The sequence below is a fragment of the Lycium barbarum genome, chromosome 3 (assembly GCF_019175385.1).
Source record: "Lycium barbarum isolate Lr01 chromosome 3, ASM1917538v2, whole genome shotgun sequence".
NCBI classification, from domain to species: Eukaryota; Viridiplantae; Streptophyta; class Magnoliopsida; order Solanales; family Solanaceae; genus Lycium; species Lycium barbarum.
Window position 1 is genome coordinate 120803021 of NC_083339.1, and position 72089 is coordinate 120875109.

At 36.3% G+C, this 72089-nt stretch overlaps 3 protein-coding genes and 1 non-coding gene across 6 annotated transcripts; all 4 read left to right on the forward strand.

Moving 5' to 3' along the window:
* The first annotated feature begins 4043 nt into the window (after window positions 1-4043).
* LOC132632092 (protein IQ-DOMAIN 21) lies at window positions 4044-7540 on the forward strand. 3 transcript variants are annotated; one of them, XM_060347908.1, is made up of 6 exons: window positions 4044-4165; window positions 4258-4323; window positions 4440-4544; window positions 5571-5879; window positions 5993-6358; window positions 6630-7540. In XM_060347908.1, exons 3-6 carry the CDS (start codon window positions 4464-4466, stop codon window positions 7278-7280), a joined length of 1407 nt encoding a protein of 468 aa, XP_060203891.1. In that variant the 5' UTR covers window positions 4044-4165; window positions 4258-4323; window positions 4440-4463; the 3' UTR covers window positions 7281-7540. The 3 variants fall into 3 exon arrangements, with proteins under 3 accessions (XP_060203891.1, XP_060203892.1, XP_060203893.1); XM_060347909.1 differs by having other exon boundaries at window positions 4096-4114; XM_060347910.1 differs by lacking the exon at window positions 4258-4323 and having other exon boundaries at window positions 4144-4165.
* An 8234-nt stretch (window positions 7541-15774) lies between these two features.
* LOC132632093 (soluble starch synthase 1, chloroplastic/amyloplastic) lies at window positions 15775-24771 on the forward strand. The gene is made up of 15 exons (XM_060347911.1): window positions 15775-16173; window positions 17438-17802; window positions 18206-18283; window positions 18380-18504; window positions 19851-19932; window positions 21069-21242; window positions 21462-21543; window positions 21794-21885; window positions 21980-22042; window positions 22127-22216; window positions 22766-22890; window positions 22977-23085; window positions 23170-23225; window positions 23680-23719; window positions 24304-24771. Exons 1-15 carry the CDS (start codon window positions 15873-15875, stop codon window positions 24460-24462), a joined length of 1941 nt encoding a protein of 646 aa, XP_060203894.1. The 5' UTR covers window positions 15775-15872; the 3' UTR covers window positions 24463-24771.
* A 9983-nt stretch (window positions 24772-34754) lies between these two features.
* On the forward strand, window positions 34755-34907 carry LOC132634577 (U4 spliceosomal RNA). The gene has a single exon (XR_009580279.1). It is a non-coding gene; the product is annotated as a U4 spliceosomal RNA (small nuclear RNA).
* Window positions 34908-69795: 34888 nt separating this feature from the next.
* On the forward strand, window positions 69796-71247 carry LOC132632094 (phytolongin Phyl2.1). The gene has a single exon (XM_060347912.1). It carries the CDS (start codon window positions 70155-70157, stop codon window positions 70974-70976), a length of 822 nt encoding a protein of 273 aa, XP_060203895.1. The 5' UTR covers window positions 69796-70154; the 3' UTR covers window positions 70977-71247.
* Window positions 71248-72089: the final 842 nt, after the last annotated feature.

Genomic DNA, 72089 nt, shown 5'->3' on the forward strand with positions numbered 1-72089 from the left:
TCCTAAAATGAAAGGATGACGAACCATTTAAAATTTGTGATAAAGTAATACTAGTAATGTTGATAGTAGAATAGCGAAAATGAAAGTAATGATATTAATAGTAGTAGCAGTAAAAAATAATAGTGAAAATAAAGTGTTTAGCTCGTCAATAAATTTAGAAGCCCAAGGAAATAAATTGGAATAATGGAGGGACGAAATTGGGTGTCAACAGTATGGTTATTATAGGGATTGTTCTGTGTAACTGTTGCATGGGATGGTAAACATGGGAATTGCTTATTTAAGAGTTGAAATCCTGCCGATACAGCCGCCATGGAGGGATGGCTGGCGGTGTTGACTGCCATATTGTAATGCTACGACAGATCTAGGGTTTGCATGAATATCGGAGTTGAGAGAAAAAAAAATGTCTGGACCATTTCTCGATTTGTGTGTTTGCAACAAATTCTTGATATGTGGAAAATAACTGCAAATCACAAACAAATATGTTGAAACATAGATATTATATTGATGAATAGCGCGGGTACAAATCTGTTTATTCCCTTGATTCTCTCCTAATATTTTTACGTAATTCAAGGGCCGTTAGCAGTGTATTTCTCGAATGTAGGAAAATATCCTTGTGATGTATTTGATCTCCAAGACTGTCGACGGTTTGATTAAGATAATATTTGATGCCTTGATCTCTTTGTGACTATCCAAGGGATTTATGGAATTATTTTTCGAGATGCCTTTCTTAGAGGATACGTGTTCCTTTATATAGGCGTGAGCTAGGGTTTAGGGTAGAGTAACCTCTAAGAAACTCTAGAGTTTGAAGAAGGATTGAACTCATCTTGTAGAATCCTATTTCAAATCCGGAGAAATTTCGATGTCTACAAGTACCCTACTTCGAGGTTTGTCGGAGTGTAGACTTGTCGAAACTCAAAGATAAGACTTGAGGTACCCATAACAATGGAGCTTCCATCTTCGATTTTGCTATTCCAGATTTTGCAGATATGATTTGTGAGAAAAGGGATGAAGGGCAGATTTAGTCCCACTGGGCGTACCAATTTGTTTGCAACAAATTATGATATGCGGAAAATAAATTGCAACCACAAATAAAATATGAAGAAACAGATATTTTATTCATGAACATTGCGGGTACAAATCTTTTATTCCCTTGATTCTTTTTCTCCTAGATTTTCTCCGTAATTCGAGGGTCGTTAGTAGCATATTTTCTCGAATGTAGGATGACCTCCTTGGGATGTATTTGATCTCCATGAGTATCGATCAGTTTGATAAAGGTAGTGTTTGATGCCTTGATCTCTTTGTGAATATCCTAGGGATATATGGGATTTTCGAGATGCATGCCTTTTCAAGAGAATATGAGTCCCTTTATATAGGCGTGAGTTAGGGTTTAGGATAGAGTAACCTCCAAGAAATCCTAGAGTTTGAAAACAGATTGGACTCATCTTGTAGAATCCTATTTCAAATCCGATAAAATTTCAATGTCTACAAATGCCCCCTTCTTCGAGGTTTGACAGAGTGTAAACTTGTCGAAACTCAAAGACGAGACTTGAATTACCCATAAAAATGGAGTTTCCATCTTCGATTTCGCGATTCCAGATTTTTCAAATTCGATTTGTGAGAGAAGAGATGAAGGACAGATTTGGTCCCACTGGGTGTGCCAAATTGTTTTCAACAAATTTTTGATATGTGAAAAATAACTAAAAATCACAAACAAAATATGCTGAAACAGAGATATTTTATTGATGAATAGTGCCGGTACAAATCTGTTCATTTTTCTCTCCTAATATTTCTCCGTAATTCCAAGACCATTAGTAGCGTATTTCTCGAACACATGAAGATCTTCTTGTGATGTATTTGATCTTCAAGAACGTCAGCAGGTCAATATTTGATGCCTTGATCTCTTTGTGAATATTCAAAAGATTTATGGGATTTTCGAGATGCCTTTCTTAGGTGTGTCCCTTTATATAGGCATGATCTAGGATTTAGGGTAGAGTGGCCTTAAAAACCCTATAGCATGAAGACAGATTGGACTCATCTGATAGAATCCTTTTTCAAATCCGATAAAATTTTGATGTCTCAATTTGTGTCATCCTTGATTATGTTATTAATTTTCTTTGTACCGTACTAATTCTTATCGGATGTCTCTTAGTAAAAAAATAAATGCGGCTTTCTTTTTCCTAATAAATGAATTTAAGAGACAGACGAATAATTAAGGTGGGAGGTGGTTATCACAAAGCATAATTTGAACAAACCATCATTCGATCATTAAGGACGGTGCACCATAAAAGCTTCTCTCTTCCTCTCCTAATTCAACTATCAAGCCAACTCACTCTTGCTTCCATGTCACTTTAAATGCAAGCAAAAAACTCTCATCTCATCTTACCTAATTAATTATATTAACCACACCTTTTATTTTAGTTCATTTCAGCTCCAATAGTTCCCTGCAATTCAATCAATGTTAATTAAGGTCCCTAAATATAAGTGTACCTCACTCATGTTGAAACCTTTTTTCAACTTTTTCTCATAATATGTGTGGTCAAACTTTTAAAATTTACTTATTTTGTAAAGTGTGTTTTTTTTTTAAATCATAAGTGTGCTTTAGAAAAATACTTTCAGATATAGTATCAATCTGTGTTTGACGAATCAATTTCAAAATCACTTTTGCCAACATGCATGGTCGTCAAGTTTCCAAAAGTGGTTAGGAGGAAAATTTACCTATTTAGCTTCTGAAAAATAAACTTCTACCACTATTCAAAAACACTTATTTTGTTGCTAAAAGTTAGGTCAAGCACCTCAATTCTCTAAAATAAACATTTTAATTTGGCTTCTCAAAAACTTGGTCAGACTACAAAATTGCATAATATTGTTCTATTTCATTACATATACTAAATCTATGGTTAGACCCAATTAACAAATAATAGGAGTACTAATGAACACAATAACAAAGTCCATCATTTGTGTCATTATCAGACGCCCGTGAACGTCCGAATTAGACAATCGCACTCCTCGCTCAACTTGTATGTTTTCCATAAAATAATTGAGCTGTCTTATTCCAGGCACTTCACCTGACTCCCATTTTGGTATGTAAAGTACCCTAGAAAAAAAAGGTCCGCCTCAATCTTTTGGTGTAACACCTTTTTATCTATTACATATATTCATCTCTATCTCTTTACTCCTTTGATCAATTTTAACAATATTTATAATTCAGTATATTGAGATATTAAAGATCTTCTTTTTCAATTTCAAAATGTAGCTCGCGCTGGTGTGTCCTACTGGTAGATGAAGGAGATAAAAATTATAGGAGATCAAGGTTCATACTCCAATGGAGACAAAAACACTAAGTGAGTGTTTTCTCATTGTCTACCTAAGTTGGTGGAAGGTAACCGAGATCCGGTACGAGAGATAACAAGTCCTCGATAGAATAGTCGAAGTGTGCCTAAACTGACCGCTCGTGGGAGGTAGTAGCAAAGCTACATAGATTGAAAGGTGGCTAGTTAAACACCTTTCATCGAAAAACTGTACTTTATATAAAACATAATAGTATTACGTATATAGGTCAAACAATATATTTTAGATATATATTAAATCTTGAATATTCTTAACAAATATTTTGGCTTCATCAGTAAGGAGGTAATCGATACCCAATAGATACCAACCACTATTATAAAAAATAAAATAAAAACGATTAAAGTGAATATTGAGTGCTAGTGTATATTTAGAGCCTGTTTGGATGGGCTTAAAAAAAGCAGCTTATAAGCTGTTTTCAGCTTATAAGCTGCTTTAGATAAGTTAAGTTAAATGGGTCCAATTATTTTTTTAGGCTTATTTTAAGCACAAAATGACTTTAAGCTGGTCAGCCAAACACTTAAAAAAGCTTAAAACAACTTATAAGATGTTTTTAGCAACTTATAAGCCAATCCAAACGGGCTCTTAGGGCGAAACAAGGAATGGCTAAAGACCTATGAAGGGGGGCAAGAATAGTGTAAAAGATATGTGTAATTAAGAAGGCCACTTAGTGAGGCCAACTGTATGTAGATATGTGAAGTGTGTAGTAATAAAAGAGGAGAGTGTCATGAAAGAAATAAAATAAAAGAGGCACTAAACATTAGGAAAGGTACTCTCTTGACCCCGTGAGAATGATAAATACTAACGGCAAAATAATCGGGTCTGTAGTTATTACTCTTTTATTATTACCAAACTATTTCTCCATATTCCCTTTCTATCTCCTTCACTGTTTTTTCTTTCTTCCTTCTTCAGTTTTCTTATGCACATGAAGAGCAAACAAATCATGATTCAAGAACAGTAGATTAATTCTCTCCCCAGGTTTTGTTGGATGACCTTGAAATTTGACTTGGGAGAGTTCTGTTTTTTTTTTTTTTGTCGTTGTTGTCTTAGTGGTTATGATCTGCTGAATGTATGTTTTTTTTTTTTTTTGGCAGAAAGGTCAATTCCTTTGGCTGAATATGGGCAAGAAAGGAAGTGGTTGGTTTTCATCAGTGAAGAAAGTTTTCAAACAGTCTCCCAAAGATTCACCAGAAAAGAAGGTTAGTGCACTCTTTCTGTAGTTTTTCTTACATCTTATGATCTTCAAGGTCAACAGAGAAAAAAGATAATCAGAAAGTTGATATAGTAGTACTAATATTTTGCAAGTATATTTTAGAGCAACCTATTCTTTATTTAGTGTTAATGCATGTTTAGAGATAAATCTTTCAGGGACCCATCTTGATTTTCAACATTATGATCTAAATTACCAATGATTTGCTACTTAATGAGCATTACTCTATTATATTTGCTTTCTTGCCTTATATATGTTGATCCATATGATAATTGTTGTTCCTCTTTTCCCCTTCATTTCCCTAAAATAGGATACTTAATGTGATAATTTGGCATAATTGGTACTCATTAATACTAATAAGACAAAGGCCAATGATAGCGATATCATAGTTATAATACTATTTTCTCTTACTTTGTGAGTACGTCATTTTATGGGATCTCTGATAAAATCTACCCTTTTATATCGAGAAATATGGTTAGTGAAAATTCATATAGTCGACTCTAATTTGCTTGGGATTGAGGTATAGACGTATAGTTATGATTGTTCTGACAAAATCCATCCATTTATATGGATTAACACGGTCAGTGAGAAATCATATATATAGCCGATCCTAATTTGTTTGAAACCGAAGCATATTTATTGTCATTCTAACAAAATCCACCCCTTATCGTAGATCAGAAGCTGCACTTCATGGGCTTTTTTCTCTTCAAGAAGTAAACTACATAGTCATTTACTCAATTTTGGCTAGTACTGGTCCCCCCCTACAACATGACCCTGTGGAAAAAGCACCAACCAAACGAGTTCATGACCTTTAGCTTTCAATCCACCTATTTCTTTCCCACCCATATTCATCACAACATGTGCTGTTTACGTTAGTTCTCCATCATGAATCACTACCACCACTCTATATGACAATATCTCACCAAAAAAATCACATCGCGTGTCTTTAATGTTAATTAAGCGATAATTTATGGTGTTATGAGGTGGTTTAATTGTTCTATTATGTTTTTTTTAGAAGGAAACATTAGTCAGCAAATGGCAACAACCGGAAGCTCCAGAAGTTGTGTCACTCGAACACTTTCCAGCAGGGAGTTCTCCGGATCTTATTAGTAATGGAGGGAGCAACGTCGATTCATCGTCTACTGTGGCTGAGGATCATAACCATGCCATTGCTGTTGCAGTGGCTACTGCTGCCGCCGCTGAGGCAGCTGTTACAGCCGCTCAAGCGGCTGCCAAAGTTGTCAGATTAGCTGGCGGCTATGGCCGCCAGTCCACAGAGGAAAGAGCTGCCACACTAATCCAATCATATTACAGGGGATATCTGGTAACGTATTATGTGACACTAATAACATGTTATATTTTTCTTAATTTGTTACTAGTGTTATTCAATTAGATCTTGATAATGTTTAATTGGCTTATGTGTTAATAATTTTGTAGGCAAGACGAGCTTTGCGTGCTCTGAAAGGATTGGTAAGGCTGCAAGCACTAGTGAGGGGGCATAATGTGCGGAAACAAGCACAGATGACCATGAGATGCATGCAAGCATTAGTACGTGTTCAGGCCAGAGTACGAGCAAGAAGACTACAACTAGTTCAGGAGAGGCTCGAGAGCAAGCTAGAAGAAGCACGAAGGCACGCTGATGAAGAACGACAACACAAACACACTAGCCCCATCAATAAGGTAGAGACAGAAGGTTGGGATAACAGGAATCAAAGCATGGACAAGATCCAAGAAAGTAGTAGGAGAAAATTTGATGCTGAAATGAAAAGGGAAAGAGCTCTTGCGTATGCCTTTGCCTATCAGGTTAGCTATTCCTTTTAGCCAACAAATGTATAGTTTTGTATATTAATATATAATATGCATATTTTATACATAATAGTATATATTTTTTCTATATTTGGCTAGCAAACGTAATTATTTTTTACCAACCGGCCAAATGAGTAACTTGCCCATTAAATACTGTCTTCATTACACACATCATTATCTACCTAACTTACTAAATGTCTAAATGAATTAAAAGTTTTTCCATTGATAAGTTTTAATGTTGTCGTATTATTATCACTGGTGCTGACAGCAAAAGCAACAACAACTATTGCAAATTGATCCAAATGGTGAGGACGCCGATTTTTTTGGATATGAGCGCGAAAAGTCACAATGGGGTTGGAGTTGGCTGGAGCGTTGGATGGCTTCACAACCATACCAATACTCAAGACACGTAGTGCCAAGGGACAGCTCCTATGTGACACCTTCCACAACAAGTGACATGTCCGAGAAGACAGTAGAAATGGATCTAGTCACCGGCCCATTGGACTCGGAGAACATCAACTCGGCCCGTCACACTTTCGACCAAGCTGAAACAAGCCCATACTCGGCCCGGAAGCAGAGTCAAACACACCTTGATGCTGTCCCAAGCTACATGGCCCCAACTAAGTCTGCAAAAGCCAAGGTGAGGAGTCAAGGCCTTGTTAAGCATCGTAGCCCACCAGCGGCCCAATGGAATGCAACAACCAGGAAGGGGCCACACTATGGTTTGGGCATTGAATCAAGTTCAGGGACAAGTACAACAGCAATCTATCAAGCTCCGAGAAGCCCAAGCCCAAAAACTACCGCGAATCATCGCAGTGGACAGGCTAATAAATGGATGGGAACGTACAGTCCAGAATCAAGTGGCGATGATCGGGCTTCACCATTAGGAGTACATGCCTGGAGATATAATTTTAGTTGATTTTTTTTTTTTTTTTTTGTGGTAAATAAAGTACCCAATAATGCTGTTGCTGTGTGCTAACAGCTTGTTGGTTTTATTTCAGTATCCTATTTTGACTTTGAATGGTTAAATGCGAACTTTGAGTATTTGCAATGATTGTAAAATATAATCTGCATAAGTGTAAGGTGTAGTTTTTGTTGTTGGAAGTGTATGACAAAATTAATACTACTACTTCATCAGTTTGTACAAGTAATTTATAAGACACTATTTCTATCTTGAAACGTTTCAAAATCTCTTAAACCATTTGATTTATAACATATTATATACTTGGAAGATAAGGATTAAGGAATTCAAATTCATTAACTAGCAGAATTTTAAACTTTCATTTGATACTTTCTCTATCATTTTAATTACATTAATAGTTTCTTTCACCACTACTAATATTCGGATAATGATTGTGCCTGACAACCGTGTGTGTACCTCAACTATTTCATCAAGTGTTTGCTCTCCCACTAGCACACCTATCGAGTAACTCTTATCCACCAATGCTTACCCTTAATGTTATACAATTCCCACTACAAGAAAATTTTAAAATTGTGACGGAATATTTATGACGGACAAGTTAATCATAATTTAATGATGGATTTTTTATGATTTTATAATATAATTCATCAATGAAACAAAATTTGTAATGGTCATGATGATCTGTCATAATTCAGTTACAAATTTATGACAGAAATGATGGTTTGTCACAATTCTATCACAAAAATAAAGACCAGTTACAAGTTCGTCGCAAATTGTGACAGGCTTGTAACTCACCACAAGAAAAAACACAACGTGTGACGGACAAATTTTGACTAATTGGTGTGACTGGCAAAACAAATTATTGAAGAATATCCAAATAAGTGACAAATTAGAAAGAAAAAAAAAACACAATTTGGACGAATATCCAGTTACACCAATTAGTGACAAAATTGTGACGTATCATTTCATCACAAATATTGGGAAAACAAATAGTCACATCGGAAGAAAATAAACATGTAGTGTAAGTGGTTAGTACAAAGAGTGACAGAGCAACCTCTAGAGGTATGTTTTTATTAATTAAATTATTAATGATTTAATTACCATTTAATAGTAAATAATTAATAAATAATTGCTTATTATTTAAAAAATTATTACATATTATAAAAATTATTAGAAAATATTATTTAATCATAAACATTATTTGTGACAGAATTATTTGTTTTTAGTCCATCACTATTTGTGAGGGATTGAACCTTTGTTATATCAAATATTTTGTGACCAATTAGCAAAATTCATCTCTAATTGAGACGGCCATTTTGTCACAAAACTTATCACAAACATTTGTGACGGAGTCATTATTTCGTCACTATTTTTTTTTTTTTTATGAGGAGCGGCTTTGTGATGGCCGAGAGTTTGTCACAAATCCATCACTAAGTCGAATTCCGTCACAATTCTTATTTTTTTTCTTCCTCTAGATTGTAGTGTAAAATCAAGGTTAGATGATACCAAATTTGTATTTTAGCTCCATGAAGATAAATAAATCGTATAAATGTAACTAGACAAAGTACAAGAATATATGTAAAATATATCATCTGTACATGCCAAGTCTTCTGGAAAATAGACTTTTGGATGGTAAAAGATTTGTATTTGTCAGTATGATCTACTTAATCTGATGAATTCTAAAATCAAGGTTCGGTGATACAAAGTTATCTTGTTCTTTCTTGAGGAGAACTATATAATAGTCCATTAAGTAATAGACTAGATGTTTTTTCTTAGGTTTCTGAATGACTTGTTCGCTAAGTTCTAAAGTTTTTTAGGCTTTGCTGATGGCGAAAATGAAAATCAAGGAGGTTTATGGTGTAGGCTCACTAGGAAAGAGATTTTTAGGTTGACGGATAGATAATTTTACAAAAAAAAAAAAAAAAAAATCCCTCCAAAGAAGTGGTCCCCTACTGATGAGGATAGTGTGAAATTCAAACATACATCGCTTCATACAGGGTTGAGTGAATGTCGACTCTTTTCGCAATCAAGTATAGTGCTTCCTGGTATACTCAGATACTTTTTCAAGCTATTTGATGGGGATAAAGCTCCACACAAAATTAGCATAGACAATTTTCATGTCACAAAAAAGACCTTGATGGTATTGACAGCTGGTGTAACACTAGTCCAATGCTTTTACAATGCTCAGAATGCTGCCATTAACGATTTAAGAACTATAGTACAATAGTTTGTTGGAGCACATGACAATCTAAAGATGTGCAACACCTACTAAATTAACTTGCAAACCATGCATCTCCTAATTTCAAGAAAGAGGTGATATTACTACATCCATGCACTTACGCAAATTGCATCTTAGCTGCATTTGTCATTTACCTGCACAGTTTGTATCATTGTGATGTAAAGCTCGATGAAATGATATTGATTGATGATGCATGATGAATGTCAGGAGTAAGAGTGAAGTGCGATCTTCAAGCTGTCTAGGAGCATGATACATAGAAACTGAATGAGGACATGGGACTCTTTTACCTTTTTTTGAACTTTGGCTTCTATTTTTTTTGTATAAGTAAGATATTAAGCTTAAAAAAAGAGACCTGCCTTCTCTATGTACTTCCTGACATTGATGATTTTGTGAATCATCCATGAAGATTACTTAGCCTCCATTTCCCATTTACTTGTTTGCATGGATGGCATGTAGGCCAAATTAGGAAGACCAACTTTTAAGTACACTTGCAATTTTTCGAATATGTGATATCATTTGTTATGTTATCACCAGATATATCATATAAAATGTTTGTTTAAAGTCGATATACTATTATATATCAAATATAGAATGTTAGATAAATCAAAACTAATGACAGATCTTCATGCAATAGGAGTCTATAATGACAAATCAAAAAGTCTGAAAATTTTAATAGCATAACTAAAAATCACTAAAATTAAATGGATAAATGTCACTAAGATTAAATTATTATTATTTTACTCAGTATAAAGTTGTAAATGTAAATGTCATATCTTCTCTCGGTTTTGATGCTACAACCCATTTGGCTAGTCACAATTGGCACCTAACAAGTTGATTACCCACCCGCGAATCAATCCTTATTTTAAAACTATTTTGAGAAATGAATGAAGTAAAGCACTTGAGAAATTAAATGAGTCTATAAATTCATTATATGTAGTGAAATTAGGAGGAAAAGTAAAGTGTGAAAGAAAGCCCAAAGTACCCTAAATAAAGCCATGAAGCTATTACAATTCTCAATACAAATGAAAGGATCGCAGCACAAAAATAAGAATAAATGACATAAAGCAGGCACTACCACGACCTCAACAGTTGACTTACTTCATCTAAACCAGACATTGCCTCGAACAAAATTACGAGAACACAACAATGCCACTAGCATAAGGATCTGCAGTCTGCACGGAACAATAAGTAGGTTTGATCAGCATAACGCCCAATAAGATTATTGCGCGACAAATCTTACACCATGATATAAAGTAAACCTCAAACTAAATGCATGAAAACAATAACAAGATATATAATAATATTTGGATGTAATCATCGCAGGTAAACAATTTGTAAACAGTAATCCCAAGTGATCTCAACAAGTAAAAAACATTGTGCGTTGGGCCTTTATGTGTGCACCCATTAAACCATTCAGTCAGGGGCAGATGTAGGGGCCGAGAGGTTGTTCACCCGAAACGCCTCTGCAAAAAATTACACTGTATATACAGAGTATATTTTTTTTGTGTTTATGTATGTATATATATAAATTTTGAACCCCTAAATAAGATGCAAAAAGTTGGTTCATTGGTTTAGGGAAAATGCACCCCAATGTGCAAGGTCCAATTCTCAAGGATTACAAAAAATTTTACGTTTAACTTTTGTTGTTTGTTCCATTTAATTTTTTGAAGAGCCACACGATGTCGTTTCGATAATTTTAATTTTTCTATACATATTTGAATTAGGGATTTTTGATCCCTAAAATCAAAAGGTCCAAATTAGAGTTAAAAATGTGTTGTTTCTTGCCAGTTGAGCACCAATAAGTCGGAGCTAATCGTTGCTGCTGCAAGTGCCAAAGTAAACTCTTCTCTCCATCTTTCTTCAAAGTTTTTGTCTCTCTTTTGCACCGCCAACTGCCTAAGTAAACTTGAACCCCTGAATGAAAATTCTGTATTACTTAGACCGTCACTGCATCCAACAGGCCCTACATAAATAAGGCTACTAGGCTAGATCATGGGTCCTTAAACTTTTGTCGTAAGAGCGATGGGGAACAAAGTGAAGGGTCTAAACATTAATTTTTTGAAATAAATCCTACATATTCGAGAATTAAAAGAAAGATATTGTAAGTTGAAATATTTTGTAATTAAAAAATATTTGGAAATTGTCGTAAAAACAACAAATTGTTTAACTCATCAAAAAGTAATACTATACTATAAATGTTTGGGAAGGGGTTTTGATTGATCAAAAGAAGAATCTTCTTCAACCGATATGCCTCGTCATGGGAAAGAAATACAGAAATAAGAAAGAGAGATCTAGCCGAGCTGATACAGAATACCCGGCTTTAGAGCTTGATGCAGTCAAACTTATGAAACTTTTTTCTAATAAGCTATCCATCGAGGCTTTCACATCTTGTGGTGGTGGAGGGATTGACTTAGACACCTACGTCTATAAATTGAAACTAAAAAAAGTAATTTAGCGCATAAGTCAAAGTAATTTGTTAAATTCAATATCCAATCATGTCAAAGCTATATGGTATTTATTTTCTTAGCGGTGAAAGTCAAGGTCAAGTTTGGGAATTCGAGAGGAAGGAAGGAATCAACTTCCACTACTGGACGCTATTTGCCTTAGAGCCTTTATGCCACAGTGTTGGAAGTTAGTTTCGTTCCAAAGTTTTCTGGATGTGACCAGAAATTTGGTTGCTCTTTAGGAGGAAGCAAATGGAAATGAAGGCATGAAAATTGATGAAAATAGGTAAAACTTACCGGGTGATTACAATTAATCATATCAACTTATCATGATTAAATAATTTAATAAAATAAAAATATGCATTAATTCATCATGATTGAGTTAAAAAAATCGAGTCCGGAGCCAAAATGGCTTATTTTTATCGCCATTAGACAAAAATAGTATGCTTTTTTTTTTAAACCAAAATGAGTATTTCGTTGGTTATCCAACGAAATACCCACACAACGTACTGTTCCGGTGCCGATGATTTCTTGCATTTCGCTACATGTGTAGCGAAATGCAAGTTTTTTTTTTTAATTTTCCTTTGCATTTCGTGAATCAATTCACGAAATAGGCAATTTTTTTTTTTTTTGCAATGCGTGTAATTAAATAAAACTATTTTTTTTTTTTAGCATTTCGTGATGCAATTCACGAAATGGATTTTTTTTTATTTAGTCAATTAAATGAACGAAGTTGATACGAAATGCAAAAAAAAAAAAAAAAAAAAAAAAAAAACTATTTCGTGATTTGATTCACGAAATGCAAGATTTTTTTTTATTATTTTCCTTTGCATTTCGTGAATCAATTCACGAAATGACATTTTTTTTTTTTTTTTTTTGCAATTCGTGAAATTAAAACTGTTTTTTTTTTTTTTGAAATTAAAATTAAAACTTTATTTTGAATATAAATCTAATTCAATTAGATAAAAATATAGGAGAAAGAGTAGTTGTAAATTGATGAAAGAGTAGTTGTAAATTGGTGAAACTTTAAACAGTCATAACTTTGCGCTCGGATATCCGATTTATGCAAAAAAAAATTTGATTTTGCATATTTTTTCGAGATCTAGCAGCGCAAACCGCCGCCGGGCCGATTTTCTAGAAAACCTCTTTTTTCCCTTCCAATTTTAATTTTCCCCCAAATTGGCGGGAAATTTTTAGTTTTCTTTACTTATATTATGATGATGCGCAATAGACTTCAACATAAAAATTTCGGAGTAATGTAGCTGTGAATGTCAATTTCACTTATGTGGTTTCAATTTTTGAAAATAAAGCTGACTAATTTTCTCAACATATAGGATAAAACTAATTTCTTTTATCCTATTTCGGTTTTTAATACACGAAATACAAAAAAATAATAATTATAATTTCCTATTTCGTTGGTATATCAACGAAATACAAAAAAACAGTTTCTTTCATTTTTTTTTTGTATTTCGTTGATATACCAACGAAATAGGAAATTATAATTATTATTCTTTTGCATTTCGTGTATTAAAAAACGAAATAGGATAAAAAAAATTAGTTTTATCCTATATGTTGAGAAAATTAGTCAGCTTTATTTTCAAAAATTAAAACCACATAAGTGAAATTGACATTCATAGCTACATTACTCCGAAATTTTTATGTTGAAGTCTATTGCGCATCATCATAATATAAGTAAAGAAAACTAAAAATTTCCCGCCAATTTGGGGGAAAATTAAAATTGGAAGGGAAAAAAGAGGTTTTCTAGAAAATCGGCCCGGCCAAACCGCCTGCGCTGCTAGATCTCGGAAAAATATGCAAAATCATTTTTTTTTTTTGCATAAATCGGATATCCGAGCGCAAAGTTATGACTGTTTAAAGTTTCACCAATTTACAACTACTCTTTCACCAATTTACAACTAATCTTTCTCCTATATTTTTATCTAATTGAATTAGATTTATATTCAAAATAAAGTTTTAATTTTAATTTCAAAAAAAAAAAAAAAACAGTTTTAATTTCACGAATTGCAAAAAAAAAAAAAAAAAAAAATTAAAAATGCCATTTCGTGAATTGATTCACGAAATGCAAAGGAAAAAAAAAATCTTGCATTTCGTGAATCAAATCATGAAATAGGTTTTTTTTTTTTTGCAATTTTTTGCATTTCGTATCAACTTCGTTCATTTAATTGACAAAATAAAAAAAAATCCATTTCGTGAATTGCATCACGAAATGCTAAAAAAAAAAACAGTTTTATTTAATTACACGAATTGCAAAAAAAAAATAATATATTAAAAATGCCTATTTCGTGAATTGATTCACGAAATGCAAAGGAAAATTAAAAAAAAAAAAATCTTGCATTTCGCTACACATGTAGCGAAATGCAAGAAATCATCGGCACCGGAACAGTACGTTGTGTGGGTATTTCGTTGGATAACCAACGAAATACTCATTTTGGTCTAAAAAAAAAAACATACTATTTTTGTCTAATGACTGTAAAAATAAGTCATTTGGCTCCGGACTCTAAAAAAGTCCATATGCCTGGGTAAAAAGAAGAAAAATGAGTTTATCAACAATTTCATACATTTTATTAGTTTGATATAAACATCGAATGCAAATAAATTCTTACGGTTTTAAGACATTGTCACTCTAACCATAGTGATGAAGTTTTCTTATTTTCATCTTATGCTACCAAAACTAGTAATTACATTTTAATCTCAAACAAGTTCAAATCAATTATAAAAATCCTCACTAACCATATCTATCCAATTAAATCATCTCAACACAGTCATGCAAAATAAAATGAAATTCATCTCATAACAAAATAAGCTTTCTTATGCATGGTCGTTTTAACTACTACGTGATTTATTCTTTTAAGCAAGAGTAATGTTGGTTTTGATGACAAAAATCATGCAGCAATACTAATGACTTTAACGACTTGTTTTTACACATTAATAATCTTTACACAATTGTTATAAGTTTCAATTTTTTAAAATTCTTCTTTTTGATGCCTAGTCAAACACGTTATATAAATTTGGATTGAGGGAGTAGTAACATATAATCCACTAAATTTTGTGGATATTACAATTTTTTTTTTTGAAATTATCAGCATATATATAATTTTAGATTCCTTATGCCAATATAACAACATGAGTGATACAGGTGAGATTTAGACGGGGATATTTATAGAGGGTTTTCTGGATATCAATAAACACCGCCCGTGATGGGGTAGAGTAAATCCCCCACTTGTCGGTCCACACGATTTTTCGCGCTAACTGTCCACTGACACGACTGTAACGATGTCGTTTTCAGGTCATGTCGACCTTCTAGGCACTTGTGTTTTTTTTTTTCATCAGATCCTATATACCAGTAGTAATATTCTTTTGAGGGATCGTTCGGTACATGATATAAGTTGGGATATCTTAGTACTAATTTTGATACTCTCTCTAAATTAAAAATAGAGTTCACTTGGTCATTTATATACTTCTTAAAAAAATATCAATTTTTAGATAAAAATAAATAATTTATTCCTAATTAAACAAGCATTGGAATTTGGTCATATGACACTTAATAGGGGTAAATTTGAAAAAATAAAGTTGATTTTTTGATAAGTAGACTCTTTTTTTATTCGGAGGGAGTATTAATTTTGTAATATCAAACAGAGTATAAAATAAAGCACAATTTCAAGAATGAAATATACAACCTTATTCGAAAGATGAGATAAATTAATTCCGGAAGATTATAATCCCGATATAATTTAGTAAATTAAAATGTACAAAGTGTCTCATACAATTAATGCAAAATCTTTCTTCACTTCTTTCTTTTTCAGATTTTCTATCCTTCTTTTTGTCCCTTACATTTTAAATTATTAATATATCTACAAGTACATTGAAAGGGTACTCTCTCTGTGCATGATTCTTGATCTTACCACCCAAATGGGGTCTCTCCAAACATCAACAAATCTTAGCAACAAGTCTTGTTTATGTGTGTCAGGGAGTGGTTTGCAGGGATTGAGTGTAGTAAGTCAAGTGGGGTTTTCTTGGTTATTGCAAGGACGAAAAAGAAGCAGAAAGATCCAATCTTTATGTGTTAGAAGTTCATTCAGTAATGGTGGTAGTTCTCCAGATGAGAAAGTGTCAGAGGGTCTTCTTTTAGGTGCTGAGAGGGATGGTTCTGGCTCTGTTGTTGGTTTTCAATTGATTCCCCATTCTGGTATTGTCTTTTGTTTTCTTGAATTTGAAGTTAGCATTCAGTAATTTCATTGTTTTTTACGTGTTCTGTGTATTTTTATCCGGATGTTGTTTCCTAGTTGCTCAATCTAGTAAAAATCTAATTTTGGAGATGACATAATAGATCCTCATTTGATTAAACAATGCCAATTTCGTTAAGGACCTCAACTTCTACCTTAAAAAGAAGAGTGTGATACCCGCAAGGGTGGCTCAATGGTTGAGCATGGGGCTTTCATAATGGAGGTCTCAGGTTCGAAACCCCCTGCCTACCAAAGTAGGGGATTTGCCTTCTGGGTCGAGCTCGTCGCACATGGCTTGCCTAGTGCAGGTTATCTCTCCTGTGTGGCTTGCCGGCTATTGCACAGGAGCGGGGTTTACCCTGTGCACACCCAAAGGGTAGCGGTTGCGGGTTCCTTGTCATTTAAAAAAGAAGAAGAAGAGGGTGAATGGGTGATTAAAAGATTTGCTAAATGGATATAATTCCACTGTACTTTGTAGTTTGGATAAATGCTCATTGCTCCGATTGATAAAGTGATCAATATGACTTTGTTTACACCATAGTTTGTATCTGATGAAAGCGAACAGAGGCTGAGAACAGTTAACTTGATAATTATAGTTTGGGGACAATGTTAGAAATCAACTATATGGTTATGATTAATACGTATATTTTTAACTTTTGTATCAGCATGTCTCATAGTAATTGGATTTTTAGAGTGTAAGCCTGATATTTGAGAGTTAGATGAGTTGGTCTTTCTTTCAATATGACAGAAAGAATGCTCAACTATTTCGATGTTTCTGGTGATGCTAAGTGTGAAGTTCTGGAACTTTACTTTATTGACTAGTTAATTTATTCATCCATAAGAAAGTACTTAACCAGCCTCTTGTTTGAATGGACTTCCACTCTGAGACGGTGATATTGTTAGTGCTCGCATGCTTGAAACATGTGTATACTTGTTGGTTCTATTGCTGGTGAGAGGCTTAGCATGTTGCAGCTAGAAAAGGTTACAATTAGTGGGATAATAGGGTCTTTTTTTAATTTTTTTCTTTCTAATATGTAAAATAAATTTATATGAAGAAACGCTGGGAGTTTTAACTCAGTTACTGAATTGATTCAGGCTCGTTACCAATTGCTTTTACGCCTGATGTATTTCTGTGCAAAAATATGTAATGATAGTGTTTACAGTCTAGTTCTTTCTTTTTCTAGTTTTGCCTTCAAAGAAAATGAAAATGGTGCATACTCAATTCAGTTGCAGGTGATGCAACAATGGTTGAATCTCATGATATTGTAGCCGATGATGGAGATGAATTGAGTGAGGATGCTGAAGAGATGGAGAAAACCCCTAAATTAACTTTTAATATCATTTTTGTTACTGCTGAAGTAGCTCCGTATTCTAAGACAGGTGGTTTAGGAGATGTTTGTGGTTCTTTGCCTATGGCACTAGCTGCTCGGGGTCATCGTGTAATGGTTGTTTCACCTAGGTATTTGAATGGAGGTCGTTCAGATGAAAAATATGCTAATGCTGTTGACCTTGATGTGCGGGCCACGATCCACTGCTTTGGTGGTGCTCAGGAAGTAGGCTTCTACCATGAATACAGGGCCGGTGTTGACTGGGTAAGAGCGTTTGACATACCCTTTTTTGCATACATTTTTTCCTGCTTACTTTATATTTTATTATTACTCCCTCCGTTTCAAGTTGTTTGTCTTACTTTCCCTTGTAGTCTCTTTAAAAAAGAATGCCACGTTTTATATTTAATACTGTAACTTTTTACACCCAACATCCTACATGGCATATTTAAGACCACAAGATTCAAAGGGCATTTTAGTACATTACACACATCTTTATTTTAAGACCCAAGATTCAAAACTCTTTTATTTTTTTGAAACGGAGGGAGTATTACTTTTGGATTAGTTGATAAATTAGTTGTATATGTCTGTTTTTTTATTTAACATAATATTTCTTGCTAAGTACATATTTAGGATTTTAATGGTAAAGATACACTGCTCTTGCTATCAGGTATTTGTGGATCACCCTTCTTATCAAAGAACTGGAACGCCATATGGTGATATTTATGGTGCATTTGGTGATAATCAGGTAATATATTATTCTTTTTAATGCACGATGATCACATCTCTATATGGTTTAATATGATGGCTAGTGATAATACTTCCCTATCTTTTTGGTAAGCAGTTTCGCTTCACTTTGCTTTGTCACGCAGCATGTGAAGCACCATTGGTTCTTCCACTGGGAGGGTTCACTTATGGAGAGAAATGCTTGTTTCTTGCTAATGATTGGCACGCTGCCCTGGTTCCTTTGTATGTTAACAAAATATTCAGACTTATTTATATTTTTCTATGTAATTTATGTTTGATGAATGCCAAACATCTCAATGCTACTTTTGCTAGTGACATTTTTAACATCCTTACGAAGGCACTTCTTAAAAAAGTTCCTTACAAGGGCTTAATTTGTAGATGTTTTGCTATACGTCGTAAAAAAAGATAATAATAGATGCATAATGCATTGCACAATCATGCTCGTGTGTTAGTACTGCAGATGTTTTTTTTTTTTTTTTTTTTTTTGAAAACTGGTAAGTTGCAGATGTTATTATCAATCTTATATTGCACTTCTGCAGTTGTTTAATCTAATAATAATTCCATCTTACCTTCCATCACGAAGTACTATAGCCTATTGATAAACTATAAGGTAATGTATTAGCGCAAAATACACTTCTGAAAAAACAAAAGAAAAAGAAAACATTGTACTCCCTCCGTCCCAATTTAAGTTTCTTAGTTTGACTGGGCATGGAGTTTAAGAAACAAAAGGAGATTTTTGAATCTTGTGGTCTTAAATTAAAGATGGGTGTAGTACTTTAAATCTTGTGGTCTTAAACTTGCCATATAGAATGTTGGAAATGGAAAACTTACTAAATATAGAAAGAGACACTCTTTTTGGGACAGACCAAAAAGGAAAGTAAGACACTTAAATTGAGATGGAGGGAGTAATACATTAGTAGTCATCTGTTCCTTAAAATGGTTTCATGTTACTTTCATTGACTGCCATCTGATTGTTATGCTTTATTTTGAAGGTCCAAAACTGACTGAGGGGTTATTATTTGGTCCTGTAGTGCATGTCGAGATTTTTTGTACACTATCACGTAACTATGTCAGTCACGTAGGAGAAGACGAAGGGCTGGGAACATGGTCCCACTTGCTTTAATGTGGGTAGTCTGGAGAGAGAAAAAGGAGAGCTTTTGAAGGAGTAGAATCGAGTTTCTCTCAGTTGAGGAGTAGCCTCCGCTCCCTTATTTTCTTTTGGTGTGAACAGAAAGTTACTTGTTGTATAGATGATTGGGCGGTGTTTGTAGAGAATCATATTTTGTAGATTCCTTACCTTTTGGTATACCCCATGTAGACGACCAGTTTGGCCGTGTTTATGAATGAAATACCTTGATTAAAATTATAAAAAAAAAAAAAAAAAAAAACTATGTTACTCACACTATATCTGTATATCATAAGTAGCCTTGGGAACAGCTTCCCTCCGTTCACCTGCAGCACCCAACATGCTGCGGAATAGCTTATTCTGGTTGTCTGTGCTTTTGACTATTTTTGACCAGTTTATGACAGAATCCTTCTTGCTGATCTTCAAGTGTTCTACGGTGCAGACTTTTAGCGGCGAAGTATCGTCCTTATGGTGTTTACAAGGATGCTCGTAGTATTGTCGCAATACACAACATTGCACATCAGGTACTTTCCTAGCTTAATTGTCCCCATATCTGTGACATTGAGGTATGAATGTCTCCTGGGCTCACCACTGTATTTGGAGGTATAATGACCCTGAGTAACAGGTTTTATTGTCTGGTCAAACTGTAACATCGTCATGGTTTTCTCCCTGAGCCATTTAATTCTTAGTCATCAGAATGTTAGTGTTGTTGACTTGAATTTGATGTCTTTAATCATTCTACTCGTTCACTTCCTGAATCTGGAAATGAATCTACTAGAACATGGGATAAGCTCAAGCTATTCAATTCTTGGTTCACAAAGCTGTGATTTGATTTAAGATTCATAATTTCTGGGAAGTGGTTGCTTCAGGAAGGCAGAAATGTAAATGTATCTCAGTATGGTCGAAATGTAAGTGGAACTCGAAGCGGCTGTTTGATAAAAATTTCAAGATGCCTTCCATATGGAGGAAAGTTAAAGAGAAAATGAACATTCTCCCTGGTGATTGTAAATTGGCTCTAGATTACCAGTTCCTTTTTTTTAAAACCTTAGGGTTGGTGGTGTGGTTGACGTTATGCCCTTTTGACAGTTAGACCATATTGGTTTCTAACTGCACGAGATCAGATGTATACTTTGCATGTAAATGTGTTTGCTCGAAATCTCCATCCTATTTACAGTTATAGGATCAAGTGGGTAAGAATTTACACTGAAGAAAATTCTGATTTTCCAAATGAATCAGTTGCTCTACAAACTAACCAAATGACCATGATGGACGGTTTTATGTCATATGAAGACCCCAACTCCAGTTTTTATCCACCAAGGGGAGTAGCAGGCTAATCTTGTTAGATCAGTTTGATATTTTGGATTTATTCTGATTGGTTTAGACGTAGAAAGTTAGTGGATGATGAGAGGTGGATCCTGAATCCATATGTCTGGTCTTGTTGCTTGTTGGTAGTTTGATAGTTAATCATTTACCTTGTATTTGGTCTATTCCAACTTTATGTAGTGACCTCTGTGGTTCATAAGTATTTATTGATTGCTTGATTGAATGTTCCTGTCTGCAACTCAAGTTATGCACCGGCTTTTATTGAAATAATCTGCATCTTGAGGTTATCAGTGTTTGATACGGTCATAGATCGTCTCTTGTTTGATATTTTGCATAGGGAGTGGAACCTGCAACAACCTACAAAAATTTGGGATTGCCTCCAGAATGGTATGGAGCAGTTGAATGGATATTTCCCACATGGGCAAGGGCGCATGCACTTGACACTGGTGAAACAGTGAACATTTTGAAAGGGGCAGTTGCAATTGCTGATCGGATACTGACAGTTAGCCAGGTAAATATAGAAATTTCCACTTCTGTATACTAGTCGAAGAATATTAGGAAGTATATCACTGATTATGGTTCATGAATTTCTATTTCGGTATGAGAAATCTACGTGACATCATGATAAATTGTTGAATATTGTTATTCAGTATATAAAAATATCGCATTTGTCCTCTCTTCCTATTACTTGTGTTTACTTTTCTTTTTACTAATTTTGTTTTGGTGGCAGGGGTACTCATGGGAAATAACAACTCCTGAAGGGGGATATGGGCTACATGAGCTGTTGACCAGTAGAAAGTCCGTTCTTAATGGTATGTGTGTCAGATGATTTCTTTTGAGTTCTTTCTGATATTCTTTTCCTTTTATTCGAATTGTAATTTGGTAAGATATATGTTGATTGACGAGGCTTATTTACCAGCATTAGCTTCATCCAAGTCAAATTCTAAGTTTTGTTAAAAGTCATGACCAGAGCCAAGGCTAAGTATACTTAATAACCTTAGCTGTGCCTTCCGTTATCTATGAACATTTGAATTACTACTTAATCTTTCTCTATTTATGCAGGAATTACTAATGGAATAGATATTGATGATTGGAACCCATTAACAGATGAGCATATTGCTTCGCATTACTCCATCAATGACCTCTCTGGAAAGGTAATTAAGCTTTTCACTACCTGACGTGAACCGTCGCTTTCTTGGAACTAATTCGCACAAAGTGTCTCTGCTAACTTCCATTTTAATTAGACAGGTGGAGTGCAAGATTGCTCTGCAAAAGGAACTGGGCCTTCCAATTCGACCTGATTGTCCACTGGTGAGAGTTTTGTTGACTTCTTTGAATTACGAGGAAAAATTCCCTTCCTCTCTAACCAGAAAATTTGGAACATTAATAATGCAGATTGGATTTATTGGAAGGCTGGACTACCAGAAAGGTGTTGACATAATCCTCTCAGCAATTCCAGAACTTATGCAGGATGATGTCCAGTTTGTAGGACCTTCCACCCACATCCTTCTTTAAATCATTATTAATGCAGCATGTTGGAGTCTCTGATTGATAAACTCAGGAAGATCCTCGACTTTCCAATTGTTCATTAACTGTATTCCCTTTTGGGCTTCAATCGAAATTTCTTTGCTGGAGATATTTTTGACATTTATGTTTCCCCTTCTTTTCCTTCATGCCCCCATACTTAGTAATGCGTTGATGATACAGAATTGTAGACATGGGAATGTGTTCAAATTGAAACTATATTTATGGCATAATTACAGAGTTTATCGGGAGATTTCCTAACAGGGAACTGAAAATATTGAACTCCAACTAGGTAGGGAACTGGAATTCAAAGTTCAGGTTACCCTTTTAGGAATTACCCCTAATTTTTTTCATCACATCATGAAAAACTTGTTCATTTTAATGTTGCAAATCATGTAGTTGTATTCAGGAATAATTCTGGAGCATGTGTTTATTCATACTATTTTTCTAGTACAAGTGTTCTGCAAAGTGTTTTTTTCTAATTGAATTTATTATCTATTCTTTATTCAGGTGATGCTTGGATCTGGTGAGAAACAATACGAAGACTGGATGAGACATACGGAAAATCTTTTCAAAGACAAATTTCGCTCTTGGGTTGGATTTAATGTTCCAGTTTCTCATAGGATAACAGCAGGGTAATTCCGAATTAGATGGTCTAATGGTAAATTTAAATACTTATTGAATATTTATTAAGCTGACTTATTCATGTTGTGTTGTGCAGCTGCGACATAATAGTGATGCCTTCAAGATTCGAACCGTGTGGCTTAAACCAATTGTATGCAATGAGATATGGCACCATACCTGTTGTTCATAGCACTGGGGGCCTAAGAGTGAGTTGCTTTCCTTATATAGAAATGGCTTTTCAGATGAAAAAGCTCATGCCTTTAAACTTTATTTTTTAAAATTATCTTTAGGACACAGTGAAGGATTTTAATCCATATGCTCAAGAAGGAAAAGGTGAAGGTACCGGGTATGTCTCTTTCTTTTAAATGCTGTTGATTTTTCTTAGGTACTGTGATGCTGTTCATTAAGAAACTTGAAATAAAATTTCTATTTCAACTACCCTCTCTTGCTCCTTCATTTTTAAGGCTAGAATAGCTTTGTACTTGCTTTGGGCTGTGAAATCCATTATACCAACTTTTCTCCCTTGAATTGAATTAGGTTTCTGAATGAACATTTAAAGAGGCCAATGCTCATTTGCTTAAGAGTTAGAAATATATGTGTTACCTTAGTCAATGATCTGGCTCTGTTCCTTCTTGGAGTTTGATTCTTATTATTAGATACATTTGAAACGTTAATTGTATCCATTTACCAGTAAGAGAGGTACAAGAATATTCCACTCCTGTTGCTGAATTTTTTGTGCACTTGTGCTAACTTTTCGATGATGGTATCTAATTGATGTCGCTATTTATGAAATTTAACAGGTGGACATTTTCTCCTCTATCGAGTCAAAAGTTGCTTGATGTAAGTTTCCCCATGATCGATAGATAGTTTTAAATGTTTGTTAAGTCATTCCTGTTGTGGTTCTTGTTTTTGCATAAAAAATAAATTCTTTTACTCTATTAACATAGAAATGCATTCCCTTTATTCCGTTTCCTTGTTCTTCTCATTATGTATATGTATATGTTTCGTACAAGTAGTCGGAAGTTGTTAGTTTGTTTTTGCTGGTTTAATTGGGGCTAAACCAAGACACAGAATGCTCATTGTGCGTCTAGGTGGAGGGTGTTTGAAGTCCTTTCATCTTCTTAGTTTCATCTCTCTGTACATCATGGTCTGTTTAATACATGCATCAAGGCACTAAGTGGCTAGAATCCTTATGATTAACACATTAATTCAGTTAAGATGATTCCTTATGCACTGTGGCCTTTAGTCAAGTAAGGCTAAAAGTTGTTGGCTGTAACATTCTGTTTTGAAAACCTATTCGAAAATCAATGTTAGCATACTTTTGTTTTATTGTGCATTTGTTGATTGATGGCAGTTGAATAGAGATGTAGATGTCGTCTGTTCTCTTTTGGACCATAACATAGTGTAATTTTAACTGCTTGCAGACACTGAAGGTGGCGATTGGGACTTATACAGAACATAAGTCATCTTGGGAGGGCTTAATGAAGAGAGGAATGGAAAGGGACTATTCCTGGGAAAATGCAGCCATTCAATACGAGCAAGTTTTCGACTGGGCCTTTATAGATCCTCCATACGTCAGATGATTTATCAAGAAAGAAGGCAAATGGATATATCGTTAAACTAGACACTGAGCTTTTGGTGCTATTAGCTACGTCGTTAGGTGTGGAATGTTTGTGATTCTTTCTGACTTAGAGAAATCAAGTTAGTTCCAAAGAGATGTAGCTTATCTTAAGGAAGAGAAAAGGAAAGCTAGAAACCAAGAAAGTGCTCCTTGGGAGAAGAGTGGAACATGTAAAGAGAATTTTGAATTTTATGTGGGTGACGAGAGGCCAATTGATCAAATATTGTTTCTCATTTTTTAACATCTCATATAATTATTGTTATTATTCAAATTGAACATGATTAGTTTGGAAAAGTTAACAAAACTATGAGAAATGGTTTCAATCAAAAGAAGTGTGCGAACAAGGAACACATTCTTGACGGAAACCAGGACCCTTTGGGAGAAATAGATGCTGATATAGAATAAATCCTCTTTTGTTATTCTTTTTCCTTTATATCTATGTACATTTGGTTAAATATCAAATTTATATTTTCTAAATAATTCTTGTAACGCTCTTTTTGTATTGTCTTGTGAGCTGCAAGTTTATTGTTTTTTTTTGATGATGTAAGTGTTTTATAATCACAAAGGCATCAAGGGGATACATAGTTACAAAAGAGGAGGAAATATTAGCTCATACAAAGATAACAAAAAACCTATCGTAAGTCTAGAGAGCTGGCAAATTCAAGAATCTATCATAAGACTAAGGAGCTAATAAAATTCAAAAAAGAGTCGGGGTTGTATGTAGGGGTAAAATTAATCCAGCTAAAAAGAGTAGTCAGGCATCTGGCCTTGAGATTTGAGCTGGCAGTTACAATACCATGAAAACATCTTTGGTTCCTTTCCAACCATAAGCACCACAAAATGCAAGCAGGGACCATAGACCAGATTCTTCTGATGACCTTCCCAACTTTCCAAGAACTCCAACAGACAAAAACTTCCCTGACAGTGTGCGGTATAACCCATTGCAAACCAAACAAAGTGAGGAACATATTCCACACATCTGTAGCAACTGGACAGTGTAAGAATAGGTGGTTAATGGTTTCAGAGGTGCAATGGCACATGTAACATCTATTAGCAAGATGAAATTTCCTTTTCATGAGGTTGTCCAGAGTTAAACAAGCCCTTTTTAGAGCGACCCAGCAGAAACAGGAGACTTTAGGCGGTAAATTGATTTTCCAAATCAGCTTCCAAGGCCATTGATCAATCAGGTCCTTGTTGGAGGTCAGAAGCAGGTAGCCTTCTTTGACAGAATAAGAACCGTCCTTGTTACTGCCCCACTTAAGCCTGTCATTTTTCTGAGTGAGAACTGGGCTGTTCTGTAGACACCCAATCAATGTTATCATGTCCTCTATTTCCCAGTCATTTAGGTGTCTCCTTAGGTGCAAATTCCATGAGTTGTCCTCCCAGTTCTGAGCAATTGTTGAATCTGGGTTAGTTGTTATAAGGAACAGCCTGGGAAAAGCATCCTTAAGAGTAATAGAGCCAAGCCATTTGTCTATCCAGAATAGAATATGAGCCCCATTTTCCACTTGGAAGGAAGTGTTGAGAAAGAACTCATCCCACAATCTCCTGATATCTTTCCATAAACCAGTTCCATAAGGAGTTAAGATTGGGTTGGAGCACCAATGGCTAGTGCTACCATATTTAGCTTGGATAATCTCCTTCCAAAGACCAGCATCATCTTGGTTAAACCTCCAGTGCCACTTCATTAACATACATTTGTTGTGTAATGCTAAATCCTTTATACCAAGACCACCTAGATGTTTTGGAAGAGTTACTTTGTCCCACTCGACTAGATGATACTTGTGATTTTCGCTATTACCTTCCCATAAAAAAGTCCTCCTTAGTTTGTCAAGTTGATATTGAACCTCTGATGGTATTGGGAACAGAGACATGAAGTAAGTAGGAATACTATCCAAGACACTATTGATGAGTGTTACTCTGCCGCCAAGAGAAAGGTACTGTTGTTGCCAAAAGGCCAATCTTTTCTCAAACTTTTCAATGACCACATTCCAAATCTCCATTGATCTGTGACTAGCTCCCAAGGGGAGTCCTAGATATGTGGTGGGGAAAGTGCCAGTGCTACAATACATGATGCTGGCCAGAAACTCTAAATCTGGAACCATATTAACAGGGTAAATAATGCTTTTAGTCATGTTAATGTGGAGCCCTGATAATGCTTCAAAGATCATAAGGGTGAGGTTGAGATACCTCACTTGAGACTCCTCAGCACCACAAAAAATAAGGGTGTCATCAGCAAAGAGAAGATGAGAAACAGGAACGGTAAGACCAGGCCTGTTACCCACTTCAAAACCACTAATCCACTGCAATTGCTTTGCCTTTTCCAGCATGTTACTGAGACCCTCCATGGCCAAAATGAAGAGAAAGGGAGATAGGGGGTCACCTTGCCTTATCCCTCTCTTAGGGGAGAAGAACCCTGCAGGACTTCTGTTGACCAGAACAGAAAATTTAACTGTAGAAAAGCTGTATTTAATCCATTTGATCCATTTCTCACCAAACCCCATTTGCCTTAGAATAGAAGTGAGATACTGCCAGTTGAGTTTGTCAAAAGCCTTCTCTATATCCAACTTGAATAAGAGACCAGGGGCATCATTTTTTTGTCTCCAATCCAAGACTTCATTTGCTATAAGAGCTGCATCAGTGATCTGTCTGCCTCTTATAAAAGCATTTTGATAACCTGAGACCAATCTCCCAATCACTTTTTTCAATCTTTCAGTCAACACCTTTGCCACCAACTTGTAGACACTACCAATAAGACTGATAGGTCTAAAGTCTTTAATTTCTATAGCACCTTTCTTTTTAGGGATAAGGGCAATAAAAGAAGCATTGAAGGATTTTACCATGTGGCAATTGCTGTGAAAATGATGAAAAGTTCCCATAAGGTCCTGTTTAATAATGTCCCAGCAGTTCTGATAGAAGGCCATTGTGAAGCCATCTGGTCCTGGGCTCTTGTCAGGGGCACAAGAGTTTAAAGCACTCAACACTTCCTCTTCTTCAAAAGGTTGTTCAAGAGCATCCCTATCGTCTTGGTTCAGACAACCCAAGCCTTCAAAGGTTGCTGAAGGCCTCCAAGCTTCATCCTCAGCATACAACTGCTGATAGAAGTCAAGAATAGCATCTTTTACCTGCACTTTGTCATCAGTGATGTTGTCCCCCACCTTCAACCTATCAATACAGTTGTAACTTCTATGAGAGTTGGCAGCTCTTTGGAAGTATTTAGTATTTCTATCCCCTTCTTTCAACCACAGGCATCTTGATTTCTGTCTCCAAGATGTTTCTTCAGCCTTAGCTAACTGTTGGATCTCCATTTTCAAATGCAATAATTTGTTCTTTTCAGCTTGAGTTTGTAACCTCCCTTCAGTTGCCTGTTCAAGAAATAAAATTTCTTCCAAATCTTTGTTAGTTCTGGTAGAAACTTTGCCAAAAAGCTCCTTGTTCCATGTAACCAAATCCTTCTTCAAAGATTTCAACTTTTGAGAGAGGATGAATTCCGGAGAGCCATTAAATACGTAGCCTTGCCACCACTGCTTTACCAAGTCAGTAAAACCTTCCTTCTGGAGCCACATATTTTCAAATTTAAAATAAGAAGGTTCATTAGACCAGTCACCGCTCTCTAAGGAGATGGGTTTATGATCCGAGATAGCCTTGGGTAGAGCCAATTGTTTCACAGAGCCAAAAGTGTTATTCCACTCTGAAGAAATCAAGAATCTATCAATTCTAGAAGCTTGTAGTGAATTTTCCCCCCTGGTCCAAGTATAGAGTGCCCCTTGCAATGGTAAATCAACTAAGTCCATGTCTTGAATAAATTCAGAGAAGCATTTCATGGCTCTAGATCTTCTTATACAGTTGAATCTTTCACTTTCAAAACGACACACATTAAAATCTCCTCCGATGACCCAACTTTCATTCCAAAGGCCCCTTACACCGGCTAATTCATTCCAGAAGTCATCCCTTTCCCAGTTAGTATGTGGCCCATATACACCAGTAAAGCAGAATCTGAAATTAGTTTGAACACCTTCCATCATAGTTGACATAGTGTGTTGTCCCTGGTGTGCATCAATACAACTCCATTGTCTTTTATCCCATAATATAATTATACCCCCTCTATTGCCACTGGCTTTCAGTTCCACCCATTCAACCCATCTTGAACCCCATAACTGTCTAGCTATCTCCAAAGAACAGCCTTGGATCTTAGTTTCCTGCAAACATAGAATGTCGGGCTTCCACTTCTGAATAAGAGAATTGATGGTGCTCCTCTTGCTCGTATCATTGAGCCCCCTTACGTTCCAGCTAATGATCTTGGCCTTCATTCAGAGAAGGCTTTGAGTTGTCTGCCCCTGTTGGATCCTTCACCTTTTTCATATGTAATAGTGCAAACCAATTTCTTTGCCTCTAATTCTTCCTTCTTTTTTGGTTTCTTAGTCTCGCTACTTCTCCCCTTTTGCTGCTGCAATTGAGATTGCCTTTTCTGTTCCATGCGCAGAATCATATCGAAGATTTCAGGTTCGAAACCTAAAGAATTCACCCCAAAAGCCTTACATGCTTTAGTCATGGTTATTTTAGTCCAGTGCGACATCTCAATTACTGTTGGAGTATGAATATCCTGATGTATATCGTGATTATACCCATCCCATGTTAATTGCAAAGTATCACTTCCAGAGGAAGGGGGAAAATCAGAACCCTGAGGATTGGGCAAGTAAGATTCAGGGTGTAAAGGAGGGAGAGTGAGAAGAGAGAGGGATTGCAAGTATTCCGCTTCATCATCTGCATCATCATTATCTGCCATAGAACCATCGTGATCAGTTTTGACAAGAGATTGACTAGTCGTCACTACTGAATCCGCATAGAAAGTTTCAGCTGGGCCCTTCCTTTTTGTAAAAAGAGTAGGGTTTTCCTGATAAAGGGTTTGGGCTGGCCCTTTTGATTTCCACTCATGTAATTGTGGCCTCTTCTTAATAAGGGGAGCTTTATTCCTTTTCTGCCTTCTGGAATAATATAAGTGGTCCACTCTGGGCTGGACTGAAGTTTGGGCCTGACCCTGCTGTTGGGCTGAAATAAAGGATGGCCCAACCCTAGGAGATTCAAAATTTAAAAACTCTGACTTTGCAGGCATGACACATGCTGGCTTTTTAGTCTTGGACAGCTGGTCAATAACCTGCCCCTGTGGCCCATTCCCCGAGGCTGTAATTTTTGCAACAACATCGGCAACAATGGAGATCTCAAAGGTCCAATCCTCATATTTCAGATCGATCTTGCTCGGAATCTCCTGGGTAGAATCAGTGATGCAAATACGAGCCCAGAAAAGATGATTCCTCTTCTTCGTGTCCTCATCAGTATCCACATAACCACCGCAAGAATCACCGATGAATTTCATGGTTTTCTCCGACCAGGCATGCAATGGAACTCCGAAAGCTCTCACCCATCGGGAAGCAGACTTTGGTGTTGCAAGTTGAGTTCCGGCCACCGGAGACCACCATTCGAGAGCAAGGCTTCTTCCATTCCAAAACCAATCACCCATTTTTACCCTCTCCGCCTCCTGCCTCGACGGGAATTCGAAGAGAAATTGGTTGTGAGAAATATGAGTGACCCTCAACCCAGCTGTTATCTTCCATCTGCTCAGAAACCATTTTTGAATAACCTCCGGATTTGGGCTCGAGTTGTAGGGATCGTTGAAGGTGCCCACAAGACAACAGGAAAGAAACAAATTTGCCGATACCGGTTTGGCTTGATCTGCCAGATCCGGCCAACTCAGCTTGCAAGCAGCCTCGAAATAAGACTTCCCCTGAGAAGTGAACCGTTGAAGAGCTGGGTTCAAAGGCTTGCCCAAGAATCTGAGAATCTTTGAAGCAATTTCAGCCCAGCCAAGATTAGAATCTACCTCCGGAATAATAATAGCATTTTTCCTGTCTCCCCTCCATATCTCAATACGTATAAAACGCCCATAAATGTTGTAATTTTGATATACTCTATGTAGATCATTTTGTTGCTTTCTTCCCCATCTTCTATAGAGGTTTCCAGAGCCCCGAGAGGCCTGTTGTAACGCATTGCAAACCCATCTCAAATTGCTTTCATCAATTTTTATTTTGCTAGAGAAACGACTACTCCGTTCACTGAACAAGAACCACCTAATCTGACCTTCGCTAATATCTTTAATTTCAAAAGATTTATCACCTGAAACAAAGAAACAACTCCCACCCATAATAAAGAAAAGAGAAAGGAGGAGAGAAAATAGAGGATAAGAGAAATTTCCGGTGGTCGGAGAGATCACTGGAGAGAGAAACTAAGGACCCTAGAGGATAACATGAGGTTTTTCCTTTGGGGGATGCTAAATGAGATTCTGCAAGTTTATTGTTAGCAATTCAATAATCATTTTAGGATAGAACAATATATGTGATTGGTAAAGAGTGTGGTAAGAATGCACGATATGAAAATCTTGATTGGACATTGAACGCAGACAAACTCATCGATACTTTATGTGTCATATGGAAGCTTGTTTTATTTTATACTAGTCAATTTATCCGCGCTTCGCGTGGTTGGAGATTAAAAAAATCCGAAACAGTTTTCTTTTAAGTTTAGTCTAGATATAAAAGATAAATTTTTAATACCATCAAATTAAAAACTTATATTATATATACACACACACATGAATATATATATATATATATATATATATATATATATATATATATATATATATATATATATATATATATATATATATATATATATATATATATATATATATAACAGAAAAATATATCTAAATAAAAGCCTCCCACTTTTAGTAGTTTGAATTTTATTGTGACATTAATTTCTGTTTAGCTTATATTAGAAATTCAAAAAGTCACGAATACACAGTACAATAATTAATATTTGCACAATATGTTGCATTACCTTATTTTAAATAAGCCAAAGTCTTTAAATCTAGCTACTTAACTTTTGCACTATAGTTACTCTAATACACCTACTTAACTTTTCCTATTCCACTGTAAAAGTTACAGTATGTATTATTATACGGGAGTATTATTTACCGTTAAATATCATTTAGATTTTAGGAGTAGTATAAGTAATTAATAATCTTATTCTTTATGAACATTATTTTTTGTATGTGCCTTATTTTAAAGAACTCAAAAGTCTTTAAACATAGCAATTCAATTTTTTCTCTTCCACTATTTATTAGATACTAAAAAAACATTTTTGATCTTTTATGGCATCAACCTTTTTTCATTCTCTCATAAATTCTTATTTATAACGTATTTTAAATTTTCTAAGCGCAAACAAAAATGTTCCTTACTTCTCTGCAACGAAGGAGAAGAACAATTCTGTTTCACTTTGTTTTCCTTTTTTTAAAAAATAAAAATAAATGCAACATGTAAAGGCGCACCTCTTTAGTCTTAATATTCAACAGGAAAGCAACTTGTAAGTCTTAACCAATATAGAGTTTAGCTATTACAAAACATATTCATATCTCTAAATGGTGAATTGGTGTTTATCTAGTATTTATTTATACTATAAAATCTCCATAGCATTTGATATCTGAGAAAGTAAATAGGTGCATGAACTTATAGCTTCAAATTGAACAATCTTGAGTAATGAAACGGAATGTAGTTTAAATAGCAGATATATCTTGTTTCCGTTTGACTTATATCACGAACAATTTTTTGTCTTCCATCGGATATGCTTCTGCAACATTTACCCAAATATAGTAAGTCTTAACCAATATATAGTTTAGCTATTACAAAACATATTCATATCTCTAAATGGTGAATTGGTGTTTATCTAGTAGTTATTTATACTATAAAATCTCCATAGCATTTGATATCTGAGAAAGTAAATAGGTGCATGAACTTATAGCTTCAAATTGAACAATCTTGATTAATGAAATGGAATGTAGTTTAAATAGCAGATATATCTTGTTTCCTTTTGACTTATATCATGAACAGTTTTTTGTCTTCCATCGGATATGCTTCTGCAACATTTACCCAATTTTTTTTACAGTATAATCAGAAATCACAAAAAAAATAATAAAATAAAATCAGCAACTTCACGCAAGATCCGACATTTGTTAGGTTGAAGTTCATGTGAGAAAAAAGGTGACTTACTCAAGAATAAGTGATTTTAGACTGATCAAATTGAGTCATTTTCTGAGCATGATCTTTTCTCTCAAAATCAATCATAAATTTATAAATCAATTTCTTGGAGGTTGTGGACATGAAATTAAAGGAGTTGGGAGTTATGAATATCATTAAGAATAAAAATTACGGAGATAAAGGTGTGAGTTATGAGCAAGATAAAATAGACAAAAAGATTAGGATGAAAAATAAAAATAAAATGAGAAAATAAATAAATAATTTTCATATTCTATCAGACATGCCACATCACATGAGTTGTGAACTGCATAACTAAAAAGACGTCAGCACAAATATATTCATACGTACACCTAAAATAAAAAGCATGAAACCCACTTACACAGTAAGTAGTAACAAATTGCTAACATTTCCAATGAATCTTTTTTTTGCATAACTAATATAATTTAAATGACGTAATCTACTAAACTTTTTTTTGCCACATTATACGAACTCTAAATAGCTTTCTGTGTTATTCGCCCGTTTAATTTTTTGCCATTCTTATCAAAGAGCTTAAATTCTAGTTTTTCATATGGAAAGAAGAAAAGAAGTTAAAAGTCCAATTTAAAAAAGAAATTGCGTAAATTCTGCATGTTTTTCTCAGTTGCTTTCCGTTGGTCAACAACCAACTAAAGTGCTTTATATTTCTTCACTGTACCGAAAAAAGAGGAAAAGGTAAAAAAAAAAAATCCATTAATTCCATACGTACGTAAAATGATGCCTGAATTTTGCATCCTTCTTCCTTCTTGCCTTCATATTCTCGTTTCCTTGAATCTGCAATAAATTTTTCAATACAGTTTGCTTGAACCATATCAAATGGTGCTAATACATGTTCCGAATATTTTCTTCCCTTGTTTTCTTTCCTCCCGATCTTTTTCCTCACGCCATCATAAGCATTATATAGAAGAGAATACTTCTAAATATCTGGTCGTGGCCGTATTTCTTTGTAGAGGAATTTGTCGGATTGGCTTAATCCTTGTTGAATGACATATATAGTGGCCGATGACATTTCATTTTTTCCCAATTAAATTGTGGATCATTTACATTCTAATGAATATCACATTTATTATATATTAAATTCAATCAAATAAGTACCCCATTCATCCAAGTTCTTTATACATTTAATTCATTTAGCAGGTCAAAAGAAAAAATAGTAGGTTGACTAATGACTTTGGGCTTTCTAATGGAAGATAAATGGGTTGTTCTTATTTTCAAGCATAGAAACAACGTTAAAGAAAGGATTTTTCGGTTTTTCATTACACATAGCACGTTTATTATAATTGAATGAGAAGGTCATAAAGATCATCATTGGTTATTGCTACGTGGGCTAATTAAGTGATATATTTATTTTTGTGAGGATTTTATTAATTCATTCAGTTTGTAGATGATGTACGAAAATGAATTAAAAAAGTTTTTTAAAAAAATGAGAAAATTGATAAATAAGAATAGTAGTCATAGAGAAGTCTCACATCACCTTATCTATGCCTAACTTTGTATTATATATAGATTACAAATGATACATCCTAATATTAATGTGACTCTTATGTGACACTTCAAAAATAAAGTAGCAACAAGCCAACAACTGTCCGAACTCTATGGATATCGAAAAGATACTGCAATGATTGGGATGCTTTTTGAAAATATATTTTTCATCATACACAATAATAGAACGTATTTAAACTCATTTTTGGTGGCGGGGTTTGGAAACTTTGAAGTTATTTTATTGCTAATAACGACTCATGGACTCTTCAAAGGGTCAGGTTGAGCTCATTATTAGGAATTGCGGGCTGAGTTGTATGATTATGGGAAGTAATGTATTCCACCGACCCATTTCTCTTTGTACTCAGCTCATTGGTTTTATCACATAAAGAACAATCCATCAAAATAATACTACTAATAAATAATCCAAAGTGAAAGGGCCATCCAAATCCCAATCCCAAAAAAGAAAAGTTAGTGAGACGTAGGTGGACACATGGGATGGGAGGCAAGTGAAAACTCAAAAGAATTCAGAATTGTTTTGTTGTGTCGGTTGCTTTCGAGTTGGTAATTTATCCCACATCGAAAGCACACGAAAGAAAGCGGAGAGGAGGCTTACTATAAACAGAGAAGCAGGCCTAAGAAGAAAAGCATCTTTGCGCTTGGGGCAATGACGCAGCTAGTGAGGTACTAACCGAGGCGCGTCAATTGCTGGTTGAAAACTATTTCCAAACCCCCTCTTTGGCTTGGGTTCTGCCCTGGCTATTGAGAATTTTTGAAAGGGCTTCCCTTTGGGGTTAAAGCCCTACAATACTAGTTCTAAATCTTCCCTGTTAACTATGGGAACTTCAATGTCTTATTAATAAGACTCATTTTATGTCTAAACACTAAAATATCTGCAGTAAGGCTAATGCTTTCATAACCTTTCGTTGTTGTTTAAGATAACAAATCATCTCTCCCCTCTGTACCAATTTGGAACAAAGTGAGCGCCTGTAAATCCATTACAAGCCATCATGAGCGAGCTTTGATTGACAATTAACGGTAGGGCTGTAACTCCATTTTAAAACAAGCCATCACCATGAGCGAGCTAGTTTGATGTTTGATTGACATGAGCGAGCTTTGATTGACAATTAACGGTAGGGCTGTAAATCCATTTTAAAACAAGCCATCACCATGAGCGAGCTAGTTTGATGTTTGATTGACATGAGCGAGCTTTGATTGACAATTAACGGTAGGGCTGTAACTCCATTTTAAAACAAGCCATCACTATGAGCGAGCTAGTTTGATGTTTGATTGACATGAGCGAGCTTTGATTGACAATTAACGGTAGGGCTGTAACTCCATTTTAAAACAAGCCATCACTATGAGCGAGCTAGTTTGATGTTTGATTGACATGAGCGAGCTTTGATTGACAATTAACGGTAGGGCTGTAAATCCATTTTAAAACAAGCCATCACCATGAGCGAGCTAGTTTGATGTTTGATTGACATGAGCGAGCTTTGATTGACAATTAACGGTAGGGCTGTAACTCCATTTTAAAACAAGCCATCACTATGAGCGAGCTAGTTTGATGTTTGATTGACATGAGCGAGCTTTGATTGACAATTAACGGTAGGGCTGTAACTCCATTTTAAAACAAGCCATCACTATGAGCGAGCTAGTTTGATGTTTGATTGACAATTAACGGTATGGCTGTGCATATTAACGGTTAAACCAATAACCCGAACCCGTTATTGGGTTAATGATTCGAGTAACAGGTGTTGTCTTGTGGTTATTGACTTATTGGATCGGGTCAGAGTTTGGCCATTTTTGTTATCGAGCTACCTGATAACTCTATAACTAATTATTTAATTACAATTTCACCCTTTCATATATAAAGTCACTTGGACAGTTGGACTAGGGTTACTTAGACTTCCATTTCATAAACGGCGCTTTCATTTTTACCCTTTCCTCTCTAGTCTCAACTCTCAAGTGGCCTGATCTTTATATCAATTCATGTGTGAAGCTTTTAGTGAGAAAGCTGCTGCAATTTCATGAGGTGCATTTTATATGGTCAAGCCAGTAACTAAAGCAAGTAATGTTGTTAGTACGTTATGTTGTTGTACAAAGTGTCGCTGTAATGAAAAGTATTAGTAAGGAATTTGATGAGCACAAAAAGTTCAAAGTAGTTGTTGTAGATAATGCCATCAAAGATGGTAAGAGTAAGAATTAGTAGAGGTAGTTGACTGAATTGGAAGTTTAGTTTGGTTGGTTAATTGTCTGTAATTAAGTTTTGTGCTATTGTTCTTGTTTTTGTTATGTAGCTGTGGGTCAAACCATTTTTTTTTTATGGTTCTTTCTTCTTGAAAAAGTTTCGTGTGAAATCTTAACAGTTAAACCGATAGCGATCAATTACCAATTAATCGATAACCCAGTAACCAATATCTTAACGGTTCTTTAACGGTTTATGTCTACAAACCGATAACTGATAAATTTAAGCGATAACTTTCAAATCCGAACCGAACTACCCGATACGCAGCCCTAATTAACGGTATGAAATTGGTGGCCTAATCAAACTTTAATAAAAAGTCACAAATATAGTCCTGTGCATCCGCCTCAAATAGTAAAAACTTTTTTAAAGTCACATATGTATTATTAAATATCACTCTCTCTTAAAGAGTAAACAAACAAGTTTCTTATTCATCGAGTTTCAATCGTGCATATTGGTGGAATTTAGTTAAATTCTAGATATTCCTTTGGTCTTATCAAATTGGCGACGAAATGAACTGGGGATCGCCTATTCATCAATTAAATTTTAACCTACTCATAAGTTTGAGCAAACCTGTCTATTTTATATCACTAACTTCACCACATTATTTGTATTTGATGATATAGAAAGAAAAGAAAACTCATAAATAAATAGAAGTAGTATCTACCAGATCTAGAAATAAAAATGTAACTAAAATCACTTACCTTGACGGAAAAATGGAGCCATTGATAACAAGCTATTCTATCTATAGACGAAACTTGATATACCGCTTGCAAGAACAAAAAGAGACTTTGATCAGATCTAGAAATATCAATGTAACTAAAATCACTTACCTTAGAGAAACCGAGCCACTGATAGCAGTCTATTCTATTTGTAGAAGAAACTTGATATATCATTTGCATGAACAGAAGGAGACTTCGATGTTATCAATCAGTTGTATCCAGCGACAATCCCGATTAAATTCACTTCTTCAAAATCTTTAAGCTTGAATTGGCATTGAAAGTATCGTAACTATTGAATATATACTCAAGGACGTGAATGCATAACTACAAAATAAAAATTGAAACCTCAGTTGTATCTTCCCTGAGAAAACGACATAAAGGGTCCCTTAGCTACGAGGGTAGATTCAAAATAGTCCTTTAACTATACAAGTAACAGTTTTGGTCCTTCAAGTTTGCCACAGTTAATAAAAAGGGTTCCTTAACTATGAGCTTAGGTTAAAAATAGTCCCTTAAATATGAACTTATCAGTTTTGGTCCTTTAGGTTCGCCAAAATTTAACACTTTTAAATCACAAAGTTTAATTTCTTAAGTGGACTTATTTTTTTTCCTTTCTAAATTAAAATTGCTTATGGCCTCCTAGTATGTCTGAATCACCCGGTCTTCTATAGAGGTTTAAAATTATTAAGACGTTCATTTTAAGATTCTTGTTAGTAATATTTATCATTATTATATTAATTGTCACTATCAAACAGCTACGAATTTCACAACCTATAACCACTATTGCGTTTTTCACAGCCTAGAACCACATGAAGCATATATACTTTAAGCTTTCACCGCATTATCATCACAGTTGTCACCATCGACAACCTCCACCGTTAGTTGCCTCAACCGCTAACAATCACTGCAAACAATTTCCATTTGAAATTTATAGGTGACGAAATAAGACAAAAACACTATACTTAAAGGGACAAATAGTAAATTGAAAATAATAAATTACATGAAAATTTTACTAAATATGAGCTAGTTTGATGTTTGATTGACAATTAACGGTAGTAATACTTATTTGCACAGGCGGCTTAATAAAATTGATGACCTAAAACCAAACTATAATAAAAAGCCACAAATATATTAACTAAAGCGTGCATCTTATGCGCCAGATGTGCATCCCGCATCAAATAATAAAAACTTTTTAAAAATCAGATATGTATTGTTAACATGTGTCTGAGGTATAAAATAAATAATTTTTTTATAATTAAGAGAGATAGAGAGCGCACGTGCTAATCCACTTAATTTTTCTTGAAACAATAATGATCTTAAGTTTTTATTTTACAATATCTTTTCGCATATGCAACCGTTGCAGAAATTGTTACATTATTCTATGAGCAATATAGACATTTCGAAAAGAATAAATTATTTTTATACGATTTGAGTGGTTCAAATATGTTTTGACTTTTCTCTTTTCTATAAAAATAATAATATTTACTTAAAATACTCAATTTTTTTAAAGGAAATTAATTCATACATGGACTATTAGTGAAAAAGGGAAATTCGCAGAATTGCCCTTCTTTTGGGGTGGTCTTTAAATTTTGGCCCCTCATATTTGAAATTTTTAAATTTTGCCCTTCGGCTAAAATCCATGGGTTCCAGGTTCGAACCCCCACACAGTCAAAATTAAAAAAAAAAAATCGCAAGACAGAGTTTAAATTTCGCTACGCCCCCACCGGCATACACTTTTGAAGGAATTACCAAAGTTATGCCGGACCCGGCATACTTATGCCTTATGGGCAGACTTGGCATAAGTATGCCGCGTCCGGCATAACTTTGGTAGTTCCTTCACAAGTTTATGCCGGGTCCGGCATAAAAGTTTGCCCATTAAAAGTTTCCCCCACCGGCATAAACTTGTTAAGGAATTACCAAAGTTATGCCGGACCGGACATACTTATGCCAAGTTTGCCCATAAGGCATGAGTATGTCGGGTCCGACATAAATTTGGTAATTCCTTAACAAGTGTATGCCGGGTCCGGCATACACGCGACCCAAACCTTGCCTTGCAATTTTTTGTTTTTAATTTATGCTTGAGCGGGGATTCGAACTCAGAACCTCATGATTTCTGCGTGAACGCTCAGAGTTGCAATGCGAAGGGAAAAAATTAAAGACCAACAATATGAGGGGCATAATTTAAAGACCACAAATATGAGGGACAAAATTTAAAGACCACCCTAAAAGAAGGGCAATCCGCGCAAAAAAATGAGTGAAAAATAGGGCCCTTAAAATTTTGGGGCCTAAAGCCCTTGCCTTATTTGACTTGCCCAAAAGCCGGCAGTGCTTAATCATTTTCACTTGATGAGGGTCTGAATTTAAACCACAAAGTTTAATTTGATAAGAGCACTTATTTTTTTCTATGTTAAAATTGCTTATGATCTTTTAATATGTTTGAATCACCGAATCTTCTATCAAGGCTTAAAATCATTGAGACGTTCATTCAAAGATTCTTGTTAGTAGTTTTATTTATTTATTTATTTATTATTATTACTATTATTATATTAATTATAATAAGGTGGGAGTGGCATCGGTGGAGGACAAGATGCGGGAAGCGAGGCTGAGATGGTTTGGGCATGTGAAGAGGAGAGACACAGATGCCCCAGTGCGGAGGTGTGAGAGGTTGGCTATGGACGGTTTCGGGAGAGGCAAAGGGAGGCCGAAGAAGTATTGGGGAGAGGTGATTAGACAGGATATGGCACAGTTTCAGCTCACCGAGGACATAACCTTAGATAGGAGGTTGTGAAGGACCCAGATTAGGATAGAAGGCTAGGTGGCTAATCCTTTCACCATAGTAGTTGTACTTTTGCTCATTTGTTTATTGCCATTTGATTTCTGCATTTGATTGCTGCTTATATTTGTTGGGCCGTTGTACTTTGGTTATCTTAGTTATCTATAGTAGGTAATGCTCCTTTCTTTCCGGACTGTTCTACTATGACTTTCTCGCTTTTGTTATTCCTTGTTTTCATATTGTTTTCGATATGCTTGGTCCTATCTAACCTTTTGTCTTGTTTTTCCTCTCTTGTTTCTCCTCACTTGAGCCGAGGGTCTTTCGGAAACAGCCGCCCTACCTTTCAAGGTGGGGGTTAGGTCTGCATACACTCTACCCTCCCCAGACCCCACATGGTGAGATTATACTGGGCTCGTTGTTGTTGTTGTTGTTGTTGTTGTTGTTGTTGTTGTTATATTAATTATCACTATCAAACAACTACAACTTTCACAACCTATCACCACTATTACGTATTTTCATAACCTGCATCCACATGAACAACATTTACTACAGGCCTCCACATCATTATCATCACAATTGTCACTATAGAAAGCCTCCACTGCTAGCTATATCTACAAACAACTTTGATTTGAAATTATAGGTGACGAAGTAAGACAAAAATCACTGTACTTAAGTGGATAAATACAGTAACAACAACAACATACCCAGTAAAATCCCACCAAGTAGGGTCTGGGGAGGGTAGAGTGTACACAAACCTTACCCCTACTGTAACACTCTATAAATCTGGGTTAGATGTGAATGTGTATAATAAGTGTTGATGTGACATATTAGCTAGATGAATCCTTTCGGGATGAATTTGGGTGAAAAATAGTCGTTTTGAACTCAAACCAACTAGTGAAGTTCGTAACAGTTCTTAAAATCGTCTAATTAGTCTACGGTAGTCCAGTCCTGACTTATGGCTAGTTTCCGGGTCGTTAAAACAGGAACATGAGAAAACTCAAAACATGAAGTTGTAGATCTTTGAAATACCTTTCCATCCATATAAGACCGATCGCAAACGGAGCTCTGTACTAGACTGTATGCCCATTTTACTGAACGCTGCCGATAAAGTTGAAAAACGTGAAATTTTGACTGTGTGAAAATGGACCTAGGAGTTCGCTGATCTAAGGTCAAAACGAGATAGGTCATGCTATAGACCTCGCTCAGTGAGGCGTAGGGTCCTAAAATGAAAAATTTCAGAAAAATTGGCTAAGTATAAAATAGACCTACAAGCTCGATGAGCTAAGCTCAAAGCGAGGTAGGGTCATGCAATAGAACTCACTCAGTGAGGTGTAGGGTCCAAAATGCCCCATCATATAATTCAACACTTAACTCGAAATTTTATTTATTAGATATTCCAACTTCAGAGAAAATGCTTGAAGGACGACTTTTTGAGAGCAAACAACCCTAGGCTTCCCCAACACATCTAAAAGTTCTTGATCAATTCCTATGATTTTTTTACCTTAATCTAACGAAGATTAACACTAGAAACCGCACCTATTCCATAGATTGTGAAAAATCAATTCAAGAATGGTGGAATAGGAAAGTTGTTGGGAATTCATTGTGAGGTAAGTTTAAGAAATTTAAGCATAGTTATGGGGATTGTTTTGGGTTTATATATCGTCTATATACCGCTAGAATCCATCGGTGAATCGCATGAAAGTAGCAACACGAAATTGGCTTAAAACCCCTAGTTTTCAAAAAATGGGTGGGAATTCAAAAGAAAATTGTAAAAGTTCTAATCTTTCTCATCCGAATCTATTTTAAAGTGATTTTTGAACCTCGAAAAAACCAGTTTGCTAGATTTTAGCGGGAATTGAGGTATGTCTAATTTTTTAAAAACGTTTTGGATGTATATCTATTTTTGGAAAATCTTCTTTGAAGCACATTGAGGTTGCTAAAGCATGATTGATGTTTGAGAAGTTGTGAAAGCATGATCGATGTTTGAGAATTCTACTTTGATTGTTTGTACTAGTTAAAACCCTAGTTTGGAGGTCATTCTTTGTTGAACTTGTTATAAAAGTTGATATTTGAATAAGGTCATGCGCATGTAGGGTCAAGCCTGTCACGACCCAACCCCGTGGGCCGCGACCAGTGCCCGAGCTGGGCACCTATACGTACCCGATACCCAAATTAGCATATTAACAGAATAACAATATAATAATAGTATCAGTGGACGCTACAGAATTTAACAGAAAAGCAGACTTGGCACACATAGGCCGATAAGGCCATCATAGAACAAAGTATCCCAAACATATGTACAGAACCCACACAGATGTATCCACAGACCTCTACAGAACATATCATAATCATAAGACGGGACAGGGCCCCGTCATACCCAGAACAAAGTACATATCCAGATAGCAGTGACAGACTGTACCAAAAGATGGGCTCTGAAGAAGAGAGCGCCCCAAAATAGCAGAAATGGGATCCTAAACGTGTGGATCAGCGAACCTGTCGTCTGTACCTGCGCGGCATGAAAACGCAGCCCCCGAAGGAAGGGGGTCAGTACGAAATATGTACTGAATATGTAAAGCGGAATCACAGAAGTCAAATCATAATGGTTACAGAAAATGAGTACAAAATCCAGAGTGTCAAATGCATATTTCCCAAAACAGACAGAATGTGTACAGAAACATATGTCATATCATATCCGGCCCTTGCCACGGGACTCGGCAGACAGAACGTGGCCACCCTCCCGACACTGGTGCCACAATACAGAGGAATCAGAAAAAGGGGCGTGGCCCCGTATCATATAATGTCATATCAAAATGGCCATAACAGATCAGATCAGAATAGGCGGACATGGCACATCATACTCCACAGACCCATGTACGCGTATACCTGCCCCCTCACATCGGGACGCGGCGAACAATGCAGAGAATTACGCTTGACAACATATCCTGGCCCGGGCTCAGTGTGGGAAACATTGGGACATCCACGAATGGAGTAGTGAGAGACTAATGCAATTTAAAAATATCATAAATGTTTTCAAAGACTCGATGAAGCGTAGCAAAGACAAACAAATCAAATGGAGTCGGACGGAATCATAATAAATGTATTTCGGATATCATAATAAATTACAGAAGTATAACTTTCCCGAAGTCATTCCGAGTGTCAAAATAATTTATAATATTTAACAGAATATTTAAAATAATATTCGTTAAGCGATTAGTAGGGTAATTAAAACATTTCTTTCAAAAATCGCTTAAAAAGGAAGCTTTAGCATATTAGGGGCAAAACCGTAAATAGCGGGCCCGCCTTGGGACAAACAAGACGGCGGGCTCAAATGGTGCCCTCTAAGCATATAGTATCACCTAAAAAGGTTATACAGACATTCTATGACTTTCTGAATCATTTAGAGCAAAATTGCATAATTTTAGAAAAAGCGTATCAAAATGGTTCAATTCTACTGAAGGAAAAACTAAAATTTTGTCTTGCGGATTCCGAGGGCCAAGAGGTCCTTCGAGGCCCGGATCCGACCCTAACACACTAGGGGCATGCCAAGGGAAGAATTGGGTTTGCTTTACATACCTTTCACGCTCCTTAAGCCTTTCCAAACTCACTTCCCGTTTCGTCAAAAAAACTGCAATTGGTCAAGTTTACCAATTGTAAGCTATGAATACCAAAGTTCCAACTTAATGCATATTTGGCTACCGAAATTTCGGCAGCACTTCCCCTATACATATAGCACCCCGAGAATTCAACTCGGCTATAAATCATCAACAACAACCCAAACGACAACAACAATATCAACAATGAACATTAAAAACACAAATATCCTTCAACTAGTCATTTTTCTCACAAGTTGACATAATCTTCAATTCAACCCAAACTTTCGAACTAACATCATGATTTCACATCCATTATCACTCAAGATCATCACAATATAGATTTAGAGACATTTCATATCATTTTCCTTAAGATATACACTCGATATACATAATATACAACTTTCCGCCAAAATCATAACTTATGCAAAACACCAAATCTTTGGCATACAACTTCATAACAAGTTTCCAACTTCCAAATTCATCAATGATCATCTTAATTCACAACCAAACAACTTCATTTCCTTAATGTCGGAAAATCATACTAAAACGACATAAGTGTTTACATTCCAATTCAATACAAACTTATATCATTCTAACTTCATTTCCATGCCAAGCATTACAACAACACTCCAATACACTAAACAACTTAATCCATTTCATTCCCAAGCCAAATATACCACACGGCCATATGCTTATTTTTCCATATCAACTAAATTCATCCAACTTTCAATTCCCATATGCATTTCATCACAATTACAACTAGAATATAACATAAATTCAACACAACTTGGCTATACAACATATATATACACACGGCTACAAGCCATATACCAAACCCACATTGCAAACTTCCATTTTTCCATACAATCAACACATTTCTATATACTACAACACAATCAAAACTTCATAACACAATAAAAAGGTAGAAATTCTTACCTTTTCTTCAAGTCTTCATCACTTGAACTTGTGTTCACTTTGAGGAATCTAATGCTTCCCACTCCAAACCAACTATACCAAGATGCAAAGGAACCTTGACTTAGTAGGAAAACAACAAGAATTGAATTTTTAGAACAATATTTATGGTGGCTATTTTTGCACCTCAAACCCGAAATGGTCTTCTTTCTCTCCTTCTATTTTCTTTGTTGTTCTTATCTCTAATTTCTTAAGTCTTCTATGGTATATGTAGTTGAAGTGCTTGGTCACATGACCAAGCACATGACCAACTAAAATTGGGCTTGGATCATGGCCTAATGTGGCCGGCCATACACCCCTTTTTGGGCCTCACTTACAATTCAATTTTTGAGCCCAATAACTTATGGATCGTATTTTATAATTCCCGAAACTAATTTCCAAAATTCCAAAATTACCCTTAACCTTGTCCCACACTTTCATGACTCTATTCTTTCATGCATAACTCCTACGTTCAACAAAATATCAAATTTGACCTCGTATCTCAAGAATCCATTATTTATCGAATTTTTCCAAACGTGTGAAAACACGGGATATAACAAAGCCTGCATCGAACCTTATATGAATTTTGCTATCGTGATGAACATGTTTTGCCCTAATATGGATGATTAAACTTATTTCACTAAAGGTTGGAACCTTAAACACGTTTTCCTTAAATGGGTTTCTTGAACTTGAATAAATGATTTGAACATAAATTTCTAAATTTATTATGACATGAAATACCTCTATTGTGAGAAGATGACTTGAGAAATGAATTCGGCTATAAGCCATGATTGATGATTCGGTTGATATGTCAAAAAATGAAGATAATGTAACACTCTGTAAATCCAAGTTAAGTGTGAAAGCGTCTTGGAGAAGCGGGACTCCACTGTTTTTGTTAACGTAAAATACGGTCAAAGAATAGAGCCCGCATTTTGAAATACGACCCGTATTCCTTGGGCGTATTTCACCCGCCTCCTATGGGGTCCACTGTTTTGTTAATATAAAATACGGCCACAGAATACGGCCCGTATTTTGAAATACGGCCCGTATTTTGAAATACGGTCTGTATTTCTGGGCGTATTTCACCCGCCTCCAGCAGTGTATATGTAAAGCAGGTTCAGTTAACTATATCATTTATTCACATTCTCATAAACTCTAAGGACGAAATCTTTCCTCCAAGTCTTCTAACATTAAGGTAAGAACATCTTTAACATTACTAATCAATCCGAGCATCAAACCCATGATTCTTAACATAATTATTAAATGAAAATCCTAGGGTTGCAAGGTAATCTTTCTCAAAGTGACTCAAGCTAGGGTTTTGGGTGTTCTTCGCTGTAAAAATAAATTGTTGAGTTACGTAAGGCTTAATTAAGGTATGTCTCTTTTGAAAACCCTATTTTTGGATGTATGTCTCCTTTTCAAAAGTTCTTTGTTGAATAAAAAGGTGGATTTTTCATACTTCGAAACCCTATTTCATGCTTTGATTGTGGTTGGTGTGCGTGAGGGGACAAGTCCACATTAAATCTTGATTGTATTATACTGTATACTTGTATACGTAATTCAAATCGCTTTCCTCTATAAGAGATGATCATTAATAATGGCTAAGGGTTGGTAATGGTGTTTCATGATGAACTATGACAATTGAGCCTTGTTTAAGGAAGTGGAGACGTTTTCAAGATTTTCAATGAAATGATGTATCTTTGTAATGACATGATGAACTTAAACGCTAATTGATGATGTGACTACCTTAAGATGAAGTGTGATTCAACTTATATGCTATGAACTTTGTTGTTGTGTTTGGCCTAGCTACTCGGGAGGAAGGGTAGTCACAATGGATCCTAGTATGGTAATGCCTAGTCATTCGGGAATAAGAGTGGCCACTTCCGGGTTCGCCACCCAGGGTGAGGTTTATGCCTAGCTATTCGGGAGGAAGGATAGCATTCGAGAATTACATATTCCGGTGTGGTGCGCTGTGGTTAGGGAACCTTTCTGCCGAGCCTTATAAGGCCCAATATAACGCGAACTGAGCTTACCCTTTCTGCCGAACCGCATCACGCCTTTCATAGGCGATACCTTCAGAAATACCCAATCTCCTACCTGAAACTCCAACGGTCGACATCGTTTATCCGCGTATGACTTCTGTCGACTATGGGCTGCCAACAGTCGCTCTCGAATAAGTTTTACCTTGTCCACGGCCTGTTGGACCATATCTGGGCCAATCAACTCTGACTCGCCAATATCAAACCAGCCGATCGGCGATCTGCACTTCCTGCCATATAGAGCCTCGTATGGAGCCATCTGGATGCTAGAATGGTAACTGTTATTATATGCAAACTCAATCAACGGCAAGTGATCATCCCAGCTGCCTCTGAAATCAATAACACAGGCCCGCAACATATCCTCTAGCGTCTGTATAGTGCGCTCGGCCTGTCCGTCGCTCTGAGGATGAAAGGTTGTGCTCAGACTCACCTGAGTCCCTAGACCCTCCTGAAAAGACCTCCAGAAATGCGCCGTAAACTGGGCGCCTCTGTCAGAAATAATAGATAGAGGAACTCCGTGAAGCTTCACAATCTCTGTAATATAGAGCCTGGCATAATCCTCGGCGGAATAAGTAGTCCTGACGGGAAGAAAGTGGGCTGATTTCGTCAGCCTATCCACAACGACCCAGATGGAATCATACTTCCGTAGAGTGCGAGGCAAACCTGTAATGAAGTCCATATTAATAACCTCCCACTTCCAAGTCGGGATTTCCATTTCCTGCAACAGTCCACCCGGCTTCTGATGCTCAATCTTGACCTGCTGGCAATTAGGACACTGGGCGACGAACTCTACAATATCCCGCTTCATACCGTCCCACCAGTATAAGCATAGAAGATCATGGTACATCTTCGTAGACCCAGGATGGACCGAATAGCGAGCATAACGTGCCTCGCTCATGACCTGCTGCCGAAGGCCTGCAATATCAGGTACACACAACCTGCCTCTATATAACATAGTGTCGTCCGGTGAAAACTCGAACGGAGTCCTCTCCTTATCATAGGCTGTGTCCCTGTACCGAGCTAAGACAGGATCCTCGAACTGATGCCGCTTAATATCGTCCCTGATGGATGACTCAGAAACCCCTCGAACAGAAATCTGGGTATCTCCAGAATCGGCCAGACGAACCCCGAGACTAGCCAACTGCTGAACATCACGGGCTATCTCTCTCCTGTCTGGCTGTAAATCGGCCAAACTGCCCATAGACTTCCGACTGAGCGCATCTGCAACAACATTAGCCTTGCCCGGATGATACAGAATATCTACATCATAATCTTTCAGAAGCTCCAGCCACCTCCGCTGCCGCAAATTAAGCTCTCTCTGTCTGAAAATATACTGGAGACTCTTATGATCAGTATAGATATCCACATGAACGCCATATAAATAGTGTCTCCATATCTTCAGAGCATGAATCACCGCTGCGAGCTCCAGATCGTGGGTAGGATAATTCTTCTCATGCTTTTTGAGCTGCCGGGAAGCATACGCTATAACTCTGCCGTGCTGCATCAATACACAGCCCAACCCCATTCCAGAAGCGTCACAATAAATAACATACCCGTCCGGTCCCTCTGGAAGAGTCAGAACTGGGGCTGTAGTCAGCTTCTCCTTCAGCAACTGGAAGCTCCGTTCACAAGCGTCAGACCACTGGAACTTAGCTCCCTTCTGAGTCAGCCTTGTCAAAGGCGCTGAAATCGAAGCAAACTTCTCCACAAACCTCCTGTAATAACCTGCTAACCCCAGGAAACTGCGTACCTCTGTGGGCGTCGTAGGTCTGGGCCAATTCTTCACGGCCTCAATCTTCTGTGTGTCCACCCGGACACCATCAGCTGCAATAATATGCCCCAAGAAAGCCACTGAAGACAACCAGAATTCACACTTAGAAAATTTTGCATATAATTTCTGATGCCGGAGTACCCCTAATACCGATCTCAAATGATCTGCGTGCTCCGCCTCAGACCGAGAATAAACCAGGATATCATCAATGAATACAATTACAAACATATCCAAGAATGGCCTGAATACCCGGTTCATCAAATCCATGAATACTGCGGGGGCATTAGTAAGCCCAAAAGACATAACCCTGAACTCATAATGCCCATATCGGGTCCGGGAGGCTGTCTTAGGGATATCGGCCTCTCGTACTCGTACCTGGTGGTAGCCGGATCGAAGATCTATCTTCGAAAAACACTTAGCGCCCTGCAGCTGATCAAACAAATCATCAATCCTGGGGTGGGGGTATTTATTCTTTATAGTTACCTTATTCAGCTGCCGATAATCAATACACATACGCAGCGACCCGTCCTTCTTACGCACAAATAATACCGGGGCTCCCCAAGGCGAAGTACTGGGTCTGATGAAGCCCTTATCTAACAAATCCTTCAGCTGCTCTTTCAATTCTTTTAATTCTGCAGGCGCCATTCTATACGGAGGAATAGAGATAGGCTGAGTGTCTGGGAGTAGATCAATAGGGAAATCTATCTCCCGCTCTAGAGGAAGACCTGGAAGCTCGTCGGGGAAAACATCTGGAAACTCATTAATCACGGGGACTGACTGAAGTGTCGGCGTCTCTGCGTCCAAGTCTTGTACCCGTACCAGATGATAGATATAACCCTTTCTAATCATTTTCTTTGCCTTAAGGTATGAAATAAACTTACCTTTCGGCGATGCTGTATTACCAGCCCATTCTATAGCTGGCTCCCCGGGAAACTGGAAGCGAACCACCTTATTCTGGCAGTCAACATTAGCGTAACAGGAAGCTAGCCAATCCATACCCATAATAACATCAAATTCAGTCATATCTAACTCTACCAGATCTGCCTTAGTGTCACGGTCACAAACAATTACGGAACAATCTTTATATACTTGTTTCGCTACAATAAAGTCCCCGATCGGTGTGGCTACCTCAAATGGCTCTATAGGTTCAGACATAATACCAATTTTTCCAGCAACAAGGGGTGAAATATATGATAAAGTCGAACCTGGATCAATTATTGCATACAGAGACCGAGAGAAGACCAATAAAGTACCTGTAACGACATTAGGAGATGCCTCCTGATCCTGGCCACTGGCCAAAGCATAAATGCGGTTCGAAGGACCGCTAATACCAGAAGCTCCACCACGGCCTCTGCCGCGACCTGCTGGTGCTGGAAAACCCTGCCCCGTAGGGCGCATAGCCACTGACGACGATGAAGACCCAGCGACTGATCCGGTAGGCTGCGCTGCACCACCCGAACTACCCTTATACGGGCAATCTCTCACAGAATGGCCCTGACGACCACAAGAAAAGCATGCACCGGTGGCACTGTAGCACTCTCCCGTATGGTATCTGCCGCAAAAAGAACACTGAACCCTGGGTGGCCTCATCTGACCAGAACCCCTATCTGTCCGTGAACCTGAAGCCCTGGAGCTCTGGCCTGCTCCTGAATACCCTGGGCTATCAAATCTGCGACCTGTAGACTGGGGAGGTGCGCTCTGCGCCGGCTGAGATGAAAATCTGCTAGGCTGCTGCGGCTGTTGGGGCTGTCTGCCCCGAAAATCACCAGATGACCTGGCCCTCTTGGGCTGTCTCCGATCCTGGCCCCTGTCAGGCTGGTGTCCCCCTCTGCCCCGATCCTCCATGCCCTGGGCGTGGGCCTGAATACGGGCAATGTCCATACCGGGCTGAGCAGCCAATACTAAACAGCTATCAACAAAATACCGGTCCATCCCCACAATATATCTGTGCATCCGGTCCGCCATAGTAGTCACCACAGTAGGTGCATATCGGGCCAAGGAATCAAACTCCAAACTATAGTCCCGGACACTGCGGCCCTTTTGCCTCAATAATAAGAATCTATCAGATCTGGCTCGTCGCAACTCTGGGGGCAGAAAATGTCCAAGAAATGCCTGAGAAAAATCGCCCCAAACCGCTGGGGGAGCGCCGTCCCCTCTGGATAGCCCCCATGACTCGTACCAGTTTGCCGCCACATCATATAACCGGTACGAAGCTAACGCGACTGACTCTGTCTCGGAAGCATTAATCAAATCTAGAGTGCGCCGCATCTTCCTGATAAACTCCTCAGGATCCTCCTCGGGCTTTGTCCCGAAGAACTCTGGAGGACTACAAGTCAAAAACTCACGGGCTCTCGAACTATCACGCCTGACTGCCCGGTCACCTCCCAGTCCATGCCCCTGAACCTGCCCTGCCACAAGTCTCGTTAGCAACTGGACTGCCTCCCTCATAGACTGATCCTCAGTGCCTGGTCGTGGAGCTGGAGGCTCAGGTACTGGAACTGCGGGAGCTGGCGGTGGAGCCGCCCCCCGATCTGCAGCTACGGCTGCCCCTATCTCCTCCACGAGTGGCGGTGTAGAAGAACCCTCTGTCTGGGGCAAAGTCTCCGGAGCAATATGTGCCTGGGCCCTGGTAATCCTCTGGACCCGGCTAGTCTCTCCCAAGGCTGCTGACTTGGCCTTTTGGGCCGCTGTTGCCTTTTTTGGAGGCATATCTGCAAATATAGCCACTCGTTAGGGAGGGGTCATCCTGATAACACAGCTCTATCGCACGATCTAAGACAGAAAGAAGGGTAGTATCCTAAATGCCCTGTAGCCTCCTGTTTATAGGTGTGGTGCACAACACACCGATAAACAAGACTCTACTAGACACGGTCTGTGGACATTCCGAGGACGAACTGCTCTGATACCACTTTTGTCACGACCCAACCCCGTGGGCCGCGACCAGTGCCCGAGCTGGGCACCTATACGTACCCGATACCCAAATTAGCATATTAACAGAATAACAATATAATAATAGTATCAGTGGACGCTACAGAATTTAACAGAAAAGCAGACTTGGCACACATAGGCCGATAAGGCCATCATAGAACAAAGTATCCCAAACATATGTACAGAACCCACACAGATGTATCCACAGACCTCTACAGAACCTATCATAATCATAAGATGGGACAGGGCCCCGTCATACCCAGAACAAAGTACATATCCAGATAGCAGTGACAGACTGTACCAAAAGATGGGCTCTGAAGAAGAGAGCGCCCCAAAATAGCAGAAATGGGATCCTAAACGTGTGGATCAGCGAACCTGTCGTCTGTACCTGCGCGGCATGAAAACGCAGCCCCCGAAGGAAGGGGGTCAGTACGAAATATGTACTGAATATGTAAAGCGGAATCACAGAAGTCAAATCATAATGGTTACAGAAAATGAGTACAAAATCCAGAGTGTCAAATGCATATTTCCCAAAACAGACAGAATGTGTACAGAAACATATGTCATATCATATCCGGCCCTTGCCACGGGACTCGGCAGACAGAACGTGGCCACCCTCCCGACACTGGTGCCACAATACAGAGGAATCAGAAAAAGGGGCGTGGCCCCGTATCATATAATGTCATATCAAAATGGCCATAACAGATCAGATCAGAATAGGCGGACATGGCACATCATACTCCACAGACCCATGTACGCGTATACCTGCCCCCTCACATCGGGACGCGGCGAACAATGCAGAGAATTACGCTTGACAACATATCCTGGCCCGGGCTCAGTGTGGGAAACATTGGGACATCCACGAATGGAGTAGTGAGAGACTAATGCAATTTAAAAATATCATAAATGTTTTCAAAGACTCGATGAAGCGTAGCAAAGACAAACAAATCAAATGGAGTCGGACGGAATCATAATAAATGTATTTCGGATATCATAATAAATTACAGAAGTATAACTTTCCCGAAGTCATTCCGAGTGTCAAAATAATTTATAATATTTAACAGAATATTTAAAATAATATTCGTTAAGCGATTAGTAGGGTAATTAAAACATTTCTTTCAAAAATCGCTTAAAAAGGAAGCTTTAGCATATTAGGGGCAAAACCGTAAATAGCGGGCCCGCCTTGGGACAAACAAGACGGCGGGCTCAAATGGTGCCCTCTAAGCATATAGTATCACCTAAAAAGGTTATACAGACATTCTATGACTTTCTGAATCATTTAGAGCAAAATTGCATAATTTTAGAAAAAGCGTATCAAAATGGTTCAATTCTACTGAAGGAAAAACTAAAATTTTGTCTTGCGGATTCCGAGGGCCAAGAGGTCCTTCGAGGCCCGGATCCGACCCTAACACACTAGGGGCATGCCAAGGGAAGAATTGGGTTTGCTTTACATACCTTTCACGCTCCTTAAGCCTTTCCAAACTCACTTCCCGTTTCGTCAAAAAAACTGCAATTGGTCAAGTTTACCAATTGTAAGCTATGAATACCAAAGTTCCAACTTAATGCATATTTGGCTACCGAAATTTCGGCAGCACTTCCCCTATACATATAGCACCCCGAGAATTCAACTCGGCTATAAATCATCAACAACAACCCAAACGACAACAACAATATCAACAATGAACATTAAAAACACAAATATCCTTCAACTAGTCATTTTTCTCACAAGTTGACATAATCTTCAATTCAACCCAAACTTTCGAACTAACATCATGATTTCACATCCATTATCACTCAAGATCATCACAATATAGATTTAGAGACATTTCATATCATTTTCCTTAAGATATACACTCGATATACATAATATACAACTTTCCGCCAAAATCATAACTTATGCAAAACACCAAATCTTTGGCATACAACTTCATAACAAGTTTCCAACTTCCAAATTCATCAATGATCATCTTAATTCACAACCAAACAACTTCATTTCCTTAATGTCGGAAAATCATACTAAAACGACATAAGTGTTTACATTCCAATTCAATACAAACTTATATCATTCTAACTTCATTTCCATGCCAAGCATTACAACAACACTCCAATACACTAAACAACTTAATCCATTTCATTCCCAAGCCAAATATACCACACGGCCATATGCTTATTTTTCCATATCAACTAAATTCATCCAACTTTCAATTCCCATATGCATTTCATCACAATTACAACTAGAATATAACATAAATTCAACACAACTTGGCTATACAACATATATATACACACGGCTACAAGCCATATACCAAACCCACATTGCAAACTTCCATTTTTCCATACAATCAACACATTTCTATATACTACAACACAATCAAAACTTCATAACACAATAAAAAGGTAGAAATTCTTACCTTTTCTTCAAGTCTTCATCACTTGAACTTGTGTTCACTTTGAGGAATCTAATGCTTCCCACTCCAAACCAACTATACCAAGATGCAAAGGAACCTTGACTTAGTAGGAAAACAACAAGAATTGAATTTTTAGAACAATATTTATGGTGGCTATTTTTGCACCTCAAACCCGAAATGGTCTTCTTTCTCTCCTTCTATTTTCTTTGTTGTTCTTATCTCTAATTTCTTAAGTCTTCTATGGTATATGTAGTTGAAGTGCTTGGTCACATGACCAAGCACATGACCAACTAAAATTGGGCTTGGATCATGGCCTAATGTGGCCGGCCATACACCCCTTTTTGGGCCTCACTTACAATTCAATTTTTGAGCCCAATAACTTATGGATCGTATTTTATAATTCCCGAAACTAATTTCCAAAATTCCAAAATTACCCTTAACCTTGTCCCACACTTTCATGACTCTATTCTTTCATGCATAACTCCTACGTTCAACAAAATATCAAATTTGACCTCGTATCTCAAGAATCCATTATTTATCGAATTTTTCCAAACGTGTGAAAACACGGGATATAACAAAGCCTGCATCGAACCTTATATGAATTTTGCTATCGTGATGAACATGTTTTGCCCTAATATGGATGATTAAACTTATTTCACTAAAGGTTGGAACCTTAAACACGTTTTCCTTAAATGGGTTTCTTGAACTTGAATAAATGATTTGAACATAAATTTCTAAATTTATTATGACATGAAATACCTCTATTGTGAGAAGATGACTTGAGAAATGAATTCGGCTATAAGCCATGATTGATGATTCGGTTGATATGTCAAAAAATGAAGATAATGTAACACTCTGTAAATCCAAGTTAAGTGTGAAAGCGTCTTGGAGAAGCGGGACTCCACTGTTTTTGTTAACGTAAAATACGGTCAAAGAATAGAGCCCGCATTTTGAAATACGACCCGTATTCCTTGGGCGTATTTCACCCGCCTCCTATGGGGTCCACTGTTTTGTTAATATAAAATACGGCCACAGAATACGGCCCGTATTTTGAAATACGGCCCGTATTTTGAAATACGGCCCGTATTTTGAAATACGGTCTGTATTTCTGGGCGTATTTCACCCGCCTCCAGCAGTGTATATGTAAAGCAGGTTCAGTTAACTATATCATTTATTCACATTCTCATAAACTCTAAGGACGAAATCTTTCCTCCAAGTCTTCTAACATTAAGGTAAGAACATCTTTAACATTACTAATCAATCCGAGCATCAAACCCATGATTCTTAACATAATTATTAAATGAAAATCCTAGGGTTGCAAGGTAATCTTTCTCAAAGTGACTCAAGCTAGGGTTTTGGGTGTTCTTCGCTGTAAAAATAAATTGTTGAGTTACGTAAGGCTTAATTAAGGTATGTCTCTTTTGAAAACCCTATTTTTGGATGTATGTCTCCTTTTCAAAAGTTCTTTGTTGAATAAAAAGGTGGATTTTTCATACTTCGAAACCCTATTTCATGCTTTGATTGTGGTTGGTGTGCGTGAGGGGACAAGTCCACATTAAATCTTGATTGTATTATACTGTATACTTGTATACGTAATTCAAATCGCTTTCCTCTATAAGAGATGATCATTAATAATGGCTAAGGGTTGGTAATGGTGTTTCATGATGAACTATGACAATTGAGCCTTGTTTAAGGAAGTGGAGACGTTTTCAAGATTTTCAATGAAATGATGTATCTTTGTAATGACATGATGAACTTAAACGCTAATTGATGATGTGACTACCTTAAGATGAAGTGTGATTCAACTTATATGCTATGAACTTTGTTGTTGTGTTTGGCCTAGCTACTCGGGAGGAAGGGTAGTCACAATGGATCCTAGTATGGTAATGCCTAGTCATTCGGGAATAAGAGTGGCCACTTCCGGGTTCGCCACCCAGGGTGAGGTTTATGCCTAGCTATTCGGGAGGAAGGATAGCATTCGAGAATTACATATTCCGGTGTGGTGCGCTGTGGTTAGGGAACCTCTAAGGTCATCCCTTCGATGTTATTGATCCTTGGCCCTATATTGGCAAGTGTGATATCCTTATCCTTTATGGAACGGTTGTTGATAATCATGATCAATTTAAAAAGCGTATTTGAAAGTGGTAACTTGACAAAAGGCTTTATAATGAGTTTTGATAATTATTATTGAGATACACCAGCTGAATAACTGATTTCACGTTGTTTCATACTACCCTAAGAACTGATTTCTTTAAGTATTTTTGTACTTTATTTTCATATTACTTGTTGTCCCCGAGGCACTCACTGAGTACGAAGTACTCAGGCATACTGTTGTTGTTTTTTATGGTATGTTAGGTAACGGAGGAGAGCAAGTTCTTGATACTCAAAACGCTTAGGAAGGACTTGTTGTTGCTGCTGACTTGATGAGCCCACATGTTCATTCGTGGGACACCCCATATCATATTTATTTACTATTCTAGCTTTTTTTTTTTGGGTTGCGTCCCGATGTGTCAGACAATTACTCTTTTATCTTAGAAGCTCTGTAGTACACATTCTTGTGGGTAGTTGTTGAGTTTTGTTTAACTCTTGGGCATTCGTCACGTTTTGATTAAGCTTTATAATATTGAAGACATCCGCTGATTTAATTCATATATCATGATTTGATTGTATTTATTTTATAAACTGTTAGAGGTGAATATTGAACCTGGCTGGTTCAAGTGTTGTTATTGCATCTTTTAGGTTCTTCCGATGTTGTTCATAACGTCGGATGCCGGTCACGTCTAGGGTGAGTTTTGGGTGTGACAGATAAACACGAATTTTAAGATAATACTAAAGCTATTTCCTTACCATGATAAAAAATTGATAAATTAATTTATGGCTAACTATATTTACAATGATAGAGGATTTTATAAAATATTATGGTAAATTTTTTATGAGATTTTCTTTATCTTTCAGCAGTTATTCGCTCCGTATTTGGGTACCCATCGTTTACCTTGGGCGCGATAACTGGTACGCAAGAGGTGCATCCTTCCCGATCCTCTCGTACTAGGGAAAAGATATGTATTTTGTTGTGTTTGGGCATGTATGGGAAAGCTGTGCTAGTCCAGAGGACGATTAGCCGTTATGGATCCTAACATATCGCTTTTGAGCATTGTTGTGTCAGTCCAGAAGACTATTGACCTCGATGGCGTGTAACCTGGTGTATCTATTGTTGTGTCAATCCAGAGGATAATTGACCTCCGAGGCGTGTAGCGCGGTGAATATATTGTTGTGCTAGTCCAAATGACGATTAGTCTCCGTAGGATAATATCCCCAGTGTATCGAATGATTGTTCGCCCGTGAGTGGGCATGTGTTGATCTTTTGGTTGCCTGTGAGTGGTTTGTGATTCTTGTGAGTTCCTTATTAAAAGACTTAATGTGATAAAGGTTTGACAGATTAAAATTGGTATATTTCTGGTCTATTTGGTTGTTCACAGAAAGTTCTACTAAGGTTGATGACGTTTGATCTATCTCTTACTTTCAAACTGTTTTACTACTATTGATTCACAAGTTTTGCTGTAACTATCTTATTTTTTATTTATCAACTATTTCCCCTTAGAGGCTCACTAAGTACCCAGTACTCAGGCATACCATTGTTGTTTTTTGTGATATCTTAGGCAACGAAGAAGCTCATGATATGTGTGCGGAGTAGGAGAACTTGCTGCTTTCCAGATTTATTGGGGAGCACACATCTGCTTTCCAGATTTATTGGGGAGCGCACATACTTGTTTATGAGACGCCCCTTGATCTTAGTTTGTTGTTTTTAGTTTCCGGGCTGTGTCCCGAAGTTAGTCTATTCATCTATTTATCTTAGAAAGTCCATAGATAGTTGTCAGAATTGTGGGTAGATGCTGAAGTCTCGTATGACTTGTTGGGGTGTTTGCCACATTTATGACTAGTTATTTATATTAGACTTCCGTTGTTTCTTTTTTTATAAGTGTGAGTATGTTTCCATTTAACCATAATGACTTATTTAAGTAAATGCTGAAAGAGTGTTACAAGAGATTAGACGTTTTGATTTTATAAGGTGCTTTTAGTGTTGTTCATAGCATCGAACGCTTGGTGCGTCCAGGGTGAGTTTTGGGGCGTGCACCTACCTTGAGAGGTAAGGGAGGCTGCTTCCTCTAAACCCTCGGCACAAGAACAAGCAATTCAAGATAGTATAAAATGTCATGAAAAAAATTACTATAAAAGCATGATAAAGATGCAAGAAAGGGGTCGTAACTACCACAAATTAATACAATAATCAAAGTACAAGAAACAACAAAAGTATCAAAAATCGAAAGGCACGACACTACAAGAATAATACTATGACTACTAGTACGACGACACTCAACCTTCTACCCTAATTCGTGTTCTCCATAACCTCCTATCTAGGGTATATCCTCGGTAAGTCAGACCTGCATCATGTACTGTCTAATCACCTCTCCCTAATATTTCTTCGGCTTCCATGAGCAGCCTCTCACAACTTTGTAGGGGAGCATCTGCGCATCTCCTCTGCACATGCCCGAACCATCTCAAATTTTAGCATCTTATCCTCCACAAAGGCCACTCCCACATTGTTTCCGATATCTTTGTTTCTTCTCTTATCTCTTCTAATATGTCCACATAGCCATCGCAGCATCCGCATCTCCGCAACTTTCATCTTTTGAACGTGAGATTTCTTGACTGACCAACACTCCGCCTCGTACAACATAGTTGATCTAACCACCACTATGTAGAACTTGCCTTTAATTTTGGTGGTACCTTCTTATCACACAAAACTCCGAATGCGAGCCTCCATTTCATCCATCCCACACCAATACGATGTGTGGCATCATCGTCAATCTCTCAATTTTGTTGGATAATAGACATCAGATACTTGAAACTTTCTTTCTTTTGAATGACCCGAGTACAAAGCCTCACTTAAAGAGACAACTATTAAACAAAAAATAATAAATTACATGAAAATTTTACTAAACACGAGCTATTTTGATGTTTGATCGAATCCTCACGGTAAGAATAAGTACTTATTTCTTTTACTTAAATATTCAACAAAATTAATTTAATTTCCCTTTAAGCAAAATTCGAATCATGAACACCTTGGATAACAATTTGTTTTGGGAGTAGAATGCAAATGCCAAAAAGTGACAAAAGATATTTTTAAACATGATTTTTGTTATAAATATTATTTAATTATGGATGTCTATCTTTAGGAGAAACTTTAGGGTTTGTGACTTTGGCACCAAGTTAACTTTCTCCTATAAATAGAGATGTTCTCTTCATTGTATAGAATCCCTAACAAGAGAAATAAAGAATTGCTCTCTTCTCTCCTTCTCTACAAATATTCTTGTTCTTCCTTTATTATTTTATAACACGTTATCAGCACGAGTCTCTAATCTTTTATTTGAGTTTAGCCCATACCGGTACTACCGTCTTTGTGTCATCCATGCCTTACTGAAAATCAAGGTATTATCCTACCCATCTAAAATAATATACTTATGCAGAAGTTTTTGTTATTTAAGTGGTTGCAATTATAAATCATCCGGGAAACGGTTCACGACGGTGTATGTAATCAAGTATTGTTTGCAATTCTTCATGAGGTTTGGGTATCTAGTAAGTTATACTAGTATCTTATAATGGAAATAGTTTCCATCACAGGTAAAGTCATTTGAGCGTTTTGCTTATTATTGTTGGTTTAATATTTTCAATTCACTTCTAATGTTACATGCTATGTTTATATATGCGTATGTCGTGGTTAATTTGGTACTTGTTTTTAGAATGATCCCAGAAGTGACATTCATACTGTTATACCCCATTTAAACGGGTTGAAGTAGAGTACAACATATTGGTGATCCCTATTTATTTTATTTTAAAGAGTCGCCACCTAATTAGTTTAACGGTGAATTAGGACACCTAATTTATTAACTAAGGTAAAACCTAACTAAACCTCCGTTAATGGTCTGCTTAATTAGCGTGATTCTAGGTAAGGGTTCTAGATTATCCTAAAGGGAAGGGGTTAGGCATCCTTTAGAATCCGTTAACTACGGTTACCGTCCAAACTTAGGTTAATTAATTAGGGCTAAAGACGCAAATAGAATATTTAAAAATTTAAGAAAATGGCTTGTAAATATTGTTAAGGTTTTAAAGGAAAATATAATAATGCTATTTAAAATAATACTTATAAATATTGCTAAGGCTTTAAATAAAAATGCTTTTTAGAATAAGACTTGTAGAAAATATAATAATTTGCATAAAAGGAGACTTCAAATGCCATTTAAAATAAAATTTATAAATGTTGCTAAGGCTTTAAATAATAATGCTATTTAAAATAAGATTTGCATAAAAATAATTTGCACATAAGTAGAAGAAAATGTGAGTTTATGCAGCGTTTTAATAAATATTTGAGATATCTCAAGTGGCGAGGTATTAACTGATTTTTGCGAGTTAGGAGTATAAACAAAATACAAAAATAACTAATGTGAATTTTCTTTATCCTTTTTGTTATTTTTATTAACTATGCTTAGTTAAAAATATGCGCGATTGATTCAAACTTGAAGAGTTATTAATAAAATATACTTGAGCCCATTACTAAAACTAAACCCCACTAATTTTGTTAAGGTTCATTCTAGCTAAGCAAATAAACAAAGTAAAGTATTAGTTGCATAAAATAAAATAAAAGAGCAAATGATATTAAATGGGCTCAGCCCATTTTGGGACTGCTGATCGTGCTGTCGTTGGAATGGGCTCAACCCATTTTTTAAAAGACTGCTGTGATCTGTTTTGCCATTGGGCTTTAGCCCAGAATTCCTTTCTTTTTATGTATATGCTGCGGATGGGCTGGACACGAGAGAGGTCATGTTGGGCTTTAGCCCAACACCGAATGCGGGAGAAGACGAGTCCCTTGGACTCGTATGCGATGGTCATGCATAAAATGAAAGGAAAATGATTAGTATATACTAAAAGACTAAGGCCTAAATAAAGAAACTAAGTATGCATATTGAATTAGCACATAACACAATCATAGGACACTTAGAGAAATGTTCAAGCCGAGACAATACAATAATAAAGAAACGGTTGAAGCCCATGTAGTCTATTTTATATCACTGAATAACTTAGGCCCAGATACCAAACAAAACAGTCAAATAAAAAAGGGATAACTACATGATAAAACAAACATATAGTGGGTATTGACATTTATTAGCTATAGTTTAACTTAATTACTTCTTATAGCAAACATTTGTGTATTAATACCATTTAGTAACTATATATATATATATATATATATATATATATATATATATATATATATATATATATATATATACACACACACAAAATAAAATACTCATCCCACTATTCACTTCCAACCCATCCCTCCCATTTCTCTCCCCCCTCTTCTCCCCACTGCTCTGCCGCTGGCCACCACCGCCGCCGGAGCTCCGGTGAAATGCCGTGCCCTTTTTTCCACTGCTCCGGCGAAAATGTCGTGCATCTTCTCCGGCGAAAATGTCGTCCCTCTTCTCCCTACTGCTCCGGTCAGATCTGGATTCGCCGGAATACCGACGGATCTGAGCATTGTTGGAAGCAAAAAAGAAAAAAAAAACTAAGATCTATGCCGGAAAAGAAGAAAAAAACTCAGATCTATGTCGGGAAAAAAAATGTCCAGATTTTCGCTGTATGCGCCGGAATTTTTTCCGGTCAGATCTGGATTCGCCGGAATTTTTTCCGGTCAGATTTGGAAAAAGTCCAGATTTTCGCTTTATTTTGTTGTATATTTACCGTGTATACAATGTTTTTCGCTTGTATTTGTTGTATACATACCGGAAAATATGGCATCTTTGTTAATTTTTTGGTGTATGAATGTTTTATACTGTATTTTTCGCCTGTATCTGTTGTATACATACCGAAAAATATGATGTATTTTGTGTAATTATTGGTGTATATGTATTCAGTTTTTACTCGTTGTATTCATGAATACAACAAACCAATTTATGAATACAGATAGTTAATTCATGAATACAGTGAAAAAAAATTATTGCATTCATGAATACAACTAAAAAAAAAATTGAATACACATGTGGGAGCTAGGCTGATTTGCTACAGAACGTAAATATTGAAACATTAGCTATGCAGTTTAATTAAACCCCAAATGTTTGCTATTTATGTAAAATGCCCAATAAAAAATGGATACAGGCCCAATTAAAATGATAACAGTCACAAGAATGAGGCAGGCCCAAAAACATGTCAGAAATGCAAAAGAAAACAGTGAAGTAGGCCTAAAACAATAGGGCAGTTCCAGTTTTCAGAATGAATAACTTACGTATATATTGCGTATATTCGAGTATATTTCGCGTATACACATTCATAAGGATGTCTAGATGGTTAGTATTGGAAAGCTTTAGCCCCCGTCTTCCCGATGTTGCACAAGTTCCAAGGGATTTCATGAATCCCAGGCATGGCTAACACCGGGGAGGGTTCAAGCTTGATCCATATTGACCAATCTAACCTCCCCATGAACGTATTAATTACGATATACTGGTCATATACAATATATACATAATCACACAGTATACTTGCAATGGACAGCCATACAAGAATTAAAAAAAGTACAGAATCAACATCACATTCATGAAATCTTCCTATAGCATAATGATGGCATGAAATGAATTTCAGTTCAGGTCAAGTTTTCCAGAAATGGTACGGTATCTGTTTTCTTTTTTTTTTAAACGAAAAAGAGGCAGCAACTAATTTTCCCAAAATGCAACAGCTTGAGAACACTTTAAGGTGCAACAAACCAAAATGTCATAACATTAAGCACAGCTAGACTGCACAGCTAGACTGATCCATTTAAGGCTTAAGCATATAAACATAGTTGATACAAGTAGAAGGGGAGAGAAAGCACACTTATAGGATAGCCTCACATGACAAAACTAAACTCTTGTAACAGGCAACAAGTGATATATGGTTTGATCCAATGAAAGTATGCAGTGTAGTCAAGCAATTTGGAAACTTAGATAGGCACAGCTAATCATCATGAGGATGCAAATCAGCATTTAGACAATTTTAGACATGCATTCTAATCAATACAGAATATTCACAAGTCAATTTTTGGCCCAACTAACCACAGAGAAAATAGAGTTTGTAAACAGGTTTGCTTAAATGCATGATTAATCATACAAGGTAATCAGAGGGACTTTTAAAATAAGCAGACCTAGTTAGATTAAGGTTGATTAAGATTAAGCACATGTATGGCAAGACAAGCATCGATCATTGTCACTAAACACTGAAACTCTAGATTAAACACATAACTAATTTAGACATTTACACACATAATTCAAGTGGCACTTAGTACAACACTAAACTGAATCCGGATAGCCCAGATCTTACCAGCATTTGAGCTCATGTTTACAGCTTAAACATTATGTACCATTATCACTTAACCAAACTTCAAGTTTAATCTTAAATGAGACAAGAACATAGAGCATTTCATCTAATCAGCTGATCCCTTAGCGAAGAAAACAGATTCTATACTAGTCACATGATGGCTCACAACCCCTTTAACTATTATTGATCCAACCTACATAAATTACCAGAAATATATACACTACTATCGACCACTAGGCATGCAACATAGTTTGCAATAATGAATTTAATAACACAAGCGAAGTTTTACGGGAAACATACTACCTAACATAGCCTAAGAGCCACTAATACCATATTCTTTGCATAATATGGGTTGATTCTTCAAGCAAAACAATAGAGAAATGCAGGTAACCAAGACTTTAAACTAACCAACATATGGAACATGAGCTAAAACAAGCATAATGTTGATTAAACTAATCATTTAGCATGTTTAAATCAATGACCTAAACTGATATTAAACTGCTCTTTAAACATGACTAAAATTAACAATTAGGACAACACAACCAAACAAGGCTAGCACTTAACACATATCTGCCTAATTCATACTAACGATTGTCATAACTAATCAACTTAACACATATAAACAAAACACAAATAAAAGGCTAAACTATGCTAAAAGAGGGAACTTTACTAACCTTCTTTGGGTGCAGCGAAGTGGGTACGGGGTCTCCGATACACTCGAACACTATCAAATCCAAGCTTGCGATGCTCAGAATCGAAGCAATACCAAGGCAAACGAAAACAAAAAATTGATTTAGTACTTTTGACTCGATATTAAAACAATATTGCGACTGCTAAAAGGACTAATATTTTTAGGGTATTCTAGGCGGCTAAAACTTATGTTTTTGTAGGGGGATTTTTGTGGCTGAAGAATTGTTTTTCAGGGGGGGTTTGAGGCGGCTGAAAAACTTAATATTTTCAAGGATTCAAGGCGGCTAAAAAAAACTTGTTTTTTAGGGAGTATTTTTGCGATTCCAGAACTTTAATTTTAAGGATTTTCCAGGCGGCTCCCAGACTTTTTTTTCTTTAAAAATGACCCCAGAAACCATTATTTATAGGGGGCATCTAGGTTTTCTAGGGTTTGAAAACTGAAAATTGGGCGCGATTTTGGTTCAACGATAATTTCACTTCGAGACGTTAGGGTTCTGTCGTCGATCAGAAAACCCAGAAGAAGACGACAATATTCATTAAAATCGGTACTCGAAAATAAAAAATAAAAAACTGATAAAGAAAGGTTTTTTCTTCACAAACGGACGAAGTCCATTAAAAGAAATTTCAGATCGACAGAAGAGAAAGAAGGAAGAAGAAAAGGATTGACCTCTTTCAACGGTTGAACACTGACGGGGGGAGGGGGTACAAACATTAATTGCCTTCCTCGAAATGGCCATGCACGGCCTGGGGAGATCGAAAGAGCTTTGTAAATTCGCTGTTTTGTTGAGGCAGAAGAGAGAGAGAGGGAGGGAGGAGGAGAGAGAGGAGTGGGGGGGGGGGGGTTGCGGCGCTGAAGAGGAAAGAAACCTAGCGGTTCTTTTGTTGAAAAGAGAATGGGGCCGGTCGGGTCGGGTTAAAACGACTTAATGGACTGGGTCGGACCAAAAGGGGTAATGGGCTGGTCGATTTAAAATGTGGGCTGGGGTGAATTAAAATATGGGCCGATTTTATGAACTGGTCCGAAAATAGTATGAGGCGATTGGGTTCGGATTTGGGTTGATGAATTAAAAATATGGGCTGAATGAAAGTAATAAATTGGGCTTCTAAATTTAAATGAAAGACCTATTTTAATTAATTATATATTAACGTGTACCAAAATATTATTTAATATAAACGTTTGTATTTATTAGTGCTCGGATAAAAAATAAAATTATATGACGTCGCAATAGTCGTGCGATAATATCAGTAAATAAACGCTATTATTTAACTGCGCAAAATAAATGCGATGTGTATGCATAAGGTGGTAAAAATGCTAAAATGATTATAATGCAAATTATAAAAATACTAATAATAATAATAATAATAATAATAATAATAATAATAATAATAGTGGTAGTAGTAACGGTAGTAAAATAAAAATAGTAACAACAGTGACTACAATAGGATAATGAAACGCCGGTATTAATAAAAGCTAATAATTGTAGTAAAGTATAAATAATTATTTTTTAAGGTTTCCAAAAATGCTTGAAGCGTAAATAAATATTTTGGGGGAAGGCGGGACAAAATTGGGTGTTAACACATACTTCACAAGTCTAAAGTATCACTAAATTTATTTATATTTATGGATCATGATCACTGGAAGTGATGATTCATATATAGGCCTCCATATTGTGATTTATATTGAAAATATGTTAGAGAAAAATCTCTACATTATATGCATATCTCGATTTGCTCCTGAAGTAGCAACATCTTACAAGAGGTTTTAAGCTATCATAAATTGATATGATTAAGACACATTCAGACGGTTATATGTCATTCCTGAAAAATGAAAACTTTTGATAACTATTATAAAATACAGATCCATTCCCTGAAGTGAATGTAGACAATATTTAGTAAAAATACAAATAAGAATATGTACTTGATCGTGAAGATATCACTACTCATCTCTAGAAGAGATAAAATAATAGAGAAAAAAAATTCTAAATATTCTATGTTTTATTCCCGAAGTAATAACTCAGAAATCTGCTCCCGAAGTAGCAAGCTCTGAAATCTGCTCTGTTTGAATTTTACTCCTGAAGTAGTAAAACTTTAAACTTTACTCTTGAAATAGTAAATCTGGTGAACTCTTAAATTTTCTTTCAAAGTAGTAGAACTGTGAATTTACTCCTGAAGTGGTAAACCTGTGAACTTTCTCCCGGAGTAGTAAAATTTTAAAATTTACTCCAAAAGTAGTAGAACTTTGAGATTTACTCCCGAAGTAATAAGACTTTGAACTATACTCTCAAAGTAGTAAGACCTTAAACTTTATTCTTGAATGTGGTAAGGCTTTGAACTTTACTCCCTTAGAAGTTTAACTTTAAAATTTACTCCTCGAATGATAATAATAAAAATGTTTGAAACAACCAGTGCTAATAATTTTTCTACATATATGTGGCAGATTGAACATGATAACCATATCATGTACATGATCTATATAATGATTATTAAACTTCTTCAGTAATGACACTTGTTATGCGTGTCTTTACATCATTGTCAAAGCAATTATACTATATATACACACATCGTTGTTAATAGTCTTGACAAACACTCCGTGTTATAAAGGTAAATGTTTCATAATTCTCTTGTGTTCTAAAATATTTATGTGGCATAATGTTGATGCTTAATATGCTATATATACCATTTAACTTGACCAGGAACATATTTGTTTTGTTATATTTTGAGAAATCAGTACAAATAAATGTGGTCATCAAGTTTTCTTTTGCTATCTTTTGTGTATTTCTTGTGCTTGAGTAAAATAATGAGCCGCTAAAAATTATGTATAAAGTTCATCTAAATGACCAAGTTTCATTCCCCGAAGTGAATGAAGAAATACCACAACACACCTCCTGAAGAGATAAAATAACAAAGGATATAGATATTATTTTGTGGTATGAAGGTCATTGCTACAAGTACCTGTCGTACGTCAAATTATCTTGGATACCTTTATAACGTATCATTCCAAGGGATTTTGTAGAATATTTTCTATTATGGCCACATTGATATAGCATTGGTTAGTTGTTATTGATTTTCCTGAAGGAAATAATAAATTCGTATATTTTTCTTGATCAAGGATATAATTTTATGCGGTCACCGCTAAGATACAAAATATTTAGATGTTAATAGCGAATCTCCCTCAAGGAGATGTTTGAAATACTGAAGTTTAGAGCATAATGTTTATTGTTAGTTATTTATGAATTTATTATCTTTAAAAGTAAATTTGTTTACTGTATTCTTACATGACATCAGAAAGATCATCAAATTCTCTTTCGTGACACTAGCAGTGTCTAAGCAATATTTGGTAGTGCAAAATTAGTGACCAAGGTCTCCAGAAGAGCTTAATTATTTGTGCACAAGAATCATGACCCAGCAGTGTCCAAACAATATATGATTATGGAAAGCATATTGAAAGCTCCTGAAGAGTTTATCTATTATTATGTCATTCTTCTTGTATCGCAATATAAAAAAAAAAATTGTTATGATCAAAATACAAGTTGTAGTAAACCCGAGTTTACTGATAAAAATGATCAATACTACAAAGGATTGGAAGATTGAATATCTTCAAGTTACTACGGGTAAGAAATATATTTATGAAAGGTTGCCCGATTTGTACTACAAATATAAGCATGATGAATCACATGAACAATAAACCAGAAGTGTATATTGATATAAAATTCATGTCATAGTAAACCAGAAGTTTACTAAAACAAATAGCACATGACATGGTAAACTTGAAGTTTACTAGTATAAATAATTTTATTAGTCGGCATGAGCGATTTGATCATCCCGATTCAAATATGATGTGCAGATTGAGTATTTGACATATATTGAAGAACTAGAAGATTCTTCAATAATTTATTATTGTTGCTTGTTCTAATGATAAATTGATTATACTGGCTAAAGTTGGATTGAGTTCCCTAGATTCTGAAAAAATATAAAAGGTGAATATGGGCCCGTTCACCTGTTATGTGATATCTTAAATAGATGCATCGATAAGACGGTCACAAGTGCTTTTATTGTCAACCCGCAGTTTGACATATGCAAAGTTACTTGCTCAAAATAATTGAGTTGAGAGTACAATTTTCAGATTATGTAATCAAGAGAATTCATCTTGTTAATGCTGGTTTATATCCAAGCTGGTTTGGCATTAAATGCCTCTACTAAATAGCCAAACCATTACTTATGAGAACAAAGCTTCATGTGGTGATCTGAAATATGATATATTGTATACAACATCACTTGTATGCTTCAGACTAATAAATTATGATAAATTCTCTCCTCACAATTGGTTCAGGGTTAGGAACCAAATGTTTCCATCTAATAGTTTTTTATGTGTGGTATATGATTAATGAATCTACCATGATGCACAAAAATGGATTCCCCCAAAGAAGATGGGATATATGTTAGTTTTTCTAACATAAGGGGGAGAGAATAAGCAGCTGAGGAATATATTATGAATTATCATTAGTGTGATCTTCATTAAAAGGATAATTCAAGTCAAATGCTAGAAGCATTTGCTGACCCAAAATTAATTTCTAATTTCAGCTACAAAATGCTCCTATTAAATTCATGTCCCTAAAGGACATAGTCTACAGCATGCATGAAGCGTGGTAGACTAATCGGTTCCAAACGCAATAATAATTGAAAAGAAAGAGGAGCAAATGGTCAATGATCATTATAAAGAGGCAATGTGCTCTTGAAGAGCCTACGACATAATACTTCATGAAACCTCATGAGAGGTTTAGGTACCTAAAAATAATGGAAGTGATGAGATCTCAATAAGTTATGTCACATTGCGAACCGATATAAATGATATACCGTCGACGATATTTTTGATACAATATAGCGCAATATTGTAAAAGATTGTGAGGATCTAAATTCTACGTCTATCAAAGCATGTTAATGTAGAAATTATTATCAAGTGAAATGACGCATCTTGGTAAGCGTAAAGCTTATTGGACCTGCTGTCCGGACACCAGAAGATGTCACATATTTAGATAGAAATAAATGTTGTCACAACCTATATGAATTACTTGACAAAATTATATGAAAATTCCTGAAGAATTTTAAATGCCTGAAGCATATACAAGTTGTAGAAATTTGTTCATAATTCTTATATGAATTAAGCAAGGTGAACGCGATTTTATCACCTTAATGAATATTTACTGACTAAGGGCACAAATGACTCTATTTATCCTTACGTCTTTGTGAAAATCAAAATCTGTCATATTTGTTAGTGCAAATTGATGACTTGAGAATTATTGAAACTCTTGAAGAGTTTTCAAAAGAAATAGATTATCTGCTGAAAGAAGTTGAAATGAGAAACTTGCAGAATTTTTTGGTCTTGAAGTGTCATATCTTTATGCAATTAATGCATTTATATATTTTGCTATGACTGTGGGGGATTATAGTCATACGATGTTGTTCTACGTGACAGTCAAGTCATATAAAGATAATATTTGTTTATAAAGCAAGTCAGGAATGCACTTGGAGTGATTTCAACAATACACCTCTATTCAAAGACTGAAGAAGCAACAGTATACATAGCCCAACTAAAGAGAGAATTCATAAAAGCACAAGTCATGCTTCATCAAAGTGTTCTTCACACACGAGCTCCAAAAGAATGGTGATATCAACGTGCAAGAGATTTGTTCGAGCGTTAATATGACTGATTTATTCGTCAAGTCTATATCAACAGCAAATGAGTGAAGACGTGAAGATTCAAGTTTTTGAATTGAAGTTCTCATCAGGGGGAGTTAATACGCGTTGTACTTTTTTTCCCTTTCAAGGTTTTTGTCCCACTTGATTTTTTCTTGTGAGGTTTTTAATAAGGCAACCAAATAGCGTATTACTAGAAATGTGTACTCTTTTTCCTTCACTAGATTTTTTCACATTGAGTTTTTTTCTAGTAAGGTTTTAACGAGGCACATTATCTACCAAATAGACATCCAAGGGGGAGTGTTATAAATATTATTTAATTATGAATGTCTATTTTAGGAGAAACTTTAGGGTTTGTGACTTTGACACAAAATTAACTTTTTTCTATAAATAGAGATGTTCTTTTCATTGTATAGAATCCCTAACAATAGAGAAATAAAAAATTGCTGTCTTCTCTCCTTCTCTACAAATATTCTTGTTCTTCCTTTATTATTTTATAACAATTTTAATCAAATTCCATTCTCCTCATTTTTTTAGAATAATCTAATCCCTTATTTGTGGAATAAAAGTCTAATTACAGATTGTTCTCTCTCTCTCTCTCTCCCATGGCTGAGAGAACAATCCTTTCTTTCCCTTCCCTCCCAAACCCTAATTCTCTCTAATCTCAATATTTCTCCTTTCTAAATTAAGATTTTACATCCCTGTTTTTTTTCTTTTCTTTTTGCTTATAGATATAATTACATTTTCATCCTTGAGAAACCTGATTGATTGATGAATTTTTCCAATCCGATTGATTTGGATTTGGATGTTTGTTTTAATTTGGGGTCACCTAAATGATGATTACGGATCCGAGTTTAGTCCATTACGCGTGTGTTGGTAAAGGTACAATTATCGTAGCTGAAATCAATTCAAAAGATGCCGATCTTGGATCTTTAGCCTTAAAATGCCTTGAAAAAACACCACCTTTACATGCTTTTTTCTCCCATACTATCCGAAATCGAACATACGTGTTCTTAATCGAAAACCCATTTGTTTTTTTCGCGATTTTCGATGAAAAGATTGAGAAATCTGATGGTTTATTGTTTTTAAAGAGAGTTAAGGACGCGTTTGGTGAAGTGATTGAGAGGTCTTCTGGGAAGAAGAGATTGGATAAAATCCAATCGCATTGTTTTCAGGGGGAATTGAATCCTGTTTTTCATCAATTGTTGGATTCAAGTATTGATGTGGATGAGGGAGGTAATTCGCCGAGGAGTGAGCTGGATCATCATAATGGGCGAAGCGCGAGTTTGGATTCGATGAAAGGGAAGAAAATTGGGTCAATGCCATTGCTTGCTGATGCTGCGAATAGCTTGAAGTTGAAAAAGAAGAGGTTTTTCGGGCATTTTAAGAAGAGGAGTGAGGATATTGGTGGTGAGAAGAAAGTGGATGTTTGTGGTGATGGTGGGATGAGATTGACCAGAGAGTTTTCGGTTGTTATGCAAAAGAATGGTGGATTGGTTCATCATGGAGAAGGAGGAGGAGGGCATCATCAAAAGGCGAAGAAAGTGTGGAAGAAACAAGTTTGGGTTGTGTTGTCCTTGGATTTAATCGTCTGCACCGTTTTGTTCATAGTTTGGTTGTGTGTTTGCAGGGGCTTCAAATGCATTGATGCTTGATTGATACTACTACTACTTATGTTCCGTGTTTTTTCGTCTATCGCTAACGATAGATGTTTTCCACTGAATTCGAAGATCAAATGCTTCATGTGTTCCATCAATGTCACTCGAGCTACCAAGTCTTTTTCTCAGTATATGTTTCTAAGCAACTTTTTATTATGTATGATGTTTTTAAGTTGTGCATTGTGTGGATATTATGACATATGCGAACTTTTCTTTTAATATATGTGTGTTACTCCTATCTTGGAGATAACCATTATAAATTGTATGATATTTGCTGGTAAAAAAAAAAAGGGGGGGGGGGGGGGGGGGGGGGGGAATGATTCTTTCTGTAGTCTATTTATTAAGTTTCGTCTGTACCAAGTAATGACAACCAGGATTTGAACTATCGAGCTTATTGTTGTCTTGGAAGTGTTGCTTTTATTTGTGTGATTGTTTTTCTTGTCAAATGAAACACTTTTTTTTTCCACAGTGATAGCCAATATCTATCTGATGATAATGACACTGATTATGCTTCATTAACCTTGTAAAATTCCTAGGAAGTAACTTGTAGTTGACTTTTCCATTTTATGTTACATCCAAAGGAGACAAAATGTGAATGAATTTGGAATGAGAGAAGCATGCATGAAGCAGACATTTCTCTAATTATCAGGCTGCTCTTGTTTCTGTTTTGCTTGTGGTTCTTACGTTTGCAGATTCAATTGTAGCGATAGGATGTGATTGTGTTTCAAGCTTCTAAATACAACTCTCTTCAGGTTTTTTGAAGCTCTGAACAAAGAGACTCAATGTTCACTTGATGGTATGTGCAATTTTTCTGAGATTTTAGCTTTCTACTTTTTGAATGTACTACCCTTTTGGTTGAATAAAAAGGTGCAACTAAATATAAATATGCATTAAACAGTAGTCTATCAAAAAATATTGATTGTACAATGGAAATTAGAATCTGACACAATGTTTGGCTTGTATTTTTGAGCCTTACTGAATTATTAGGGACAACTTCAATTTTTGTTATTTGAATGAAGTCTAAGAGAACCTAGTGAGTTATTTTCTCTACGCAAGTTGGGTGGGGCTAGAACCATAAGTAAGAGCTTTGGAAATATGTAAGGCAAGTCA

What these genes read in the sequence shown, in the direction of transcription:
- LOC132632092 (XM_060347908.1), top strand. Translation starts at nt 4,464, where the DNA reads ATGGGCAAGAAAGGAAGTGGTTGGTTTTCATCAGTGAAGAAAGTTTTC. An exon ending in CATATTACAGGGGATATCTG is followed by an intron (nt 5,880 to 5,992) that starts GTAACGTATTAT and finishes ATAATTTTGTAG; the next exon opens with GCAAGACGAGCTTTGCGTGC. An exon ending in CGTATGCCTTTGCCTATCAG is followed by an intron (nt 6,359 to 6,629) that starts GTTAGCTATTCC and finishes TGGTGCTGACAG; the next exon opens with CAAAAGCAACAACAACTATT.
- LOC132632093 (XM_060347911.1), top strand. Translation starts at nt 15,873, where the DNA reads ATGATTCTTGATCTTACCACCCAAATGGGGTCTCTCCAAACATCAACA. An exon ending in ACAGGGCCGGTGTTGACTGG is followed by an intron (nt 17,803 to 18,205) that starts GTAAGAGCGTTT and finishes TCTTGCTATCAG; the next exon opens with GTATTTGTGGATCACCCTTC. An exon ending in CACGCTGCCCTGGTTCCTTT is followed by an intron (nt 18,505 to 19,850) that starts GTATGTTAACAA and finishes TCTACGGTGCAG; the next exon opens with ACTTTTAGCGGCGAAGTATC.
- LOC132632094 (XM_060347912.1), top strand. Translation starts at nt 70,155, where the DNA reads ATGATGATTACGGATCCGAGTTTAGTCCATTACGCGTGTGTTGGTAAA.